The sequence below is a fragment of the Bidens hawaiensis genome, unplaced genomic scaffold (genome assembly GCF_021521415.1).
Source record: "Bidens hawaiensis isolate Kalapana, Puna unplaced genomic scaffold, B.hawaiensis_p1.1 tig00061629_1, whole genome shotgun sequence".
Classification (NCBI taxonomy): domain Eukaryota; kingdom Viridiplantae; phylum Streptophyta; class Magnoliopsida; order Asterales; family Asteraceae; genus Bidens; species Bidens hawaiensis.
Genome location: NW_027501091.1, coordinates 7,813 through 72,166, shown reverse-complemented (window position 1 = coordinate 72,166; position 64,354 = coordinate 7,813). Strand labels below are relative to the sequence as shown.

The window sequence follows — 64,354 nt, the reverse complement described above, 5'->3', positions numbered from 1 at the left end:
CCCTTTTGTTTTGGGCACTTAGACAATTTTTTCTTTAGCTTCGATGATGATGGTAATGACTTGCTACTACTCAATTCGAATTCTAGATATATTTTTAGATTTTTCCTTTTATCAAAATAACTTTGCCAGTTGAAAATTCTAGATATGTTTTTAGATTTTCTTTTTCTTTACAAAAATATATTTACAAGTTTTGTTTTGAAAATTGGTTTAGAACCCATACATTAACTAAGAGAATGGAAAATTTTCCTTTTTCTTATTTAGTATTTTGTTCAACTTACATAGAGATAATATAAAAATATGAAATGACAAAAAATTAAACCACATAATACCATATGCACAAAAACAAAAATAGAAAAATGAACTATAAGCGAGACTCTGACTCAATCACATGGACCAAAACCATATAATTTTTTCCTCATAACTCTTTTATAATATGTACTAATGCGCTCTAAAAATTAGTTTGATTTAAACAAAACTAGTTTACTTTATTCGGTGTGTTGCGTCGGGGCAGCTAGCAAAACTACAACGTTAAACCCGGGCTTTGGTGAAACCCGAACGTTATGACGGTGGATCGACTCAGATTTGGTCGGTATCAGTTACATTCGTTAAAGTATAGACATCATCGGTAAAATTTGAGCATACACCCAAAAAATTAATTCGCCAGATTCACATAGAAAAAGAGTAACATATAAAAAAACAAAATATTTAAAACGATGTCTATTTGGTTGGCAAACCCAATCATTCAGGCAGTAATTTGAAACGAATTCGGCCGATTTATCTTACGTTCGTTATGGCACTAGAGTTAAAAAAATGAAAACAAAGTACTAATAAAAATTGAGGTGGGCCAATGGCCAATTTGGGGGGGGGGGGGGGGCTAATGGCAAGTTTGCGCGTTGATAAAACCCGAGCATTATCGGTCACGATGTTGAGGCGGCGAGTCTATGCGAATTCGATCGGTTTTCTTAAGGTTCGTTATGGTACTGAAACTAAAACAAAAAAATGATGTTTAGTCGGTTTCCATTACATTCGTTATGGTAACTAAACTAAAAATAAAAAACAAAAATAAAATAGACAGACTAACACAGTACCGCCAAATGGTCCAATAGGATACTTACGATACCAAATTTCTAATATATATATATATATATATATATATAGTAGTAATAGTAATAATCTTTAAATATTTTTTTCTTTTGGAAAATAGTAGGAAAGTTTGTAAAGATGTGCTAGATTTCAAAATGCTTTTGAAAAGGGCAAGATCTCAATCATCTATCCAAATATTGTCAAGATGGATTCTTGAATTAGATAATATTTGTTTTTATTTACTGGTATCAATCATCTATCCAAATATTGTCAAGATGGATTCTTGAATTAGATAATATTTGTTTTTATTTACTGGTATCCCATTATATGTAAGGTAAAGTTAAAGGACAATAAAAATGAGAAGGGTGAGAAGTAATCTAATTCATTGATTTTAGATTTGAATGGTGGATATTAATTTAAAAAAATAAATTGATGAGAAGGGCATAAAGATAACAACCCACTTTTGTTGGCTTTCTATTTCCACATGCAAGGCACATGTCAATTCCTCCATCATTTTAAAACGTTCATAACTTTTTCATGCAACATTATTTTTTTTTTTAAATTTCACCATAATAACAAGCGTTGTTTTATCTTTAATATGAGTATCATATCGTCATATAAAAATAAAAAAAATAGTTGGTTTTTAATATTGTGTTATTGGTTGTTTATTATGATTTTTAATTGGGTTTTTTCTATGCATTGTGTGACATTCGTCAATTTTTCGATTCATATTCGTATTGTAAACCCGACCCGTTTGGTCGTTTTGATGTATTATTTATTTTTAATAAAGTGTTCCTGACATTTATCATTCAATATTCGTTGTGGAGTTGTTATTCAATTGTTTATAAAAATCCTGTGCCCTAACGATAATCGAGTCGTACGGATTAATTGCGTAAACATTCCAAAACCGAAAACTATATAATTTAAATTATAAAGTTTAGGGTTAAAAATGAAAGTTTAAATAATAAACTTCAACTTAAAAGATTATGAAACTTGAGGGTCTAAAATGTAATTCTATTTAAAATATAATATAATATATGATTTACCCAACCCAGTTAGCCACTTAACTTTTGAGAATACCGGGACGCAAACAGGGATGGTAACTTTGAATTCGGACAGTAAAGGTGTGTTGAGAGTACCGGGAAATCATCTAGTACAAAACGAGCTAATCACGAAACAGGACTACAAGAACTATAACAATTTAAAGTTGCGCACCCTACAACTCAAAATAATTCGACAATCAACTCTAATTCATAATTAATCATATACAATGAGCCTTTGCTAAAGGGTATGTCGAATGATGGCATGTCAAAAAAGCGGGAAGATTGGATACTATGCCTGTAGCCGTGAAGCCATTATGAACACTGTAAACCAACCATTCTAACCTCATCACTTACAGTTATCCCAATCGTAACCAATTCGATTACAAACTATGACAAACCCTTATGTTTACTATGAGTGTGGAAGTACGAAACGTTTCAAAAGGAACAGTCCCAAGTTAAACAAAGAACGAACATCGACGTCTAATTCGGCTAGAGGCCGTTTTAGTGATTGGATCAGATAGTACACGACAAAACTTAATTATGGTGAAAGAATACACCTATAATTACTGAGTAGTATACTTCAGCCTCGTTTGATACAGGTACCGATAGAAGTCTCATTCCCACTAACTTCTTATCCCCGGGAAATGCATTGGTTAGTGAACTAGTAGACCCCTATGCTATAGAATTCACTAACAGAAAATCTATAACTATTAACCAAATACTCCAAAGCTTTCCTATTATCTTAAACGAACAACTGATTCTTATTGATCTACTATCGGTAAAGTTAGAAAGTTTTGATGTAAATGCCAGAATGGGCAAGTTATTTGAGTATAAAGCACATATCGTTTGTAAGAAAGAAATAGTTAAGATTCCTTTATAAAATAATTAAGAGATTATAGTACAAGGAGAAAAATCTGGCACTATATTATTCCTTATGTCCTAGCTCGAGGCGTTAAATTGTTTACGCCAAGAATGTATGGCATTTCGGGATAAATGTAACCATAAAAACCCCAATGAGCATATAAGAGATATCCCCATAGTACTCGAAAACTATAACGTCTTTCCTGATGAACCATTTGGAGTATCACTATCTGACAAATTGAAATCCGAACTGACCTAACTATAGGGGCAACTCCTATTATCAAGGCACCTTATCGCCTGGCATTCTCCAAAATGTAAGAACTAATTACACAGCTACAAAAATTATTAGACAAGGACCTTGGAACCTAACTATCATCATTGGGGAGCACCGGAACTGTTGGTAAAGAAAAAGGATGAAAGCCTAGGATGTGCATTGATTACTGGAGAACACTCAAATTGTCATCAAAAATCAATATCCTCTCACATAATTAGGCAACTGGTTCAATCAACTCCAAGGGGCGAATTACTTCTCGAAAATTGATCTTCGATCCAGCTATCTTCAAGTGAAGATCCAAGAGGAAGATGTTTCTAAATTGGTGTTTCGGGCTCCGTATGGTCACTATAAACCCTTAGTTATGCCTTTTGGACTGACTATTGCACCCGCAGTTTTCATAGATCACCGGAATTGAGTTGTAAACCGTACCGCGACAAATTCATTATAACGTTAATAATAATCTCTTAATGTATTCGAAAACTAAAAAGGAATCTGAACAACAATTATGATCAATCTTGGAGGCCTTGAGGCAAGAGGAATTGTCCAAGTATGAATTCTAGCTACAAGAAATACGATTCTTAGAACACATTATTAGTTGACGCGGAATTCACATACACTCGAGCAAAATTGGCAAGCACCAGGGTCACCAAAAGAAATTCGCCAAATTTTGGGATTAGTTGGATATTACCGACACCATATTGAAAATTTTCCAGTATAGCCCAACCCTTAACCTTCTTAACCCAAAAAGACTGAATTTATGATTGGGAAGAAGAACCAGAAAAGATTTTTCAATTGCTGAAACAGAAACTATGTTCAAACCAGATGCTAAATCTCCCAGAAGGGATTGATGATCTTGTAATCTATGTGATACATCCAAGAAGAATTAGAATGAGTATTAATGCAGAGAAACAAGGTTATAATATACACTTTCCAACACTAAAAAAAATTAAAAAAAAAACACACGAGAAGATTACACTTTCCTTGACTCAGAGTATGGAACATTTGTAAAAAAACATGCCTTAGGATGAAGGAATAAACTTAAACATTGGAAAGTACCGGTATTTAAAACGATTGGTTAGGCAAATATAATCGGGCCTATTCATATCGCCCAAAATAAAACTCTTAGTGTATAATATTTAGAAAACTAAATCCTGTACGGGAACAAGAAAAACTTTAAAAAGGAAAACAGAAGAAATTCTATACCTTGAACAAACAGAGTTTAGATTCTAAATCTTGGTAACTTACGAGGCTTGGTCATGGACGTAGTACACAAGTCTAAATATTACAACTATTCAGGAACCGGTATGATGTATAAGGAATTAAGGAATGTTAATGGTGACCGGTATGAAGAAAGTTGTAACTACACATATCTATAAATACCTGAATTGAGCGAGAACTAAAATAAAGTATCTAAAACCCTCAGTAATGTTATAACAACCGAAAACTCCCAATAGAAGTGGGAATAGATTATAATAAGCCTCATAACACACTTGTTCATTACGAGAACATAGAATAGTCCAGGTACTAATTGGCCGGCTCAATTAAATTTTATACTCCCTCCCGATCCATAACAACTACACAACTGAAAGGCACACCTACAATTATGCCAACAAAATCATACCTCGACATGGTATGTCTATTTCGATTACTTCGGACAGAGATAGTCATTTCGCCTCTTAAGTTCTGACGAACTTAAGAAACCGAATCGTTTTAACCTCGACCTGTTGTTCCCAAACAAGCGATCGATTTGAACAAACTATACAAACACTGAAAGGATTACCAAACCTTAGAGAAATTTAGGACCAACATTTCCACTTGTCTAATCCTCGAATACTAATAGTTATCATAATATTATACGAGCAGCACTGTTACCGGTAGGATACGAGCAAGAACATGAATCAATACTTTATTATATTGAAAGGTGGCAACACTCAAAATGAAAAATCCAATTTGATTCCGGAAATCACTGATAAACCTTGTAGAATTTAAACAAACTGAAAATCCGCATAAGACTAATAAAAGAACTATACCGAGGTACGCACTGAATTGTTGACCTTTGAAAAGTGTTATTCGATTTGAGGAAACTGATAAGTTGACATAAAATTACATAGAACTGTACGAGGTTGTCTCAAAAATTAAACCCGTAACATAAGGAATAAACTATCTCAAGAATCAAGTCCACTCTCGACTTTAGTTCTACGGTATACCGAAACAACAAGTGCCTTATTGACGAGGCGAAGATAGTACCATTTGGAAACTCACACATAACTAAACTTAGTAAAGAACCCTTATAAACAATAGGCGGGAAAGTCAAACAGTTAAGACTCAACAGAATTTCAATGGTCAAAGTTCGGTAAAATGCTTTATAACCGGGAATTATATAAATTTGAAAACGAAAACAAATATTCTTGTTTGTTCCTAAGAATTTATAACGAGTATATCGAATTTCGGGGACGAAATTTTTTAACGGGGGAGAATGTGACATTCGTGACAAAACCGGTTACACCTCAATATTTACAAACCGAATAAGCGATTAACCGCTTATTGCGTACCGAACAAACGATTAACCAACCGGGTCTGGTTATGACCCAGATATCCCGGAAGGGCCATCTATAAGTTATATACGTTTAATATAAGCTAGCATATTAGTATATGGCCTTAGAACGATGGCAAACCAGTTAAACGAAAGCAGGCTCGTTTAACTACCCGCTATAGATTTAAACGTGAAAGATAGTTACAAACCAAGCATTGTATCATCCGTTATGCCGAAAAAGACTTACCAAACACTTATTTGAAATGTTTTAAGCGATCCATGAAAATATTTTCAAATTTTACAAACGTATACTATGTTTTTATAAATTTATACAAAAATAGCCGAAAAACACTCGTTTTCGCACTGTTTGTCGTATCCGATATATTTTTTGCTCCATAAACCGAACTCAAAATAAATTTGGATTTGGGTTTTAACATATGGGCTTGAAATTCAGAATGTTGGGCTAAAATTGGGCCAAAGAGAAGCCTAAAATCTCCCGGCCGCAATATAAGACCAATTCCCTTTTTTAACATATCTTTGTATTTAAGTAATCTCCTTGATATTTTGCACTCATTTCAACTGGTTCTTGGACAAACACATCTGTTTGCTTCAATATAAACAATAAACCCTAAGGTAAACACTAAACCTCGATCATTTTAAGCTTGATAAATATGAGTTTTTGTATAAAACATGAACTTTGATTACCAAAAACTCATTCTAACCATGAAAACAACTCTAAAACTTGTCCAAAAACATGTTTTGATCATACACATGGTTAGAAATCAGAATCATACTCTTTTTTGGCCATAAACACGGATTATAGGGTTTAAACGGCGTTTTTACTGTTCAAAAGTTCAGTTTTATACCCTAGCCGAAACCCTAAGTTAAGGGGTTGTTGTGTTGGTGAAACTTGCTTGGTTTGTGATATAGGACCTGTATCTAGCTTGCATAGAAGCACAAGAACCCGAAAAATTGATTAGAAGGGCGAAAACGAACCAAAACCGCTAAGGTAATACCGAATCACTCGATTACGGGCTGTTTAGGATTCGATTGTGATGTGGATGTTGTTAGGTCATGAAAATTTGCAGGGACATCAGGGACCATATCATGAGTCCCTGTTCAAATTTGGTGATTTTTCGACCATTCAAGAATATTTGGCGAATTTATTACCGAGTTGGGATGTTTATTTGGGAAAAATAGTTAAAATGCTTGAAAAATTATGAAAATTTTTGGGGAACTCAGATTTGGTATACTTTGATTACACATGAAATTTTGGAGCATTTGGAAAAGTCTAAGTAGGCTTTATGCATTTGCGTTCATATGAGTTTTTATAGTTGTTTTTGGCCCGAAAAGAATATTGAACAAGGTTGTTACATTCTGGAATTGATACAGATGGTTTTAGGATATAATTTGAGCATCCAAGAATTTTTGTGGAATTTTTGGAAATCATTTGGTATAAACGGATGATTTTAGGGCTAAATATAGTAGGTAAAATGAATTTTTATAAATTAATAAACCAATAAATAATTCCAGAAATATTTTTATAAAAATCTATATATTTTATTTGATAAATGGCTAAATTTTCATAATTTAATGATTAACGGTTAATTAATTATGCTAATTTGAAAATTAAACAAATTCAATTCTGATAATAACTGGCAAGTTCGTGATTAATGAACCTGCAGGAATATCAAAACACCAAGAGTGATCAAAAATCATATTTTTGGATTAATTATATAAAAACGAACCTTTTTATGAGAAACCTGGACAATCTGGATAGATTTGTGCGCGTTTCTCCTCAAATTAAACTGAATAAACGAAAACGGGCCCCGTAACGAATCCGGAACCCCAATGTGTGATCTTTCTTTATAAATTAATCATTTTATCAACCAACACATTTACCCAAGCTTACATCCCCATAACTGTTTTTTGAACGCATAAACGAACAACTTGGCTCAGCCGGGAAAACGGGGAAACTGAGCCAAGTTCGGTTTTAACTATTAGACATTGAACAACATCACAATCTAAGCCTAATGATACTTTCTGGGTGTAACAGCTATACCCAGACTAGATACACAGCCCAGTCTTGTATAATGTCTAGTATAATGATTATAATAATATTAAAATATTAATATTATTATAATATTTATTATAGGGACTAGTGATACGAGTCAAACGAACTACGAGCCGACGTTGTACTGAATCCTGATTAAACCGTGAGTTTCATGACCACACTTTTAAACTAGTTTTACGAACTTTTGAGGTGAAAAACATATTGATACATATCTATATATACTCTGAACTGTTTGATGATGGGAATTATCTAAGTGCTAACACACGAAAGTCCCCACTAACACAGTGATTAACTTCGAGCCGGTGGCTTGTGAATAGTACTATTGGTTTGACAAACCCAGATGGGGCTAGCACGGTTTGCTGAGACATTATCCCGTTTGCACATGACCATAATTATACAAACACGCTATGTAGTGTTAAACATAGCTACTCGGGGCATGTTGTGGGTGGAAAGGAGGCCACAGTGGTTGATTGAGCGTGGAAAATGGATGCACGCAGCACGAACAGTCAAGGCTTCACTGTAGCTTAGCATAATTACATCATAAACATACAAACAAAACGTACTTGTGAACGTACATACATACATACTTGCATATTTACAACCGTGATTGTTGTACGAACAACCGATTTCTTGAAACTCGTGAAACTCACCACCTATTTGTAGTTGACCCGTTTTAACATGTTTTTTAAGGTATACCAGACTTGGGCTAGAAAGTCAATGTGCTACGTGTTTGACTTGCGATCAATGCTGGGTGAATTGATGCAAATGTGCTAGTAAGAAGTAAAGCCGCTTAACGGGCTGGATTTAGTTTGTATCACCTAGTTGTAAACAAAATTAGATCGATGTAAATTATTGTAAACTAGTTTGTATTGTTCTTTATAAACAATGTGGTTGATACCAGAGGTGTCTATTACATTTCCGTTTTACACTTCCGCAAATCGCTTAACTGGGTGTGACAGCCACCCCCGTAAACGCGTTTTTTAATTAAATTAAATTATATTAAATCATTAAGATGTCAATATAATATCCTAACAAACTAATTAATTGCGTATTAGCACGGCGAATCACCTCGAAATCTTCGCCGGAAATCCGGAAAATCAAATAATTGAAATTATCGCGTATATGCTCCGATTAGTTGTATAAATAGGGACCTAAGCCTCATTACAACCCGCTCATACCCTTCTTTCCCTCTAATTCTCTCTAATATAGCCGTAATAATCCGGCAAGGCTTCGGCTCCGGCGAGTCCCAGTTCTCCGGCAAACCAAGACCATTTCGAGTAATTGTTAAATGCTTTATAATAGTTTTTAACCAACGATTAAAACCCCTAACACTAAATAATTATTCATACAATTAATCAACCTTAAAATCCTGTTAGAATAGTCGTTAAAAGTCGTGTTTATTCTTATTTATGGTTCGTACGGATTGACCGCTTCGTCTTCCTTTGACACCTTCGAGTTATTCTAATTCTTTTTTACTTCAATTACTAAGGTGAGTTTATCACAACCCCCTTTTAAACGTTTTAATGTTTTGGGGTAGCATATGTATCCATTATAAAATTCAAGCATTTTTATTTCGATTACAAAACTACAATTCGTATATGGACTTGTGTGTTACTTGAATTACTTGCTCGAATATTACCTGCACATGGAAGTCTCATTAAGTATGATCATACGCTCCCCTTTGCACTTCGGTCCATTTGTATCGAGTGAAAAAGGGCCTCATTATCTGAATACGTTGGTTGTTACCAATTGGAAAGGGCCTTACTTGCGTGATTACCCTAGTACGTTGGTTGTTACCAACTGGAAAGAACTTACTTGCTCGTTTATCACATGTTTATGAATTGTATGGTTTTTAAGTATGTCTTTAAATTGTGGAAACTCACCAGCTATATTTATAGCTGACCTTTATTTTATACATATGTTACAGGTACCGTGATTAGGGGATGAAGCATTGAAAGACACTTAGATTACCTAGGTTATTTAATTAAACGAGACATTTGTTTTTATTATGATTTGATTTCAATTTGTAATGTTATTTGAACTTGTGTTACTTGGCTTATTAATGAATTAATGTTATTATGCTCACCAAATAGTGTCACGTGTGTTTTGAACAATCTGTACGCCACACTCGGGCGTTTCCGCTTAAGCCGGGGTGTTACACATTGTGTTATAGATTTTGGTCATTGTGTTATCAATTGATATTCATATTAAAGATAACAATTAAAACAAAGATTACGTCATTGTGTCTTTTATTTGTCATTATGTCTTTATGTTCATCACATGTCTTTATACTTATCATTGTGTTTTAGTCATTGTGTATTACGTTCATGTCATTTGCGTAATATGTAGTTTCATTGTGTTTTACGTTTCAGGTCATTGTGTTATTATTATTCATCATTGTGTTTTACGTTTCATGTAATTGTGTAATATGTATTTATCATTATGTTTTATGTATTAGATAATTTGTTATTTTATCATTATATCTACGTATTATTATTACACAGCCGCATTATTACCATTTAAAAAAGCACAATAATGATTTGAAAGACACAATGACGAACAGAAAGACACAATGACAAAAAGACACAAAAACATAATGACATAATTTTTTTTAATTTTTATATAAAAAAGTCATACTCATATTAAATATTAAAAAACATTTGTTATTATGGTGATTTTTGTTTTGAAAACTAATATCATATGAAAAAGTTATAAACGTTTTAAAATGATAGGAAAATTGACATATGACTTCTATGTGAAGAGAGAAAATATGTACTATTACTTTTATACCCTTTTACCTTTGGTCTCCACTTGACACATGTCAATCAACAATGACTTTTCTCACTTCTTATTTTTGTTTACATTGGTAAAATAACTCAACCCTCTCATTGTATTACAAGATAATTGAATAATTCTTCATTTCTAGACCGCTAAAAAACAGAAACACATACAAGTAGAGCCAGCATGTGGGCAAGTAAAACACTTAATTAAGGCATCTAAATCTAAAAAAAACATTTAAATATAGATATATTATAGTAAAGTAAACTCAAAATTATATATTGGTCTAATGAGAAACTTATGCTACTTATATATAGGTTGAGTTTGAGACCAAATCTAATCAAAGTATTTTTTTTTTTTTTTTTTTGTCCTCACCAAAGGGCTACAAAATCTTATTTTGATTTAAGCCTTCAAAATCGTCGAGCCGGCCATGAATTTTTAATAATTTATTTTTCTTCAAATCCTATCTACTTTTATCAAAGAAAAAGCAAAGATAAGAAAGATGATGCATGAACTAAGAATTAACAACCTAAAAGAAAGTCTGCAATATGTGGATTCACATGCACACCATCAACCTTTTTAATTAGCCTCCACTTTCTTGACATTCTTTTCAAATCATATCTATTCTTTTTAAACTACGTTACTAACAGCAATGAATTAAGTCACTGAAAAAAGCATCGACCACCGATTCTTTGGCAGACTTGTACCCGTGTAAACGCTTTTTAAATGAACGTAACTCCCTTTCGTCTCTAGATGTTCGATCCTATCAAATTTAACAATATCATATTAGATAGATAGATATATAATAATCTTAATTTATTCACAAGGACTTACATATTCTTTCTTCTGCAACAAGATGTCAACCAGGTACTGCAGCCACAGCACATTCGTCTTCGGGAAACTGTATGCATCATCAAATGAAACCGCTTGTTTTCTTTTATATAAAAGTAACTTTCAACCCATTAGATTATATATGGGCCTAACTGGTACCAAAGTGTTTTTAATGCATAAAATACGCAAAATTTTGGCTAAAATATGTTGGAAAAGTGTTCGGTTTCGGTTCAGTTTTCCCATTTAAGCTTAAAGCTTTTGGGCCGAAAAAGGAGGCCCAAAAGAATGAATTTGCGTCTAAAAGCCTATATCTTTTTGTTAATTAGCGGTTAATTGATTATTATACATTTGAGCTAAAATATTTGGGTTACACTATTTATTAAATTCTTATAAATTACTTTAACATTCAATATTAAAAATAAAAATCCATAAATTCGAATTCGCTCGGTTTAAAATTTCGGTTTCATGCATACCCCTACCGGTTAGCTAGCATGGTAGTAAATTCTTAGTTCCATACCTTCCCTCCCAGCAATCATCTGTAACTTGTTTCATTTTCCGATAAGTTTCTGACTGCACACAATATCAAAGAACTGAAACTTTAGAATAAAACGGAGACATATATAATACGGTGGTTACGTGCATTTGAAGCTACCTGTTTATCTCCTTTTGGGCCTTCAAATAGTCCTGGATCCACAGATAGATCCAAAAACAGAATACTTTCACCTGCCAACAACACATATATGGCATGTAAAAAGCACATTACTTGGATTTGTGCATGAAGCCAAATAAACTGACTCGGAACCCAAAAACCAGCCCAAATTAGAAACCGACTGTTCGGTTTTGATTTTTAGTAAAACCGAAATATTGGTTTAGTTTCAGTTTTGTGTCTTGTGAAAAACCGAACCGAACAGATAAACCGATTTGTTGAATTACGTTTTTGTTGAATCGTTTACGTTCTATAAACTTGGATATTTGTTTTTTTTTAACTAATCGTTTTCGTTTTTTTTAAATAATAAGTCCAATTCCAAAAAATATCATGGGTCAAATTTCTTTGGCCCAAAAATTACTAGCCCGATTAGCAAAACCGAAAAAATGCCGAATCTAAACAGATAGAACTTGAAAACCGAAAAAACAGAAACCAAACGGTTTTGAAAAAACAAAAATCCAAAACTTTGGTTTTCGGTTATGTTTTAGCCCAAAGCCACACCGAACAGCACCACGCACACCCCTAACTTGGATTATAGTTAATTAGTTATACAACAAACAACAAGAGTACCTGTATTAATCCTGGAGAGTGTAAAATCAATTATCGATGCAACCAGTCCGTATGTCTTGAAACACATTTTTTTCCCATCAAGAATGAAGCTCAATGTTTCGGAACCATTTCGTCTCAGCAAGATATTGCCCCTATGTAGTAAACAGTTGACGTAAAAAATTTAATGTCAATGATGAAAGTATAACTGAAAACAGTTAATTAAAGTTACTGTTTACCAGTGCAAATCTCTGTGTTCAAACTCAAAAGCAGCTTCTGCCACTGCCAACGCCCCAGTAACCTGAATACATGTTTAAATATCCGTTAGACCGTGTCACAAGATTGCTATGCAGTTAATGCGGAAAAACATCGGATATCGGTCAAGGACCGATATGTGAGATATCGGTGGGATCTCAGTCATTTTAATATCATGCAGAATTTATAAATACTCTCCTACCATTAACAAATCAACCTCAACTTACAAAACACCAACAATTGTAGCAAGTGGGAACTGATTAAGACTTAAAACACCAACATTAGAAACTAAAGTTTGACAACTAAAACTTAAAAAACTGATGAGGAAAATCGGTGATATATCGGTCCAATATGGCCGATAATATCAGGACCAATATTTTGTACAAATATTTTACCAAGGGCCCGATAACCAATATATTAGTGATATATCAGCGATATATCGGCAATATCGACTGCATAGCAAGATTGTCCCAAAAGAGATAAAAACTGACTCATTAATGAAGATACCTGAAGTAACAAACTGCGTGCTTCATTGAAGTTGAGTAGCCCAAAGCTCTCAAGATCCTGTCCTCCGTGTTCTTGAACAAACACAACAAAATGCTGCAGTAAATATGCATAGGTTTGTTAGAAGTTGTTTCCTAAAAAAAAGATTAGTAACAGAATCCTCGTAGTAATTATTTGAAACCTGCTTCTTCGCAAACTCGGTAGGATGATCGTTCTCTGAGAAATGCTTCTTGTCCCATTCTTCCCATGCTCTAATCATGGCATCATCATAAACACCATCACATACCCTTAAACTGCATAAAATGTGTGCAAATATCAGTTGTGACTACTCCTGTAGGCCATAATAATCATATATATTACTAAGCCAGACAAATAAGAACACCCATAAAAACCAATGGAACAGGTGATTGCTGACTAAAGAATTAACAAATAAAATTAGAAGATCCGTTCACCTATAAGCTGTATTCTGTAATATATATTAAAAAAAGTTATTCATACCTGCAGATGACCAAGATCACTAAGGATCATCCTTAACAGATTGATAAAGGTATGAAATTACGTGTTACAAAATAAGGATTACTTGTTTGGTCGTATGAATTTAAAATTCTGAAATTAAAATTAATAAATAAATAAATTCAAATAACAACAAATAAACATATTTTTGAAACTCAGTATAAGACAAATCTATTGATCATTTAGAGAACTAAGAGAGCATAACAAATTTCACTCTGCTGGTGTTTTAAGCCATTCAAATTAGGGGTGTGTTTTTTAACCGTACCCGAATAACAAACCCGAATCGAAGCGACCCGAGACCCAAATAACCCAAACCGAATTCACCCGAACCGATTAAACTCCTAACCCGAACCCGAGAAAAAATATTCGGGTCGGTATTTGGGTTGAAATACCCAGATTTGGGTTGACCCGAATAACCCGAAGAATAATACATCGATGCATGTATCCCTAATTTTATAGGGTAGTTTAGCGGTGAAGTAGCACAGTGACCTTATGTATTCTTGTTCGGTTGTTCTCAATACTCCAATTAATATTGGATCTATCACATCCCAATGTATTAATGACCATAAAGCATGCGGAGAATGTATCTTCAATTCAAAAACTTAAATAGTATAATATTTAAACCAATATTTATTGAGCATGTTTCTTCAATCTATACAGGTATTAAGCCACAGGCTACAACACTCCTTCATCTCATCTAATGCATTCTAGTATGATAAATTTCATATTTTGCTAAATAATATATGCTATTGTTGAATATGTCTGTATATTATGGTTTTATAACAGCTTGGCATATGGTTTTTTAATTTATGATATTGTTAAAGGTGGATTTTTTTTTAATTTGTTAAACCCGAAATCCAACCCGAATTTACCCAAACCGTATAACCCGAAACCCGAACAAACCGAACTTATTTGGGTCGGTTCTTGGGTCAATTTGTTTTGAGCTCAAACCCGAATAACCTGACCCAAACAACCCGAAACCCAATAAATAACCCGAAGAACACCCCTAATTCAAATTAATTATCTCACCATCTAGCAGCTGAAAATCAATGCCCAAATAGTTTTTTTCTAGGAGCCCCATCTTGAGTGTGGATGTTTACCATTCTCATACTTGAAAGAAAAAAACTTGATAACATTTTTAAAAATATAGTGATGTACAAAAAAGCAAAAAGATTGATGATAAAAGGCCAAAACTGGTTTTCTTCCAATTATACCCTTCCAAGGAAGTGGCGCCGTAAAATCATCAAACCTCTTCATTCTCTTTGATCAATAACGGTGGTTCCTTCCTAGCCTTTTTAGGATTTCATGTACCTCATTCTATATACTCTGTGAATATAAGATTATTAGGAAGAATTACCTTAACATTCGTATGAATGTAGGACAAACATTATGAAAATGAGTATCATTTCCCCTTAAATCATTGAGGGTCAGAGAAAGCATAACTTCCTCAAGCAATTCTTCAGCTCTCTACAGCCCAACAAGAAACAACATTAGCCTAAGCAGTACAACACAAAAACATGCCACCTAAGGCAAAAGGAAGTACCTTTTGAATTTCTCCATTGACTAATGAGTCGCCATCAAATGGAACAACTTTGCACACAGTTTCACCGGCAATAAATACTTCCCCATATGTACCTTCACCTACCTTCGTTATACTTTCGAGCTCGCTGTATTCACAACACACCCATGTTCCTTTTAAATCTTACTTCATTTTATTTTAGATGTAAATAAACCAAACATTTTAAACGAAAAAACCAACCAATACTCAGATATCACATCTGAAAACGTCGACGGAGACGACTGCCCACACACTTTCAGCAGCTCCAGTAACGGGTCCCACTGTTCCTCCAACAGAGAATCTCTTGATGACAAAGAAAGATTCCGAATGGCAAAACCTAAATCTTCAGAATCTTTTTCTCCAGTTCTGTTTACAGAGCCAATGAAAGCCGAGTTATGTTTAGTTTGAGCATCGAAATCCCGGGACGTCTCTGGAGTTTCCAAGATCTTGGAAAGTGAAGCAGAGGGAGCACAAGTGGTTTGGTTACGCAACCACTTCCGCAAGACTGTTGATATATGGGAGGGAAGAAGGCTGTTTTTGGTGCCCATAACCCATGTCTTGTTTTGAGGTGATGGGCTTTCTTCTAACAGTTCAAACGCATCAACCTCATCGAAGTATGCACGCTCCTTTTCATAAGTATGAAGCGGATGCACGCCTGTTGCCTACACAAATTAGTTTCAGTTCAGAAGAGAAATAAATGAAAAGAAAGAAAGAAAGAAAGGTAGTACTTTAGCAAGCGGAGGCTTGTTGTGTTTTCTTATTGGTTTCTTCTCCTTTTCGGGTCTATAGTGATCACAGGCAATACTTGTTCTTCCTCTGGAGATAATAATAATAATAATAATAATAATAATAATAATAATAATAATAATAATAAATGTAACAAACAAAATGGAATTAATTAGTATTATTATGTTTTAAAATGAATGAAACCTGGTGAAGAGGGAACGATTCCAACTGACCCGCTTTCCTGGAACCAAACTCACGCGAATGGAACCGGAACAACTCGCTTGCTTCCTGTAAGCAAGAGGCAGGTTTCAAACTTACTATTTATTATTAATGAATAATCAGATTGGATTAGTAGCAAGTGACTGACGCAGTTGGTGGGTTTTCCTTTCGGGGGTGCCGTCTGTAAACAATGGCGGTGCTTTCTTGATCATTGGATTCGGCGCCTATGATTTGTGACCAGAGATCAACTGCACCCTTATTATCACCTAAAAAGGTTTAATACAAAAAGTAAAATAATTTGTATAAACAGATTGAAATCGACAAATATCATTTCACTTACCTGCCATAGGGAAGATAGGATGCGCAATCAATTGAAGCCTGAACTCTATGAATTGAAAACACAGATCTACTTTTAGTTTTAATTTGAATTGAGGACGATGGGCGGGAATGTGGTTGGTATTTAGCTTTTTATATATATTTAGATGATTGGCAGAGTAGCTGGAGCTTTTTAGATATATTTAGGTATTTGGTAGAGTAGCTGGAGTTTTTAATAAAACTAGTTGGGTGCCAGCGCGGTGCGCCGGAATGCGCGCGCAACCTGAGATCAACCGCATAATCAGTGTCGGTACGTGATTCACTTGATATTAGTGCACGCATAACCCAAATGCAGACGTGTACTTCGTGCAAAGGTAGCAAGCGTGTAATCGTGACGAAAATCAAGAAACAAAGCTAAAATATACAGTAATTTCAAATAGTTAGTTTTTTAAACCAACCTCTTTTGATTTGAAACCCTTTCCGACCCGACACCATGTTAATCTGAAACATGTTATGACCCGGCCTCTTTCGAACCAAAACCATACCGACACGAACCGAACTAAATTAACCCTTTTTTATTGACTCGTTCCGACCATAATTTGGTCTTACACATGACCCGAGCTCGTTTGACTCGACTTATTGCCAATCATAACCGGTAAAGAAGTATATCAATATCATACTCAAATTAAAGAGAATAAAATGCTCTTTTTTATGATGTAATGTGTTTAAAAAAATATTAACTTGTAAAAAAGTTATGGACTTTTAAAGAGTCATGGGGTAGTTAGTTTTGAATAAGGGTAAAATATGTAACTATTATATAAATTAAAAAAATTGATAAAAGTTCAAGTACCAAAATTGCAAATTCAATTGTAAAAGCTTGTAGCCTTTTCTCAAACGCTAGTAGTAGTAGCTTTTAGAAAAAGAGTTTTTTCTCCTAATATAAAAGTTTCAAGCTCATTGAATCAAACAAGACTTTTTGTTAGGTAGGAGTTTTTTCTTAAAAGCTTGAAACTTGAAACCCCTAAAAGCTTGAAGCTTGAAACCCTTAAAAGCTTCTAAAAGCTCCTTGCCAAACATACCCTAGGACTTGTTTCGTAAGAGAGTCCCACTAGAATATCAAGTTTTGAATTAATTGAACCAAAACCGAATTAATCGAAAACACTGAATTGAAAAAACCAAACCGACTATTATATTTTGTTTCTTTACTTTTATTTTTTTTTTCAAAAACCAAATTTTCGGTTTCGGTTACACATTTTAAAAATACCGAACCGAACGAAAAATAAAGATTGGGACCGAACTTTTAGTATTTTTTTAATTGATAGCTTTGTTGAATTCTAAACTATAATACTCTAACAATTTTGTATTCGCATAGTTCCAAGTAACATTTGTCTGTTTCTGTTTTTTGAATCTTACTATATTATTAAAGCAATACAAGGTTTCCACATGACATTCAACAAGCATGTCTACATAGGCTTCCAACTTATCAATTTTCCATTTATATAATTTTCACATGTTAATTTGAACATTAATTTTAAATATTATTGAGTTGAAGAAAGTTTCAAAATAAATTGTTATAATCATCATTTATTGAGTAATAAAGACAATTAATTGTTTACATTGCTATTTTGTTTTAAGTTTTTAGACTTTATTATTTTATTTTATTTTTGGATTTTGGGAAATTATTTATGAACGTTTGGACTGGATGTTTGGATTGAAATGGTTGTTTAAGTCATGAGGTTTGGATTATATTGTTGTTTTATTAAATGTGTGGTTTAATAAAAATTAAAATTACATCTCATTATTATATTCATACTTTTAGCATTGTTTATGTTGTGTACTCAAATGTTTTATAATTTCAATAAAAATAGTTTTTATAACACACAACTTATGTTACAACATCTATATGTTTACTCTTCATAGTTTACAACATATGACTTCAGTAGATAATGAAGTTTTAACTAATATGTCTTTTCTGTTTCATGGTATAAGTTAGAAATATGTGGCATAACTTAGAATTATGTTTTAAATTGTTATTTTTCTCTATTTGTCTTTGTATGTTGGGTTATTTTAATTAAAATAACAATGGGATACCTTATAATAATAATAATAATAATATCCGACGTTTACAACTCGTTAAAATGTATATAACACGTGCGCGCGCGCGCACACACACACACACATATATATATATGAAGTTTTATATATTTTCCGTCCGTGTGTAACACGGGATCTAACCTGGTTCAATATATATGTGGTACTGTAATATGTTCTTTGCATTTTCATTTTATATATTTTTTGCAATGCCTACACAGAACTGAAAAAAAAACGACTATAACCGAACCGAAAACAGACCTGTTGGTATATTAAGCGATGACTTCGGTCTCGGTTTCCCCTAATACCCGAACTGGACCGTGTTCAACCCTACTCACGGGTGCCAAAATGGCACCCACTAACTCATTGGAACATCGCACCGCCTCCCCTCTGGTCGCACACGATGAGGTGCAAATAAAGGGGGTCGCACGGGTCATTCTCTTTTTCATTCAATCAGGCTTTTTTCAAATTTTTTCCTTTATAATTTTTTTTAACCTTTTAATCTTTTTCATTTTTTTTTGTTTTTAAACAGTATACTAAATTGAATGGTGAAGAATAAAGTATAATATGGGTTGAGTTGTGGGGTTAAATGATGGAGGAAAGTTGAGGTGCCATAAATGTGAAGAATGATGGAGTATGATGAAGCACCAAGAATGCATAACATTACGCCATTTGGTACATCTAGACACTAATTGTCTCGTCATGCTAGTAAGTCGGTCAAAACAAATCATATAAAATGTTATATTATATGGTCATATGATATGTTATAGTGCTATACTACTCATACGGTTGACGTAAATTAATTAGTCTCAAAAAGTCATTAGTTGTATGCCATATGAGCGGGTATACTCGCCCATAAGAGTAGTATACTATGTAAAAGAAAAAAAAATAAAAAAAATTTTTTCAGAAATAAATTTGAATTTTAGGAAAAAGTGACCAGTACGAGTAGTATGACGACGTCATACAAATAATATCTATTTGGGTTCATGAGAATATGTTAGATTTTTTTAAAAATATATGTAGATTTCAATCATCGTACTTGAATTCAATTAAAATTGGCAGACTGAGCCATGCAGATAGTATGGTGGTTGTACTTTGCTCACCTCCCTGGATTCTCGAGGGAAATATGTTCATTTTGAAACGCCAAAGGATGAAAATTTGTAAACGAATTCTCAAAACCTTAGAACGGAAATGTATGTCTCTAGATGGATCTTGACGAGACAGATATGAACTACCAAGGGTGCAGACCCCTTATTTACAATAACGAGATATAAACGAGTAGAATGTTTTTAATAATTTAAACTTCTTTTATTAATTATGAAGTGGTTACATCTATACTAGGACACCCAAAACATGACCCCACTAGTTTGTTATCACTGGACGACTTGGAATGGCTAATCGTAAAATCAGCGCTGGCCATTGGCAAGGGCGGGGTGGTCGACGGACCTAGGCCCGACTACCCCGAAAATTTTAAAAAAAAATTATTTTATATATATATATATATATATTAAAAAATGTTTTTCTTCTTTCTTTTAGCTGCTGGTCAGTTTTAATATTAGGCCCATAACCCATTTATGTTGATCAGATTATGAATTAGGTCCATTAGGAGACCAGGAGGTCTACGTACTACTCATCATCGTACTCCTCATCATCATACATCAAACATTCAAACCCTTAAACCACAATCACCGCAGTGACCGCCGGTCTCCAGTCCGTCCACGGTCCACTCCAGCCCACCAAAGTGCCACTACGTCGGCCGGCACTCTCTTGGCTCCTTCTGAGGCTCCGGCAGTCCGGCTCTCCGACTCTCCATCTCTCCTGACTTTTGAGTTTTTTTGAGGTTCGTAAGATACTAAGATTATATGAATTATTGTTGTCTTGTTGGGCATTGAATTATTGTTGTCTTGTTGATTTGTTGCTAAATTAGTAAATGGTAACAGTAAGCTATAAGTAGAAGGGTTGGTTTGTTGAATAAGACTAAGATTCTAAGAATTACACACATAACTAATATATATATATATATATATGTGTATATTTTTCAGAAAAAATGCCTCATAAATACAAGTACATATCGGGTAGTCAAAAACTTAAAAAGAGGAAACGTACGGAATAATTTAGATTATTTTTGCTACAATATTTATGTTTTGTTTATTGAAATTACAATTATCATCGTATGATTTACTTTTATTTGAGTTATAGAATTTTATATTTTACTTAAGTCTTTAGGCCCGAATTTATACTCGCCTTCGGCCCAAATTTTTTTAGCCATTTTCGGAGACAGGCCTGCGTAAAATACGAAGCCGAGCATGTCTTTATATAATATACATGTCCTCCCGTTACAAATCAAGCAAGCTTAGCAAGTTTGCTTTCTAAGTTCGTCCCCAATCCAAGACCAAATTAACTTAACCTCAATATAAACAATAAACGACATGAAACACAACAAAATTACAGACTCGATTATAAACAACTATCTCTTAATTATTGCCACCAAGATGTACCAATAGGCTCCCGCTTGACAGTAGCTTCATAGATTCTTGTTTGTTTTCAGTCTTCAACATTTAATATTAAACGATGACTACCTGCATGCACCCCATGCTTCACACACACATTCACAACCTGTTGATACTAGGCATTCACTTTTCCAACCTAGAGCATGTTTGCGATTGAGTTTGAAAAATACTTATTGGCTTATTGGTTTTTTCAAAAAACTATTTTGAAAAGCCAGGATTTTGGGCTTTTGGAAAACTGCTTTTCAACCCTTTAAAAAAACTAAATTAAGAAAGATTTTTGTGATTGCCAAACACCTTATAATTTATTGGCTTTTTGAAAACACCCATAAGCCAATAAACATTTTTCAAACTCAATCCCAAACATGCTCCTAGAATGTATAAAATCTTGTTCTTGTAGAGTATCTGAAGATCACCTTTTGATGAATTAACTAAATGCATGTCAGGACCGGATCTAGTGCAAAACTAATGGTAGTCGACAAGAGTACACTAGATCTAATAAACCGAAGACCTTCTAATTATACCAGCGGAATCAGTATAAACAGAGGTTGGGAATGAAGATCAAAATGAAAAATAGTAAGTAAGCCAAATAGACAAAGATTCACTATATTTAATATATCATTGATGAACAGTGACAAAGTTGCATGGAATGCCTAGGGTTTCGTGAAGGCGGTACGAGGTAGCATAAATGAGGAATATTCGCTCTGATTGTTATGCTCTCGTATTCCATATGTTCTCGTCTCTTTGTGCATGAAACATAGGATTCTATTTATAGACCTAGACATTCCTTCTAGAAACCCTAATGATTACATAATGAGTGACAAAATAAATACAAGTGTAAAATAGGTCTTTAAGTATGATAAATCCTTGTCGAGCAGACCTTGTAATGCATAGTATGTTCGAAACATGTCTTCGAGCAGACTTTACTTAGAATATTTTCACAAGAAAATATTCTTCTCCAGCAGATTTCAATCTACACAACTTATTCTTTCTTTGCTCGAATAGGTTCCACAAGCAAGCATGTTCTCCTTAATCTCTTCAATCTTTTCTTAGGATTTATTGCGAACAATTCCAGCATGCTTGAGTACTGAACCTTGCTCGAGATTGAACCATGCCCGAAGGTTATACTTAGAACATTTGAGATCTTCTTTTATTGTATCCATGCTCGATCCACCAAGATGCTCGAAAGACTTGGTTTAAGTTGGATAGGTTAAGTGGTTTGCTCGAATAGCAATCCATACTCGATGAAGAACATACTTGCTTGACGAAGTGTAGCTTGCTCGAAGCTTTCAACACTTAGAAGAAATTCCAGAATATAGCCTTATGAGCATAAGACATCATGCTCGGGGTAGTAAATCCGTGCTCGAAGGTCCAAGCTTGCTTGAAGTCCATACTTAGCCATTTCTTGAGGAGGTTGAGAAGATTCCAATCTTCCTTTGTAAATTTCCGACTCAACAATGCATAGGATCATAAATACGTAACAACTCATGTTCACCCCTATCCTCCATAACTGTTTTAGTTGTATTACTATCCACATACCACCAATGCATGTCACCCAAAATATCTTATTCCAATTTCCTCAAAGGAACTTTCTTCAAACATTTCACCGATTTATATTCATAATGCTTTAAAAGTTGATTTGTTCACAGATTTGTTCTCATGTAATATGGTTTATACTCACCAACTTGAGGCTTTAGTTGCACACACTTCTTATCTTTGATAATTTCTTTCTAAATAATCTTGTCGATACAAGTAGTAGCACCATCATCGTTTCTATTAATGCACTTAAGATAAGCAAGATATTTTACCGAACATTTAGGTAATATGTTGAAAGACTTCAGTTTCTTCTCAAAGTATTGTAACCCATCACACTTTTCAATACAAACAACTTCAACACTTCATCGTGCTGAAATGTGCTGAAAGCGCGCTGAAACTTGCTTAATTTGTTGTTTTCGTGTTGAAAACGCGCTGAAACTTGCTGCATTTGCTGTTAATAAGCTGAAATTACTGTTAATGAGCTGAAAATCGCTGTTAACGGAGTTTAACGTGCTAATTTTCAAGTTTGGAATTGATTTAAAGTTTGGTGGTTGACTAGAAAAGTCAATTTGGCTTAAACAAAGAAAAGTTTTTGATATAAAAGAAGTTCTAGGAGTATAACAGAAAGTAAGAAGGCAATGCTTAAATCTCAGTACAAAATTTTCAATATTCTTCCAAATGAAACAGTTTTTGAGCTTCTTATCAGATATTGTCATAATTGCTGAGCTTAATCGTTATTATCTTCATGAGGATGAGTGTAATTGAATTGAGACATTGAAAGAGGCATTACCAAAATCTTATTCCTCCTATATCATGGTCCTTACTGCAAATGGGTTCTTCAGACCAAGAGGTCTTACGTGTATGGATTTCATTGAAAAGATTCAAAAGAGGGAAAATGATATCAAGTGTAAGAATATACCTCGAATGAATCAATATCCAACCATGTATAGTGCTTCTTCTAATAATGAGATCGAAGTTCTGAAGCTTACAAATGTTGACGATGTCATGGTTTGGAAAGTTTGTTTTGAAGAATACACCAATGTTTTTGATAAAATTTGTTGATACCGATAAAGAAGATTGTTATCATCCGTTGGGTGATGGACCATTTGATTGGTGTACGCCAAAGCCAAATTATGAATTGGACTCTTGCGAAAAAGCTAAGCATGATCGTGAAAAGAAGGCGTTTGCTATCAACATGAGAGAAGTGATCTGTTGCCTGTTATGTTCCTAAAGCCTCACTATCAACATACCATAAACTTTCAATGCATGTAAAAGATCCCTACACAATAAAAAAAATTAGTTAGAAGGATTAACACAAGCCCCTTTGGTCTTGGGTTTCTTTTGAGGAAGACAAATCAATTTTCTATTGAAGATTCTTGACAAAATTCATCAACTGTTTTTGATTCACCATCAGTAGTTTAATCTTAACACTTTGTGAAACAGCTGTTTGATTATTTAGAATAATTGTTTGCCTTTGCTAGACTGTTGTTGGTGGAGCATCAATACTTGGATAGTTCTTGAACATGGAATGTTCTTTAAAACCAAAGTAACATGTTCAAATATACTTTCTTTTTGGGTGTAGATTTTTGATTTTGAATGAACACATCTGGTGTAAAAACAATCTTTACGTGTACAACTTCCTTTAGAAATATATAGTTTTCTATTATGTGATTGTTTTGTGACAAACATTACATGGGTGTGGAAACAATTACTTCTTGGAACCATTTTTAAATGTTTTTTTATTTGTCACACCCAATCTGTCAATAAATTAATGACGAAAACTTAGTCAATGATCGTATGAGTATGTAGATAATAATAACAACAACAATACCTTATACAAAAACGAATAAAAATGACATGCAATCGTATCCAAATTATATGAGAATTTAAAAATGGGTCGGGCTTCGGGTTTGAAAATTGACGAATGTTACAATTATTACATGCTCTATGATTATGTTTTATATGCTTAAATATTTATTATATGTTTGGTGGTTGGTATCTCATCCTCATTTATTCTCGTCTAGTATAATCATACACTTACCCAAGTACATTGATTTTGTATCAATAGGAATGGGTCCACATCTATTTACTTGTTTACGTTTTCATAAGAATTGTAATGCTTCCATTTACATATGAATTGTGATTTACATATATATATATATAAAACTAAAACTTATGTATTCTTACTAACATTCGTGTTGACAAACTCTATATTTATACATGCTACAGGTACAACTAATTGATATTATTCAAGATCGAAGATATTAGTTTTGACTTAGGATATTTATTCAAAATATGTATTTGATTTGAATATTGTAATTGTGTACTTGTTTTGATATTAATGAATTGACTAATTATTGTCACTTTAATTAGTGTCTTTTGAACACCTGTCCAATCAATACATTACATCCCGGCATGTTCCGCCGCCTTTGGTTGGGGTGTGACAGTTACTATTACATAACTCATGGAACAATTGCCACTTACATCGAGATTTTTGAAGCCTACTATGAGTGAAATAGATCTTTGCAGGCTATTTTTGCTCAGTGAGGAGTTTAAACATGTGACAATAAGACGGGCTTAGAAATGGAACTTCTAAAACTTGCGGATCGTGTTCCTATTCCCATCAAGGAAACCTTAGAAGAACCGAGTGCGAAGATCAATGTCTTACTTCAAGCATACATTTCTCAGCTAAAGCTTGAAGAACACTCTTTTACTTCTGACATGGTCTTCATAACTCTGGTTGGTTTTATACTTAATGCTCTACATATTCATTAACTTTCTTTGCATCTGTTTTTTTCCTCGTATAATACCAACCTACTTCAAACTTTAGTTAGGTTTTAGTCATCGTACCTTCTCCTTTTTGTATTTTTTTTCCAGAACCCGTTTTGACTCGAGCCAAAATGGGTGCTTCTTTAGAAAGGCCTCATTTTGATCCAAACTCATTTTGCTCAGAACCTGAATCGACCCAAACCCGTTTTAATCCGTGACCCGACCTTCATGTTCATTCGTTCTTGTTTGTATGTTGGCATATTGTGTTATTACTCAATCATATTCTATGCTTGCGGGGAATTTAATAGTAGTGGGCTCGATGGAACCAGAAATAGAAATATGGATCTTGATATCATGTGTAGAAAATTTATGTACTTACAAATTACCTACATTTTACCATCAAAAGTGTATTATTATTTTTTTCATGATTTTGTTCTTTCAAAAGGTTCTTCTATAAAACCTTGGAAGCTGGCCTTGACGAACATGTTACTACTGCTACGGATCTACCATTGAAGCATATTTGGTAACTTAATTTTCACGTTTTTGCACACTTAGCTTTTAAATTTCTAACAAAAATTTGATATTATTCTTCCAACCTTTTCAAGGTTGTTATTGATTTGTATGCTTGGACATTATTTTTAATAGAACTACAAACACACAAGATACTAAAGCTACTTATTGGCTTCACTTTTTTTTATATATAAACAAAAGTGATTATTATTTACAATTATCTCTTTTAAGTATTACAAATATACTATCAATCCTGTTACCAATTTTTTAGTTTATCTACCTTTGAATTTTATCTTCATATTAATTATTTTAATTTCCCCTACTAAGGTTGTGTTATTCGACCCCCCTACACGGTAATAAAGTGAGATAGTTGCACTACTTGGCTTCATAATTAGTTTAAATTTTTTAGAACATTTTATTTTTAAGTTATTAACTAAATCATGATTGTCATTCTTGCAGTTGGAGAGCTTCAAAAAGATACACATCACGTCACTTCAAGATGAAGAAGGAAGTAACGTAGGCAATTTTTTTAATTAGTTTGTGCATGAACAAATTAAGCTAGTGATTATCATATTACTTATTTATTTATTTACCACGGATGAAATGATTATTTAAGATATAATAGGTAGACGAAGACGGCCTTTAATATGCCGGTGATTGCCATTGTCAGCGGTGGGCTGGATGATGGGCGAGTGTCTGCAGAGAATTGAAAAGGGAAGCAAAGTTTGGGTTAACATATTTTGGGAAATGGCAAAACTAAGAAATACGTGTGTGGATAGGACTCAATGTGTGAAGAATAATATTTGGCTAATAATCAACAGCTGATGAACAGTGAAGTTACCGAGGATATGGAAAAGTGGTTTTTAATCGGATTTTCTAGGGACACCGTCCAATTGCTAAAACACCGGTCTATACGCCGCGTATAGACATATATGTCGCGTATAGACCTATACGCGGCGTATGAGTTGGTGTTTCTAGAAAATACAACCAATTTTGTCTTATTATGTTTTTTTTTTATTTTTTTTCTTTGTTATTTTGTTATTATTATTAATATTATTATCATCATCATTATATATTAATTAATTATTTATTTATTATTTAATATCCTTTCGGTGAAAAACAGTTAACACATATATATACCAAAAATCATTGTTAAATCTGTACAAATAAAAGAAAATACGACAATTAGAACATAAAATCTACGTGAAGTCCCCCATGTCCATGCCCATGTCGACGTTATGGCCCACGAGCCCCACGAACGCGTCGCCAACGTCGGCGTCGTCCTCTCCCCTGCGCCTCGGCCCCGAACTGTCCAGGGCATCCACGTCGTCGCCCCGTCCGCGTCTCACGCCAAACGTGCTCGCCTCGTGGTCAAAACTGAGGGGTGGTGGCGGTGGCGGTGGCGGTGGCATGGTGTACTGCTGTCCAGACAGCTCCGCTACCCGACTGGCAACAAGCCAGTCGATCTGGCGCGACATCTACCGCATCTCCAACTCTAGGGCCTCCAACCTAGCGTCGGTGGCGGGGCCCAGACGCACCGCACGATATGTGCGTGGAACGTGCTGCGTCGGCCCCTAACAACAAAACCACAGAAATACGTTTAATACGAAGTCGAATTAAAAGAAACGATAAAACATTAATATATTAAAACGTACCTGAGATGCGCCCGGATCCTCACGTCCGACACCACCGTCGTCCGAATCCCCGCCGGCCCCCTTCCCCGCGTCGACAGGCTCATGGACAAGCTCCACCTTCGGTGCCGCGAGCGGAGGAGGCTCGACTAAAGGCACCGGGACGTAAGGCGCACGTGCCCCGCCCCGGCCACCAGTTGCTCCCGCGAGCCGTTGGGCCCGGGAAACAAACACACAATGTGCATGCCGCTGCAACGGAGGCGGCCCAGCGGGCTGGGAGGGGTCGGAGTGATACGCAGGCCGTCCACCAGGGCTCCATGGCCCAGAGTTATCGCAAGCTGGGTGACGTACCCGCCACCCATCAAGGACCCTCGTCCCTGCCTGAACTGGTAGCGAACAAAATAGTCTGTAAACCCCCTAGCGAGGTTGCAGTGCTTGTGAGTCAGCAGACACCTAAAAAAAACAGGTCACGCAGGCTGCAGTGCTCCGCGCCCTGATTGCGACCCGCGATGGACATCGCAATTAGCCTGTGAAGGTACCTGTGTAATATAAGATAATATAATTTATTAACAATAATATAATATAATATAATATAATATAATATAATATAATTACTAAACAACAGAATACATTTTAAGAAAACGTACCTGTGCAGCGGGTCCCTAATAGCCGAGACCTTGGAATTGGTGTCCAAGGTCCTATCTCCGAAGTCGTGATCGCTGATGGCCCGCCACCATACCCGCAGCTCGTCCTCCGGCATCTTGTGGATGCTCTCCGTGTATATCGGGCTGCGTATCTCATGTGCGGTGTTTAAGCCCAGAGCAACCGCGAACTCCTCCATCGAGAGATGGACGTCATGCCCGAACATGCAGAAGTAAACCTCCGACTGTATCGTATCGGCGCCTGGCACCCTCATCTGAATCTCTGGCATACCAGGCGCCCGGGGCCTGCAATAAGATAATATAATATAATATAATATATTAAAAACATAACAATGTGGAGTAAATTTACGTAACGCGTATCGTGCAGTAAACCTCCAGTGTCAGCTCCTGGTGGGCTGATAGTGGCATACTGAAGCATCGGCTCCAGGGCGTATCCTGTCCAATGTACTCAACCGCCCGCTGGTGCGCGTCACAAGACTCCAAAAACGACCAGGATATAATCGTGCTGGGAAACGGGTGCATTTGGCGTAGGCGAATGTATCGTGTGTGGGCTGGAGAACCCTCATCAAACTGCACATGAGGGTAGGTGAGCAACACGTCATTGCCCTCGGGGGGTCCGTGGCCCTGGCCACGGACATAGCCCAGGCCCCGCCCCACCTGCTCGAGCTTGGCCTCAGTCTCGTCGTCCATAAACTGTAATAATAACAAATAATAATAATAATAATAATAATAATTATAACAATAACAACAATAATAATAATAATAATACTTATAATAATATTAATAATAATATTTATAATAAAACAGAAATTAAAAAAATTTTATATCAAACGCTGCGTATAGGGCTATACGCCGCGTCTGATAGTCCCTATAAACCGACGGCCGGACTCTGGCCATTTTACGGCCGAACTCCAGCCGACGGTTTTATCCATCCAAACAACAGGATCATCATCATCACATCATCAACAATACATCATTATCATGTTAACATAATCATCATCATCAACATAATATTAAAAAATTACCTCCATGTCGTGTCGGTGTCAGGTGAAATCTCGTCAGCTTGTTTGGTATTCTGGTCGGTGTCTGTCCGATATAGACTCGTGCGTGGATGCTCGGATGCTCGGTTGATCGGGCGGGAGTTTGAGATTTAAAGTTATGTGGCTGTTGAGCTGCCGGCGACTGATATAAGGGATCAATACGCCGCGTATAGGCCTATACGCGGCGTATTAAGCCTATTTTTTTAATTTAATTTTCATTATTTATTAGTATTTATTATTTATTAGTTATTAATATTAATAATAATTTGTTATTTAGTTATTATTATTTATTATTTATTATTATTATTATTTTTATTATTTAGTTATTAATATTAATATTAATTTGTTATTTAATTATTGTTATTTAATTATTGTTATTTATTATAATTAAAATTATTATTATTTATTATTTATTATTTAATATTTATTATTATTATTATAGACTTTTTATCCATTGATACAATGTCTTCTACAAGCTGTCTAGATCTACGTTAGAGGATTCCCTTCGCCAACCCCGGCGTATGTCTTCGTACTCCTTCAAACGCTATCCGAACCGTGTTTTCCATTCGAGCGCCGCCGGTACGGCGCTTCTTTCCCAATTAAGGTTTGGCGTAGGCATTGGGAAATTTTCTACCAGGTTGATATATATACAGTGATCACCTCCCCAGTTAGCGATGCCTATAACCTGTTGATCCGGAACCAAGTCAGGACCGATTCTCAATGGGAAGTAAGATTCGGTCTGATTGCCAGCTAGGTTGACTAACACACACGCGTATGTCTGAGCAGCCACGTGCCCGTGACCGGGTAAGCTGATCAACGACTCGGTGGCGTTGGTTTGACCGTGTTGGAGTACGGAATGCTGGAATGAACTCAGCCGTATAATCTGTCATCCTCTTTGTTGAACATCCCCCTCCGCCACCCTTCGTTCATTTCCAGCTCGTTCTGCATCGCCCGCCTAATATCCGGCCAAACTTTCTCATGTATCCCCAAATCCATTGCGATTGATCGAAAACCGCAGTTACCGTCTGGGCGTACGTTTTTGATGTCTGTGACGAACGGCTGGGCCCAGCTAGGAATGACGCTCCTAAACGTTTCTATCGCCGGTACTTGCGCTGGCGAAACCATCAAAGGAAACCCGAGGTGAGCTTCCGTAGGTTTCGATGTCTTAGGTCGTCCACGAGGAGTTTTAAACCGCGACGCTGACTGGGACAACGAACGAGTCAGCGAGGATGGGGTGGGGGTTTCTTGGCGGGCCCTTGTGACGAGGATGAGTTGTAGGAGCTGTGTCTAGGGAGATCTGGAGCGGGGGTGTATGCGCTGTGCCTCGGGGGATCTGGTTTTTTGGGACGCCCCCGAGAATCCTTTCTTTTTTCTGGCTCCTTCTTTTTAGATCTCCCTGGAATAACAAACAAGAGCTTGGCGAAAAAAACTTTTCTTTTGATTAGGGTCATCTATGGACGATAGCGCATCTGTGATGTCCCGTAGACCTGCTGCGTAATCTGGCTCTTCGTTCGGCGGACAGGCTGGATCAAAATTAAGCCTCCTCCAGAACGGGTTAACATCCTCTATTGGGATACACGTGTTGTTAAATATGTATCCCTCAATCCGACAAGCACATGGCAGCCTCGAAGACGAATACAAATGGTGGTCGCATGAAGCGCCGCCTTCACACATCTTGTGTATCAACCCATACTCGTTCACAAGTAGACCCAGAGCGTGAATCGACACCCTGTTTATTAGCTTCTTCAACCAGACGTGCTGTCGATGTTTTTCCATGACCTTCGAACGGGAGGCTTCAAAAGATTTACCGACTTCTTTCATCTGCGAGTTGACCATTTTAAGGATTTTCCTGGCAATTGTGTCGAGCGAGTTGTTGCTTCCATTGAGGTACCTCTTCAGATTTGCGTGCTGGCTCTCAACTCGGTTCGTCGTAGTTTCGCTGTAGTTTCAGCGTTCGTCGATCCATCAGGCTACAAACTTGTGTTTGTATGGATCCAGCCAGATCTTGCGAATGTATTGCCTGAAAAATAAAAGGAAACGTTATTAAGACGTATGTTTAGGCTATTAAAAACTGTCAGGTGATACGAAGGACTCACCGGCTCTATCGTCCCATATCAAATGACGCTGCATGTTGAGGTGACGGTGGTCGTACTCCTGCACCGTCGGCGACTGATACAGGACCTTCCACCAGTATGCAAAGTCGTTCCCCATTTCCGTGCTATATAGGCCCTTAAATTTTCTCCTTATATTCTCGAATATATGCCACCTGCATAAATTTTTGGTGGCATTAGGGAAGAACGCGTCACATGCGTTCATGAGGGCCTGGTCCGCGTCAGTCAGGATAACGCGTGGCTCCATGTAGTCGTCGAGCATTTGTTTAAGTTTCTCCAGAGCCCAGCTGAAGTTCCTCTGCCGTTCCCTGATCACAAACGCGGCGGCGATACGAAACGACTGTGATGTCGAGGTCACACCGATAAACTGAACCAACGGCCAGTCGTACATGTTGGTGTTGTACGTCGTGTCAATCATCAGCACCTCGGGGAATGCACGCCACATCTTATGCGACTTACTATGACAGAAGAAAATTTCCTCTGTCCTAGTCGTCGGTATCACTCTCTCGGGTATAGAACGTGAAACCGTTGCCTGCGAGAAAGTTTTCCAGCGCCTGCATTGGATGAAATAAAACTTTGGTAAATATTACAAGCACGACAAGTACACATTAAAACTACAAGTGTTTTGAACTACCTTCATAGGGGTGTCGCCTAGTAGCTCATCCCTCCTAATCTTGGCGGTGTGGTTGTATATATCTTTTATTATAGGTTGCACTCCGAGAAACTTTTCGTGGAGGGCTGCTTCGATTTCTTGCGGCTTCACGCCGGCCCTGTGTAAACTCTCAACCATATCCAGCTGGTCGGTGTTCATTTTTTTAAAAGACGCACACCCCTTCTCGAATTCAACGGGATCGTGATTGTGAGTCTCGTTTACCACTTGAACCCTCCAACATGCACCCCTCGAGTCGTACCTGCCCAGGATCTTAAATGAACAGCATTTTTTGATGCTGCCGATACGTCTCACCGTCGCCTTTATTTTGGGTTCACCTCCACGATTGCATGCAAGGTCCACGACATTTTTCCTTGACGCTGGACCACAACAACAAACCCATGCTTCCGTCCTCTAATTTTTACCCATTTCTCCTGCTCCTAGGGGCTCTCAAAAATCTGAAACATTTTACGCTAATTCTTAAGCCATTTATTAAATAACATACAAACAAACAATATAAACTTAAACAAAACACACGGTGTCTTACAGCATCTGTTTTATACGAAACCTTCACCTCGCGTATATAGTCGTCATCGTACCCATCTTCGTTATCTGGGTTTGGCCCGCCTTGATCATTTCGCCCGTGGTGCGATGAAGACTCGATTCCATAAAATGGATCATTTGCTACCGGTGGCTGGTACGATGACGTTGGCTGACCTCCATAATCCGACCTGGCGACAGATGACGGGTACGACAGCTGACTACCGTAATCTGACACGAAGTACTCCTACCATACATAAATTAGAAATTCAAACTACAGTGCTAGTGATAATAATAAATAATAATACCTATAAAAATATAATATTTTAATAATAAATAAGAATCTTAAAATAATAATAACATAACCATATATTTACAATAAGACTATATAACGAAACCTGGTCCAAGTTTGGCAAGCCCGGCGAGCCAGTGTTACCATAAAACTGTTCGGGCTGACAGTAAGGTTGTTGGGGCTGGGTATCATACCCGACATACTCCTAACAAAACGTAATGCAGCATGTGTTAGTAAAAAAAAAACTACCAAATTCATAGTAAATAATATATAACGAAACCTGGTTCAAGTCGGGTGACCACGACGTGCCAGGCTGATCGTTAGCGGCGTAACCCGGCTCCTCCTCTGGAAATAAATTTTAAACCAAGACATTTTGGGTATATATAGTACAAATGTTGTGTTGTTTTTTTTGTTGAACGTTGAGAGATACAACGTCTCCATTTATAATAAAGAAAGCAAAGGAGGGAAGGGAGGGGAGCCGGGCTCCAATAATTCAGCAAAAGCAATACGCCACTTATAGGCCTATACGTAGCGTTTAAGGTATGAGTTGACAACCTTGCCCAGCTTTTGCAGTGCAGGTTGGAATCAAAATAATACGTCGCGTATAGGCCTATATGCGGCGTATAGGGGAGCTTTTCTAGAAAAACCAACCAGCTTGTCTTGTTATGTTTTTTGTTTTTTTTTCTTTTCTTTTTTTTTGTTATTTATTGTTATTTATAATTATTATTATTAATATTATTTTATTTATGAATAATATATTATTATTCACAATTCGGCAAAGCGTGTTCGGTAGCAGGGCTTCTATGGGAAAATTGACATTGCAAAACGACCCTTCAATTTATTGGCTGATATCGTTATGCACATCTTGAATCAGTTACGGTGATTACCTTGGGAAAAACCGGCAGTGCCAAATGAACACTTTCTTGGATGCTCTCGGTATCGGCATCTCAAATCTGCATCTTCGATATCTTCAAACTCCAACGGTCTTGACTTTCGGCCACCACCGGCAACCGTAGTTGTGTTCACTCAAACACATATCAGTCGTCACTAAGCTTAAGCTTAGGTTTGTTATTAGTTTTATTTTTAGTTGTGGGTATTCTAAGTTGGTCATGTTACGTATATTAAAGAATTATCGGCGTATATATATATACGTATTCATATATAGTAGATGTGCGGTATAAGAATTCATTGCGCCTACATAACCATCAGTAGATTGAGACACTAGTTTGATGAGTTTGAGCCTCTTGGATCCGCGGTATCCGTTAACGGCAGTGAGAACGTGAGCCCATACTTTAGATAGATAAGTGGAAATTCGGTCATTGCTCCAGCTTAACGTGCACCAGACTGAGATATTAACCCGGACTTACCTGAACCGGTTGACACGTATGCTGACGTTGATTTAGGCTCGGTGTTGAAGCTGATATTAACACGCTTGCATAATACACAATGAAAGCACAAACTCAAAAAACAATCCATACAATAGCAATTCTCTTCAACGACCAGTCAAACAAGAAGAAGAGAAAAATAACGAAGACAATTGCTATTGTATGGATTGTTGTTTGAGTTTGTGCTTTCATTGTGTATTATGCAAACCTGTCAACCAATGTTGTAAACAACCGTGTTAATATCCGTGTCAACACCGAACCCTAAATCCACGTCTGCATACGTGTCAACGGGTTCAGCTAAGTCCGAACTAATATCTGAATCTGGTGCTCGTTATGCTGGAGCAATGACCGAATTTCCACCCATCTCTCCAAAGTAGGGGTTCCCGTTCTCGCTGCCGTTAGCGGATACCGCGGATCCGAGTGTAAAACCCCGGCTTAAGCAGAAACGCCCGAGTGTGACGTACAAATTGCTCAAACACACGTGGCACTATTAAGTGACCATAATAACATTAATTCATTAAATAGCCAAGTACACAAGTTCAATCAAGTAAACAATACGAATTTAAATCAAAGATAAACAATAATCAAAACAAATGTCTCGTTTATTAAATAACCTAGGTATTCTAAGTACCTTATAGTCCTTCATCCTCTAATCACGGTACCTGTAACATATGTATAAAATATGGTCAGCTATAAATATAGATATTGAGTTTCCACAGTTAAAATACGTACATAAAAACCATACAATTCATAGACATGTGGTAAACGAGCAAGTAAGTCCTTTCCAGTTGGTACAACCAACGTACTTGGATAATCGCGCAAGTAAGGTCCTTTCCAATTGGTAACAACCAACGTACTTGGATAATGAGGCCCTTTTCCACTCGATACAAATGGACTGGAGTGCAAAGGGAGGCGTATGATCATACTTAATGAGGCTTCCCAACGTGCAAGTAATATTCGTGCAAGTAATACAAGTAACACACAAGTCCATATACGAATTGTAGTTTTGTAATAGAAGAAGTAATACTTAAATTTTTATAAAGATACATATGCTACCCCAAAACATTAAAACATTAAAAAGGGGTGGTGAAAAACTCACCTTAGTAATTGAAGTGAAAAAGGAATAAGAATAACTTGAAGGCGTCAAAGGAAACCGAAGCGGTCAATCCGTACGAACTATAAATAAGAATAAACACGACTTTTAACGGCTATTCTAACGTGATTTTAAAGTTGATTAATTGCACGAATAATTTTTAGAATTTAGTTATTATTTTATAATTTTATTACGAATCTTATGTCTCTTAGATTATTAAATTATTATTTATGTTTTAACGGGAATCGGTTATTAATATGATTTTAAGTATTTTAACGGCGAGGATATGAAGTTTAAACATTCAAATATTTGAACTATTGTTTACAAGTCGAAAATATAATTATTGCTTTAACGAAACGATTTTTTAGTAAATTAAAGTTTACGTTATGATAAGTAAACGATTTTTAATAATGATTTACGAAAACGAAAAACTTGATATTTTATGCGTAAAATGGTGAGATATATTTTATAGTTAGTTTACATAATTTTTATTTAATTTAAAAAGGGTTTTATAAATTTATTTTGATTTTTAAATGATTAGAGTAAATTAATAAATAATAATTAATAAAGACATATATATAACCAAAAAAAAAAGTTCTGACTCGGGGTTTCGAACCCGGGTCTTGGCAATAGCAACTCGGAGTGTTACCAACTGGTCTAGGTGGAACATCTGTTAAATACTTGATTAATATTGTATATATATTATAAGTTTTATAGTTATATGGTATTAATAATAATAATAGTAATAGTTTAAAAAAAACAAACACGCTTGACCCGGGTTTCGAACCCGGGTCTGTTGGACACAACGTAACAGTCTTGACCAGTTGAGCTGCATATCAAATTCGTTTTACACTTGAAAAACATCATATATATATATATATATATATATATATATATATATATAATAATGAAAATTCATCTTCTTCCTTTATCAAGAACATAAAACCTAATTTTATCAATTGGGGTTTCTGTTCTATGTTTGTTTCAGTAAGTTTAGGGGTTTTGTTTATTGGTGTAACGACATTAAAAAACATATATCAATTACCTTTAGATGTTGTGATTTGGTGAAGAACGCGACGATGCCGGATCCGAAGCTTTGAAGAACAATTATGATAATTATAGAGTGATTTAGAAAGAAAGAGAAGTATGAGCGAGTTGTAAAGGTTGTGTAAGGTCCTATTTATACTACTACTGGAGTGTATACACGTTAAATGCTTTAATTTTGATTCCTGTAAAATCCGGCGAGTGTTGTGGGATTTGATTCGCGAATAAGTTTGTTATGAGGTAATTAATAGGCTGATTACCGTGTAATATTGATGATACAACGCGTTAAACAACATTTTCGGGTCAAATTTTAGGGTTTAGAGGCTGTTTGAGATTTTCCGGCGCCGCCACCGGTGGCCGGCCGGAAAAACGGGGCAGGAAGGAGAGGGGACGGGTAGGGTTTGGGTTATATTAATTTAATAATATAATTTAAATATTATTTACACTTTGGACCCTACAGTTTCATAAACATTTTAAATGAAGTTTAATATAATTTAAGCTGTAATAAGTATTTAGAGTTTACACTTTTTGCCCAAACTTTATAGTTAAATTATAAAGTCTTCGGTTTTGGATAATTTACGCGTTTTACTCGCGCGGCTCGATTAACGTTAAGGTTTGAGAATTTATAAACATTTAAATAACAACGAACAACGAATAATGAACATTAAATGTCGGGAATCACTTTATTAAAATATATTTAATACATCAAAACGACCCAACGGGTCGGGTTTACAATCCAAACACGAATCGAAAATTGACGAATGTCACAACATTCCCTACTTTTGAAAATTTCGTCCCGAAATTAGGTTAAAGAATCCGTATCAAACAAATGGGGATACTTAATTCACATTTGGTCTTCCCGCTCCCAAGTGAATTCAACGCCTCGTTTAGATTCCCAACGAACCTTTACCAAAGTTATACGGCTACGTTTGGTCTCTTTGTCCATGCGGTCCATGATTTCCACCGGTTTCTCAACAAAGTGCATAGATTCATCGATGCGCACTTCGTCAAGTGGTATGTGGAGATTTTCCTCGGCTAAGCATTTCTTAAGGTTCGACACATGAAACGTTGGATGAACATTCGTGAGTTCTTGCTGAAGTTCAAGAGTATAGGCCACTCTACCAGCATGATTGATGATTTTGAAAGGTCCAACATATCAAGGAGATAGTTTACCTTTATTACCGAAATGAACGACACCCTTCCAAGGAGATACCTTGAGAAGAACACGATCACCAAAGTTGAACTCGAGAGGTCGTCGACGATTATCCGCGTAGCTCTTTTGACGACTACGAGCGGCTAATAGATTTTGTCGAATTTGCGTAATTCGATCGGTGGTCTCTTGGACAAGTTCGGGACCGGTGATTTGGGTTTCACCAATCTCATTCCAACAATCGGAGAACGACACTTACGACCATAGAGTGCTTCGAATGGAGCCATACCGATGCTCGTATGAAAACTGTTAATGTAGGAGAACTCAATTAGATGAAGATGAGAATCCCATTTTCCACCAAAATCCAAAACACAAGACCTAAGCATATCCTCAAGCGTTTGAATCGTCCGCTCGGATTGCCCATCGGTTTGAGGATGATAGGCGGTGCTAAGGTCCAAACGAGTTCCCAACGCGGTTTGCAAAGATGACCAAAAGTGAGAAGTAAAACGACTATCACGATCGGAAATAATACGCAAAGGTACACCATGAAGACACACGATACGCTGAACATAGATTTGAGCGAGTTGATCAACCGAGAATTTTTCATTGATCGAAATGAAGTGCGTAGACTTAGTCAAACGGTCAACAATAACCCAAATTCCATCGTGGCGGTTTTGAGTGGTTGGAAGTTTAAACACGAAATCCATGGTCACATGTTCCCATTTCCAAATCGGGATCTGCGTTTGCACGAGTAAACCAGATGGTCGCTGATGCTCGGCCTTAACTTTAGTTCAAGTAAGGCACTTTGCGATGTACAATGCAATGTCTTTCTTCATACCGGGCCACCAAAATATGGACCGTAAGTCAAAATACATCTTATCCGCACCGGGATGAATAGAATATCGCGACTTATGAGCTTCGTTCATGATGAAAGTACGAAGATCGTCATGATTGGGAACCCACAAACGATTAAGGTAGTACAACAAACCATCACGCTTAGTCTCGAGTTGAAGCTCAGCACCACAAGACATTTCGTCATGCATATTACTCTCGGTGACCGAGACATGTCGGGCTTCAAAGATTCGGAGTTGGAGATCGGTTTGGACGGTCGCACTATAAAGCAAGATAGATTTCACATGTGTTTTTCGGCTAAGGGCATCGGCTACAACATTCGCTTTACCGGGGTGGTAGGGAATTTCGTAGTCGTAATCACTAAGTAATTCAGCCCATCGACGTTGCCGCATGTTTAAATCCTTTTGGTCAAAAATGTGTTGAAGACTTTTGTGGTCGGTGAATACCACATATTTTGTGTCATAAAGGTAATGTCTCCAAATTTTTAACGCAAAAACCACAGCACCGAGCTCGAGATCATGCGTCGTGTAATTCCTTTCATGAACTCACTAACATAAATATAACATAATACAATATAACATAAAATAATAGAATAATTATATTATATTATATTATATTATATTATATTATATTATATTATATTATATTATATTATATTATATTATATTATATTATATTATATTATATTATATTATATTATATTATATTATATTACATTATATTATATTATATTATATTATACGCTATACAAACGTACCTCCGAAAGTCTTGCGTCGCTGCCTAACCCCGACATCTGACTCTCTGGCGTACATCAGGTACCTAATAATAATAATATTTTAGTACTAATAATAATAGAAAAATTAATGCTTTAATACTAATAATTATATGTTAAGAATAAAAATAATAATAATATAATAATTAATATTTTAATAGTATTTTACTATAATTATTTTAATAATAAAAAAATATAATAATTTATATTTAAATATTATTATTTTAATAATAATAATAATACTATTTTAATAAATACAATAATAGCATTTTATTTTACTAACAATAATATTTTCATAAAAACAATATCTTAATAATAATATTAATATTTTAATAGTAATAATATAATAAAAATTTTAGCGCTAACGGTAACAATACGGGAAATCTATTTTAAGTTTAGGAGGCCCGGCGAACTAGGGTTACCGTCAAACGGTCGGTGCCTAGACAAATTTCTAAAGTAAACCATTCACCAAATCTCTGTCCTAACATCTACAACTATGTCCTAACATGTATAAAATAAAGATAAAACGAAACCTGCTTTAACTCTGACTGACCGTTAGCGCCGTTCGGCATCTCCTCGTCTGACTCCGGAAACATACATGGTTTAACTCCGACTGACCGTTAGCCGTTTGGCATCTCCTTGTCCGACTCCGGAAACATATATGGTCGTTGGTATTGGTTGAATGAAGAGGGTGAGGGTTAAGAAAAAAAAAATAAAGGAAAAAAGAAATGGTGGAGAGGGAGGGGAGGGAGCCGGGCTCCAATAATATACAGAAGCCAATACGCCGCGTATAGGGCTATACGCGGCGTATAGCCCGTACGATCCGACAACCCTTTGACAGAGCCAGGCTAGGACGTCAAATCGTACCCTAATACGCCGCGTATAGCCCTATACACGGCGTATAGGGTGGTGTGGTGGGGTGTCACTAGCAGGACCCTTTTAATATATATATATATATATATACACACACACATAGGCTAAGTATAAAATAAAAACCAACTTGAGTTGTAAAAACTCTAGAAACCTATTCTTAACCACATGTTTTTAATTAATGTTTAAATCTTGTGGTTCACAATTAAAGTGAACAAAAAATGTAAATATAAATATAACATTTTCTCTCTCCTAAAAACATATATAAAAATTAGTAAAAAAATGTTAAAAAATAGCAAAACATTTTTTTTTTGATGTTTCGATGTTTTGTATTTATGTTACAACATATATTACAAGTAACAAAAAAAAATGATGTTACATAGGGTTTTCGCGGGTTTTCACAACTCAAATGAGTTTTCATTTTAACCTTACCCTATATATATATATATATATATAGGCTAAGTATAAAATGAAAACCCACTTGAGTTGTGAAAACTTTATAAATCCATTATCAACCACATGTTTTTAATTAATGTTTAAATCTTGTGATCCACAATTAAAGTGAATAAAAAATGTAAATATAAATATAACTTTTTCTTTCTCCTGAAAACATATATAAAAATTAGTAAAAAAATGTTAAAAAATAGCAAAACATTTTTTTTGATGTTTCGATGTTTTGTATTAAATGGTATAACATATATTACATGTAACAAAAAAAAAAACGATGTTACATAGGGTTTTCACGGGTTTTCACAACTCTAGTGGGTTTTTATTTTAACCTTACCCTATATATATATATATATATATATATATATATAATTAACTTCAATCAGGCATGTAAACGAACCCAACGTAAGCGAGCGAACAAACAAGACATAATTTTTTATTATCCTATTAATACGAGCTTCGTATATCACCAAGCCTTTTGTTAGCATCCCAAATGAGCGCGCCTCGGCTTACGCCACCTGGATCACCACCAACTTTATCCGCACCAACATCACCAATAAGGACAAGCTCGGGATTGATGGGTGAATACTTTGTTTTTTCCATCTGCAAGCTCGAGTTCATATGTTTCATTTCAGGTACTAAAGTTAGGTTTTTAAACGAACCAAATGTGTTTGTGTTATTATCATAACACACAATCAAACACCGGCAACTAAATGAACGGAGTTTGTATTCTTTCTGCTTGCTTATTTCTTATGCTCTACAAACGAACAGTTTATAAACATAAACGAATAAAATAACTGAACATGGATGAACAAACATAACCGAACGAACACTGAACATCTAAAAAGTTAATAATGCTAGGTTAAATTGTACCAGGTTTCAAAGTTTAACTGAATATATAAATGAACTTAACCAAAACGTAAACTAATGAACATAATGAACGTAAACGATCAAAACTAAACGAGCGTAAAAGAATTTGCTCACGAACATAAATGAACAAAAAAGACATGTGTTCATGTTCGTTCATTTAACTACATGAACAAAAGAATTTGTAAACGAACTTCCTACTAAAAGTTCACCGACGGTTAGCCCCCCCCCCCTTTTTAAAAGCTTTTTTATGATTTTATAAATTTGTAATTTACTAATTTTTCCATTAGAGATAAAAGTGTAAAAATGAAGGTTAACCAACAGTCCGAAACATTCATAAACATTCTACTCCTTTGTGTTTATTTCAGGAACGACTCGGGTGGATGGCACAAATTTTTTAGTCAACTCAAGTAAATATATGCCGACCTTGCATATCCAGAAAAAAATAAATTACATAAGTGTATTCATATAAAATGATTTCGGACCTTATAAAGCATTTTATATATTTTAGGCGAAACATAAACGATTGTAACTTATATTAGTGTTTCTTATCAGGGGCCGATTATCATACGAGCAGTTTGCTGCATTCTTAGCCTATGTGAAGGAACTCAAGTACCCAACCCTCAGGAACAAACGAAGAATGTGTGTTTCTATAAGCATTTGTTACTATGTTATCATTTTTGTGATGTTGTATCTAATAAGTTGTCATTACTATAGGAGTCCAAGGAAGGCTGATGAAATGTTTGGAACCGAAAACAAGGACCACTATGCTAATATTTGAGGGGTTAATACTTAGTTGGTCGTAACTTTAATTGAAAATCTGATTTGTGATTATTCTATATTAGTTTCTTGAGTGTATATACAATTTCATTGCACTTTTTTGTATATCAAATCAAATGGTATATTTATTTTGTGTATATGTTACCATGTGTAGAATCATACGAATGTGAAGGGTGTGCATGAGTCGGTTTTGGGCTAAAACCGAACTAAAACACTCCGGTTTTAGTTTTCGGATGCGATTTCTTTGATTTTACCATTTGGAGTTGGAATTTTTGGGTCTGGCAAAATTTGGACCAAAATAATGAATTTGGATACTAATGTTTTTGTTATTTAATAGTTAATTGATTATTATACATTTGGGTAACACTATTTATTCTATGTATAAATTGTAAACAATTTGGTAAACACTATTTATTCTGTTGGAAATTTCATTGTAAAAAATATACCATCTTTTTTTATTGAAACAATTTGCAAAAAATTTAGATACATAATGGTTTGATTGTCAATCTGTTTAACTCATCTGATACGTATCATTTTTAGCCTTTTTTTAATCATATACCCAACGAAACATATCTTTATGTAAAATAAGTAGAAATTCTGCATTAGAAACTAAAAACGGTAATGATTTTTATGAACTTTTACCACACAGTTACACCGAGGCAAGCTGAAAAGGAGCATTATAACCCTATATAAGAAGTATTATAACATGTAACACATGCATTGAAAGCATTGTTCATATTTCACGCCCACAACAAAGTGTGTGCTCTCCATATATACAGATACATGATATACCTTACGGGGTTTGAACACTCACCGCTTTTGATTTGGGCCACATAGCTTCGTTTTTTCACTTTTAAAAAAGTGATTTCCATTTTCTTTTAAGTTCTCTTTATGCTGTTACGTCGTGCTTCTACGTTTCGACAGTACTTTTAATATAACTACAAACATATAAGTTACTAAAACTAATTCACGATTTCACGTCGTTTACGGTTTACATTTACCTTTTTTTAAGAATTCCAAATATACTGTCAATATCGTTATCATGTTCATGGCTTATCTATGTTCCAATATGAATTTTATTTAAAATAGAGTTTACCCACCGCAATGCGCAACTCTATTAGTAGTAAAAGTTAAAAACGTTTTGTTCAAAGATTTCATTTTGATCTTCATTTGGATTCATCAACCTTGTTATGTTTTGTAGCATATCCACACTCCTCCTTAACAAAAATATTGTGTTGGTTTGAAAAAAGGAAAGGTAGTTATGTGTGATAAAAGGTGAATAATATAATAATCTAACTAATATATTAAAGCAACACAATTTTATCCACATGTCTTTCACCTAGGTTGTCCACATAGTTTTTCATGTCATCAACCTTCCATAAATCTAATTTCCACATATTCACAATAAAATTTTAATCTATGATATTGACTTTTATATATTTGTAACTTATTAATGTAATTATGATATTAATTATTCTAATTATTGTTAGAATTAAAATACTTATCTAATCTAACTAATATATCAAAGCAACACAATTTTGTCCACATGTCCTTCACCTAGGTTGTCCACATAGACTTCCATGTCTATCAACCTTCCATAAATTTAATTTCCACATATTCACAATAACATTTAAATAAACAAAATCTAAACCACGCGACCCGTTTTATTTCTATAACCCGATAACCTGATACCTAGTTGAAGCCATTTGTTATCATCCTCTCAACCCTAATGTGACATTCGTCCAATTCCGAAACCGAAACCCGGCCCATTTTGGATTTTTATTTCCGAGTTCATATAACTTATTAAAGTTATAAATGTTTGATATTTTATTATTATATTTTAGTTTTATGAGAGTTAAAGTATCAATTTTGTAAATAATAGTTTTAAATGCTAATAAAGTTGAAGGATTTTTGTGCAAAATTTAATAAACTTGGAGTAAACCTCCTGTTACGTTCATCTCAATCAAGAAGTCCGGCCACATATCGGCGCTTTTCCAGCAAGTTTTTAACACCGAATTAAGACTTAAAACGGCCAATTGATGAGACCATTTGACTCGTAACTTCAAACCGAGCGTTTCGCCACCATGATTGAAATTCAATTCAGTGTTTTAAGCCTCCAATTAACGTAGCGGAAATTGTGGGTTGACCAAACTGATTGTAACGTGGCTTTTAGCTCTGTATAAAATCGTAGAACCATCTCGTGATCCTTTCGCACTCGCATATCCTCTCAATTTCTTCTAAGCTTTCGTTCTGCGAACGGACTCAAGCTCTTCTAACTCCGGTACTTCGACCAAGCTAATCTCCTTCAATCCAATAAACATATGGGTAATTTAATTGTGATTCATGTTCGGTTTTATCTGCAGGTACAAAGCCGCTGTCAATTTAGATTGGCAGAGGTATTTACTTGATCAATTTGTGATTTTTAGTTCTAGGGTTTATATGGATTTGGGGATAAAACTTAAGTTGTGTTTATAATTAATCAGAACCAATCCTTGAAAAAAAATCTTATTGTAGTCCAGTTGGTTTGCGGGTTACATACAAAGTTCCAAACCGATCCAGACTCAGGTTCGAGTCTCTTAAAAAGCAGTTTGTTAGTTTTTTTTTTACTTTTAACACATTATTATTATTATTATTATTATTTTAACACTTTATTGTTATTATAAAACCAATGATCATCACTAAATAAATATTAGATAAACTTACAAATCCAGATTTGTTTGAAACTTCAAAAATTTGTTTATTTTTTTTCTTTATTCTAAACCATTCGTTAGGTCTCAAAAAAACTTATTATTATAATCATCGTTTAAATTAAGTGAAACGTTTATAAGCTGATTTCTGTTCATATAACTTAATATTGTTGTTGTGTAACTTTTAAGTGTCAAAATTATTTAAAACCGTTAATCACAAATTAACAGCATCGTTAGTTATTTATTGCGTCGTCATATTTTAAAATAGTTACGAAGTTCTAAATTAATATAATTCGTAACAAGTCATCTGTTTATAAATGTTAGTCTATAAATATAATTTAAAGCCATTTTATATCAAACTTCTAATCAAGTCCCCAAATTTGGCATACAAACCCTAAATCCCAAATGATCTTAGACGTTCCGTGTCGTTTAATCTATTTAACTTATAAAAGCAACATATTGTTTGACTGCAATTTAAGTTATTCAATTAGTTATATATTGACTATAAACATTATATAATTAACTATAATTGGGATGTTTCATGTATTTGGATATTTAAAAATTTTCAATTCACCAAAAGCATATTAACAATATAATTAGCTGCTACAAGATTTTTAATTTGGACTTTATTATATAATTAAGCATATTAACAATATAATTGGCTGCTACAAGATTTTATGTAGCTTTGTCAAGAGTGAAGAGTAGAGCTGGTATTAAGTTAGTCATACTTGACAAAGAATCACAGCTTACTACTAAAACTACAAACGTTGTTTATAAGGAGATTTTCGGAAACTTAATGTGATAAAGTTTAAACCTGTATGTATTTGTAAGCTTAGTTTTCAATTAATATTATAAAATTTGTTCCTAATATGTGTTTTTTATTTTTTTCAGGTTTAATGGTTCATTTATGTTATATTATTTCTTATTCAATGCATTGTTTATTTATAAAGTATTTTCTTTTTATGTTATAGACATGGTTTAACATCCTTTGTAATACTTGAAGCTAAAATACTTATGTCAAATATTTGTGTTGATCGAATATATTGCTAATATTTTATATTGTTTGTTGATATGTTTTTCACCCCGGGTTATTAATAATATTGAAGAAAGAAAAAAAAACAGTGGGACAAAAAGCGATGGAAGTAAAATCTTTTTGAATAGGACAATGTGAGTGAGTACCAATTAAATCCCCCTTTTCCCTCCCAATTATCCTCCAAACCCTAATTCCCATCCGTCAATTCAGATGTCTTACAGCAATCTGCATCTCAAGAAAGAGTTGAATCAGATTGCCCGTGTGCTCCCAGATCCCGGCACAACTTCCTCATGGAATAATAAGTCATCCACCACCACCCATTACAATCACCTCAAGGAGCAGAAGGTGTTTTTGTATAATTGGAGATCCGAGAGTGAAAGACGCAATGCGGATGAAGAAGAGAGCTTGAGTGATGGCGATCTGACAATGCCTCCTGCTTCCTTGATGAACAAAAAGCCACATAAACTTGAATTGCAGAGACGCTTAAGCTTAGTAGATCACTATGATATTATTAATTCAGATGATATTCTTGTTAAAGGGACGGCGACATCCCCTTTGCTGTCTAGGTTACAATCTGCGAAAGACGATTCATCTTGCGGTTACAGTACTCCTGCTCTATCCACTAGCTCCATCAATAAACGTTGGGTTGGATCCTGGGATGCAACAACGAATGACGGAGACGAAGGATTGGACGATGATTGCCTGGGCCGTCAAGGATGTGGGATTTCTTGTTACTGGTCGTCTTCCAAACGAAGCACCCCAAAACGTGGCGTTTGTGGCAGTTGTTATTCTCCATCGTTTTCCGACACGTTAAGGAGAAAGGGAAGCAGTATCTTATGTGGGACTCAAACCAATTACCATAGGCGACGCCATAGATCATATACGAGTACTTACAACAAGAAAAGATTGTCGCATAAAGCGTCTCATGTCCCGTTGCTAACCGACGGGGTCGAAAGCAGAGATCGTTCGTTTGTCGGGACAGAAGATGATGAGCTTTCAACTAACTATGGTGAGCTTGATTTGGAAGCTTTGAGTCGGTTGGACGGAAGAAGATGGTCGACAAGTCAGAAAAGTCAAGAAGGGTTGGAGCTTGTAGCTATAAACTGTGAAATAGAGGTCGATTCACCTTCATCTCTTGATAATAGTAACTGCTTTAGCTTTAAGTATAAACCAATGTTCTTTGAAGATATAGTTGGACAGAATGTTGTTGTTCAGTCACTTGTGAATTCTGTAGTTAAGAATAGAATTGCTCCAATATATCTATTTCAAGGTCCACGTGGGACCGGGAAAACATCGACCGCTAGGATCTTTGCTGCAGCCTTGAACTGTCTTGCTACCGGTGACACGAGACCTTGCGGGATTTGCAGAGAGTGTGCAGAGTTTATTTCGGGCAAAAGTTATGTCGTTAACGAAATGGATGGTTCTAGCAAGAAGGGCATTGATAAAGTTCGGGTTTTGATGAAGAAACTGCAGATGGGTTCGTGTACATCAACCTTTGTAAAACGTGAGGTTTATGTTATTGATGAATGTCACTTGTTACCCTCTAAGTTATGGTTAGCATTCCAGAAGTTTCTTGAAGAGCCACCTCTGAATGTCGTGTTGATTTTTATAACTACTGATCTTGATAATGTGCCGCGTGCTGTTTTGTCACGGTGCCAAAAGTATACTTTTAACAAAATTAAAGATAGCGATATAGTTGACAGGTTGAGGAAGATCTTAGAAGATGAGAATTTGTATGTTGATTCGGGTGCTTTAGATTTGATAGCTTCGAATGTAGACGGTTCGCTTCGTGATGCAGAAACTATGTTGGATCAGTTGAGTTTATTAGGAAAAAGAATCACTCCTGATTTGGTGAATGAACTTGTAAGTTTCTTGCAGTTATTAAATATTGTAGTTCCGCTTCAGTTTTATTAATTTTTTTATTATTTCGAGGTAACTGTAGGTGGGAGTTGTATCTGATGAGAAGTTATTGGAACTTTTGGAGTTAGCGATGTCATCAAACACCGTGGAAACAGTTAAAAAAGCTAGAGAGGTAATGGATTTGGGAGTTGATCCTATGGTTTTGATGTCTCAAATGGCTACACTTATTATGGATATTATTGCTGGAACATACCAAGTGGTTGAAGCCAGATATGCTGATTCATTATTTTGTGGTAGAAGTTGTAAGTTCTTCAACCTTTTTTATTTGAAAAATATAACTAGTAAGTGCGTTTAATTTATAATTTTGTACCACATATGGAATTGAATTACGTGGTTGAAATGATTTGGGTGACAGGTCAACTTAGGGAATTATTATACACCATTAGAAATGTGTTAAATGTTTATTACATGTTTATATCACTATAATAGTATATGCTTTGTTTACATAAATTGATTTAAGTGGTTGAAATGATTTGAATAGCCCTTTTGGGTACTTTAAATCCGATTCGATCTGTTTCATATTTGGCAAACCTTTTAATTTTGATATTTGGCTTATTTGACCGTTAGAGATAGAATATAACTCAGTCTTACCCAATCCAAATTTAGTATTATATAAGACAATTTGGATGGTTATAAACAGTTAATTGTGTCGTGGGTTACTGCTCAACCTGTTTCCTGTTCGTTAAGTTACTAAATTTAACTGCTGTGATCTGTTTGCATTAAAATAAAGCGCAAGTTAACTTATCAGTATATGTTTACAAAAGTTTAAATAAAATAACAACTGATGTATAACTAATAATGATTATGAACTAATGTGCAGTGACAGAAACTGAAGTTGAGAGATTGAAGCAGGCTTTGAAACTTCTATCTGAAGCAGAGAAACAATTAAGGGTTTCTAGTGAACGGTCAACATGGTTCACAGCAACCCTTTTACAGCTCGGGTCAGTCCAGTCAGCAGACCCTACACCTTCCGGAAGCAGAAGACAAAGCTCTAGAACAACTGATGATGATCCGTCTGCTACTTTTAAGGACATTTCTTTCCAGAAACAAAAGTCAACTCCTATGAAACCTCTTAACAATAGAAGTTCTACTCATAGCACTCCGCAACATGCATTGCAACCAATGAGGCAACTAATCAACGATGATGGCCTGTCTGTTTCGCATCATGATGATGCCATACATGGAAATAATACTAGTTCAAACTTATTGGATGAAATCTGGACCCGTTGCATTGATAAGTGTCATTCTAAAACTCTGAGGCAGCTGTTACATACTTACGGGAATCTTGTGTCTATTTCTGAAGATAAAGGTAAGTTTTCATCTGTTTTCTTTTTTTTACACATTCTTTACATATGTATATGGAAATTATATTGTATATGCTATAATTTATTACCTGAATATGGAGTTATATTGTATCTGTTATGATCTGGTATTTGAATAAGAGGATCTAAGAAGTTTTATGCATCACAAATATTTTTGGTGACTTTCGACCCATTTTAAATAATATCTGAATACGAAACTATATTGTATCTGTTATGATCTGATATTTGAATAAGAGAATCTAAGATGTTTTATGCATCATAAATGTTTTATGTGACTTTTGACCCACTCGAGATTGAACCTAAAGTTGAGTCAATCTACCCATTCACAAGTAAATTGGCTGACTTGTGACCTCTTGTTGATATTAACGGAACCTTTTTGCTTGTGTTTATACATTATACCTAAAGTTTCATTTATGACGTGTAATAATGAACTATAGAGCACATGCTCTATGAAATTTAGTACTTTTACAAATTTATGTATTTTCATGTTGCAGATACCCTTGTTGCTTATATCGTCTTCCGTGATAAAGATATAAAAGGCAGAGCCGAAAGATTTCTTAGCAGTATCACAAACTCGTTTGAAATCGTTTTGCGTCGCAATATAGAAGTTAGAATCATGTTAGCATCAAATGATGGGCCCACAACAAACAAGGGTGATCCAGTTGTACCCACAAGTGGGTTGACTCCAATCGATAACTTTTCCGACCATGGTTTGGTCAAAGGTAGAAAGGGCGGGAATCCAGTTCAAAGAATAGAATCAATCATACACGAGAAGAGATTAGAAACTGCATGGTTACAGACTGCGGAGAAAAGGACTCCAGGTTCGTTGAACCGGTTGAAACCCGAAAGGAATCAAGTGTTGCCTCAAGATGGTGGCCATATGTTGACTTCACAGCAGCAGCGGGAGGATGAGTTGACCCATGAACTTAATCGTTTGAAGATCAATGATGGGAAATCCTTTGCAAAGGAGAATGGTACTATATCACCAAGCTTGTTGCATGATGCCAATTTAGTTGGCAAGTACACCAAAGATAGCATGTGAGTGGTTGATAATCTTCCTTTTTTTTTTTTTGAAGAAAGTTACATTTAGAAGAGTTGGCTTTAGGTCGGTTTCTATTTAGGGGATATAATATCAATCACGAGGCGGTTTGGGTAATGAGTATGGTGTAAGTGAGCTGATATGAGCCTGAGCTTGTTTTAATTTAAGAGGGCTCGAGCTTTGCTCGTGAGTAGTTTGTCAAGCTCGAGCTCGGCTTGTTTATGTTTTTTTAATTATTTAATTATTTTATATATATATTTTATAATTTTTTACATATATTATTTATAATTGCAATTTTTATATAAAATATAATCTGTATTATTCAATTATTTTTATCTATGTTTATATTAATAATAGTTATTATATAAGTATATTAAATAAAAATTATATAAATAAAAAGCTTGTTTAGGCTTGCGAGCTAACTGGAGCTTGATATGTGATTCTCGAGATCAAGCTTGTTTATTTAATGAGTCTTCATAAAAGCTCGAGCTCGTTTAAGCTCAGCTCGAGTTGAGTTTTAAACAAGTCGATCTCGGGTATCTCACGAGCGGCTCGGCTAGTAAAAAAAATCGGTTGGATTTTGCTGATCTGAAACACTTTTGGCCAGCGATTATAGAGTAATATGTAGTAATTGTGTCATGCATAAACATATAACATAGGACCTTAATGGTTAATTGAGAAAATAAATGTGCATTGATATAGAGTTTGACCTGAATAGTTAATTTGTTTATGTGCAATTTGCCCTTGTTTTCTTTTGCATCATCAATCTTATGCCAAAATTGCTAAACAGCGATATGATTTTTCTCTATAGGGGATACGAGTCTGGATCAGGAGCCGGTGGTTGTTTCTGTTTTAACAAAACCAAGCGTAACCGCAGGGGAAAGGTAAAGTATTATAATTTATAACTCTCTTGGAAATATAATACAGAATTTAAGTATTTCTGTATACTGTAATAGTCTTTTAACATTTAACAATTTAGTGATATAAGTAGTCTTTAAACTTTGGAAACCTTTTATTTTAACAGATGAAACCCGGGACCCTGGTGGGGCCACGCAGAGGTGCAAGATTGTTATTATTTGGGGAGTGTGGGAAGTCAGGAAGGACAGAGCATAGATCTAGAAGGTGATATTTATAAATGGCAAGCAAGTTTTCAAGTTCAATTATCTTCAGAATATTCTTAGTTTATTGTTCTTGTAGTTATACAACTGGGATTTTCTGAATTTGTCCTGTTTTTTTTAAAGAGCAATAAAGGTGAAGAGGGGCTATTCTTTCTTCTCTTCCCTTTCAACTTACACAATTGATTGCCTTTAATGATATTTTAGTTGGTAATTTGTTTTTAGTTTTGTCTAAAAAAAGAAATGGACAAAATAATTCTTCTTTTTATGACTTTTGATGGTCAAAGAAAAGATATTGTACTGATTTTTTTCTCTTCTAAAAAGCCAAATGAAATACATAGAATTAAAGAGTAACTAGCAAGAAGCTAGCACCCAAACAGATACAAACACCTAAATAGTGCAGGATAAACTTTACAGCCAAAACCACCTGTATATGATCACAGATCACCCAATTAATAGACATCTTTCACTTGAAGAGAACCCTTTTGATCAACCTGAATGTAAGTCTTGAAGTTAGTTGAAGTTTGCTAACTAGAACCGAAAACACAAACAATATTTTAGATCATAAGCTTGATCCTATAATTTTCATTAGTTTGAAAATTTAAAATGCTATGATATCAACCATAAGTTCAGGTATATATACTAGGTTAAACATGAAAACCTAATTTAGATTAGAATACAGACTTTTTATCATACTTAAATACTAATTGGTAAAAACATATTTAACAATTAATTAAATAACTTGTAACCTAAGTAATGTGCTTAACTTGGTCCCCAAGTGCTTACAATGTGTGTATGTTTATTTATGCAGGGGCATAACAGTCTTTTTATATATGTATGTATAATTAGTGTGTAGAATTGGATGCATTTGATTTTGTAGAACAATAACAAGCTAATTAATTAAGGAATCAAGTGCTTACAATGTGTGTATGTTTTTTTATGTAGGGGCATAACCCTATATAGAAATAACACCGAATCCGTTTAAAAAAACTCTTTTTAGAAAGGGGAATTACATATATCCCCTTCATAAATAAAATTACATATATAACGAAAATGCCCTTAAGGTTATGAAAATCTTTGATGGCTCCTTCATTCACCCATCAATTTCCCAAGACCTACTTTTCCAACTAAGGAACCGGCGATTCAAAATCCGGCAACCGGCGATTACAACCAGCGAATCTAAACAAAACGGGGCTATGAAACCTTTAACGACTCCTTCATTCATGTAACATTCGTCAATTTCCGAACTGAAAACCCAACCCATTTTGAATTTTGAGGATCCGAGTTATTTTTTTAAGCATGTAATCGTTTATTCGGGATTTTCAAATTTTAGTTGCTAAATTTATTAATTAGAGTTTGTTTAAAGTTACAATTGTTTTATAAACTAGAAGGGTTAGGTTGCAAATAATGATTTTAACTATGAGATAATGTTGGAGGTCTATTTGTGGCATTTATCGAAACTTGATTTGAAGCATCATCTCCTTCATGTTTCTGTTGTTGTTGTTGTTATTATTATTATTATTATTCTTTTTTTTTTTGGCCACCATTCCGTTTTCCAGCAAGCAGTTAACACCATATTAACGACCGAACAACCCAAATGATTTCCCTTGTTGACTCGTAACTTCAAGCCGAAGATTTCGCCACCATTATGGAAATGCGATTCAGGTTTTAAAGCCTCTATTTGATCCGGCCTGAAATCACGGACTTACCAAAAATGCAAGACGCGTTAGTATGACTATTGAAGAGGTATGCACCCGCCTTAACATCGAGCGGGGCGGGTCAACCCACAAGATATAGACAAGAGGCTTGAAATCAAGATGTCATGAAGGCACAAAGCCAAAACCTATGCGCATGGCGCATATCACATATGCTCACGCATATCACATATGCTCACGCGTATCACATGCTCACGCACCATATATGCTCACGCATATCACATCTGCGCGTGGCGCATATCACATATGCTCACGCATCATATATGCTCACGCATATCACATCTGCGCGTGGCGCATATCACATATGCTCACGCATATTACATATGCTTGCGCATGAAACATCTGCGCATGAAACATCTGCGCGTGAGAATAAAGAGAAGACCTCGCGCATCCTCAGGATAGGCGCATATCACACATGCACATAATCAACCTCGTCCTTATCCAAATCAGGATAAGGACAACCCTGATTGTGCTCATCAGACAACCTTCTAGAAGGTATCCTTTAAGGAATAAAGAATATGCTGATGTTGACAGCTGCCAATGAAAGGTGGACAACTCAGCAAAACCCATGTGCTACCTCGTGATTGCACATGGGTCAGGTGAAATATCTTGGTCAGAGAATAATCAATGAAAAAGCACCAGGTGTCCTAAGGACACGTGGCGCGAAGCAATAGGAGGAGGCCAAAAAGGCCCTAATGGGATCTGAGCCCAATCATTGGAAACCCTAACACTATAAATACCACACCACCTCCACAAGGGGAGGTAAGCAAGAAAATACACTCTAAATCCTTACTCACTTTCAGATTATTATTATCTTCTCCTACAATCTCTTATTCTCACACGGGAGGGTTACCCCAAAGAGGACCCCTCTGTCCCTTTCTGAGGGGTAAGTTCACGGTGCTGCTCGTTTTGTAGGTGGAAGAATTCATACTCCGGAAAACCATCGGTGATCTAGCATACTCATACCCGAGGAAAGTTGATCGTCTACCAGTGAGCCGATCCACGTTTCTTCAACTATAAATTAAGACACCTCTGTTCATTTTTGAAGCACACTCTTCTTATCTTGTCTCTTATGCTCTCTCATTGCGCCGCCGCCGTCGTCGTTTCCGGCGAGCTCCGACAACCATCGATCCGAACGCCAATTCGAGGTTCTGCATCGTTTACTTTTCGCGCAAGGATTATGTGGGTTATTACTTTCACTGATTAAGGGAAATCCGGTGTGGTTCTCCGCACCATAACTTTAACGGTCTTCTAGTTACAGCATGCATTTATTTTGAGGTGAGTAATCGCACTCCCCTTTTTTCTCTATTTTTGTTTTGGGGACATTATGCGTACTAGAAACTATTGTTATAATATTATTTTCGCTCAAACACAATTCCATTAATTGCGTGGTTGTAATAATTGTAACACCCCGACCAAAGGCGGATTATACATCGGGGCGCCACATATTGTTTCATTACTCGTGACACTATTGGGTGTCAATATTTAATAAATACATTCATTCGCGCACGCGCAGGGTAAACACAAGATATAAATAAACCAACATAAATTAATATATTATAAATCATAATATTCGAACAACAAATAACTTGTCTTGATACATTTTAATCTAGGTCCAAAATAAAGAAAACTTCCTACGTGTCCACAAGCTCCAAAACAGCTACTGCAAACCTGAACATGTGTTAAAATAAACGTCAAACACTTGCGTGTTGGTGAGAAATCAAGTTTAATACAATACATAGATAATCATAAATCTGCGCGCAACATGTGTATGTCTGGTTTTCAACAAGGGTGTAATCTGATCGGGACCAACTCTAAGATTCATAAGACTGCCAGTGCTCACAATTGAGCTCACAAACAAGACAAACTGTGCATGTGTAAACAAAAGAGAAAATCATAAACGATAGTTCTCCCGTGTTCATCTAATGGTACCATGAAAACTGCGGAATAGACCGACAAGACGGTTAATGATCCACACATACAAATAAACAGCCAAGTCTACGTCCTCAACACATGGGATACTGCGCGACTAAAGTTCATAAACAAGTTTAAGACTCTAAGTTTGTATGAACACATGAACATCCCAAAACATTAAAAGCAAAAAGGGATTAGGTACGAGATTACTCACTTGATAAACGATGCGGTGTAAGATAAAGCAAGAACCAACTTTAAACAAGCACAAGTTAACCTATAAATAAGATTATTGTTTTAATGATTGGTTTTAAGTCTTGATTATAAGTTAGCATAATTAATAAGTAAATTATTATATATAATATATATATATATTACCGGAAAAGCAGGGCAGAACAGGGAGGAAGACGGAGGCAGAGAGGAAGACGGCAGAGAGAGCAAGGGGCAAGAGAACAGGAGAGATTAAGTGTTTTGTGTGTGTAGTGTTATGAAAATATTACTATTATTTATAGGAAAACCCTAGGAGACATAATCCCTAGAAAAGGGGAAAGGATCTTTAACAGGATCAAGCAAAAGATATCAAAAAGCATAAGAATCCAAAAGCAAAAGATATGGAAAGATATGGCAGCTGCAGGGGGCAAGATAAAGCTGACAGGGATCAGTAAAAAGCATGGGCGGGTCAGATAAAGGTACTGGTCAAGCATGGCAAAAGCAGATCTCAAAAGATAATGTCAGTCACTTTTTCTGCCAACCAATGGGGTTGGTGCGCATGCTGCGCCAAAAGTGGCTTTTCAGACATAAAGCAGATTAGGTCAACAGCTCAAAAGATAAGACAACACAAAAGCAAACGGCTAGATTAAACAGAAGAAAACTCAAAGGGTTCAGCGCGAGAAGGCTAAGGCGCGAAGGCAGACACAGAAGGTCAAGAGAGCGCGAGCGCGAAGGCAGACAGAAACAACCTTAACGCGTCGCGGAAAGAACTTCATTTCTAAGCGCGTCGCGGGAAGAATCACATTTCTTAGCGCGCCGCGGGAGGAACTAGAATTCCTAGCGCGCCGCGGGAAGAACTATAATTCTTCGCGCGTCGAGGGATGAACTTCGATTCTTAGCGCGATGCGAGAAGAACTACAAATCCTTAGCGCGTCGCGGGAAGAACTACCGTTCTTAGCGCGCTGCGAGAAGAATTACAATTCTTAGCGCGCTACGAGAAGAGTTCGTCTCGCGTATCGCTGAAACAGATGGTCTTCACGCAGGATTCCTTGTAAGGAGTCTGCGCAGACAACCTTAGGCGGGAAGGAACAAAAGAGTTAGAAGAAAAAGAGGGAAACAAGGCTTAAGGGCGGGACGGCGACAAGAGGGAAAAGAAGGCGGAAAGAGAGAAGGAGAGGGACGGGACGGCGGAAAGAAAAAGAGAGAGAAAGAGGCGGGAAGGAAAAGTATATTATTATTAAAAGTAAAATATAAGTATAAATATTAAATCATAAAAGAAAGAGATCGGGTCAGAGAAACGGGTACCTGGGTCGGGTCGGATCGGGGCAGATGTCACAGTCTCCCTTACTTTAAGAAATTTCGTCCCGAAATTTATCTCGAAGTAGGTTGCGCAGAGAACAGGTGCGGGTACTTGATCTTCATTTGATCTTCCCTTTCCCATGTAAACTCGGCTCCGCGCTTGGACTCCCAGCGAACTTTCACGATAGGGATACGACTGCGCTTGGTTTGCTTAACCTCGCGATCCATAATCTCAACAGGCTTCTCAACGAAATGCATAGATTCATCAACTTGAACTTCATCAAGTGGAATGTGAAGGTTCTCGTCAGCTAAACACTTCTTGAGATTGGATACATGGAACGTTGGATGCACATTACTGAGCGCGGGCGGCAGGTCAAGTCTGTAGGCAACTTTTCCTACACGCGCGAGAATCTTGAATGGACCAACATAACGAGGAGCAAGCTTACCCTTCTTCCCAAAGCGGACAACACCTTTCCAAGGCGACACCTTGAGGAGAACAAGATCACCAACTTGAAATTCGAGAGGCTTCCGCCTACGATCTGCGTAACTCTTCTGTCGGCTTCTGGTAGTCAGCAGGTGATCACGGATCTTGGCGATTTTATCGGTTGTCTCTTGAACAAGTTCGGGTCCTGTGATTTGAGTTTCACCCACTTCGCTCCAACAAATCGGGGAGCGGCACTTACGACCGTAAAGTGCTTCAAATGGGGCCATACCAATACTGGAATGATAGCTGTTATTATAAGAGAACTCGATCAAAGGCAGGTGTGAATCCCAATTACCTCCAAAATCAAGAACACAAGATCGGAGCATATCCTCAAGAGTCTGAATAGTTCGCTCAGACTGACCGTCAGTCTGAGGATGATATGCCGTACTCATGTCCAAGCGAGTTCCTAGCGCAGATTGGAGAGATTTCCAAAAGCGAGATATAAAACGGCCATCGCGATCGGATATGATGCTCAAAGGAGTACCATGGCGGCAGACAATTTCCTTGACATAAAGCTGCGCGAGTTGCTCAACACGGTAGTTTTCACGAATGGGCAGAAAGTGAGCAGACTTAGTCAATCGATCCACTATTACCCAAATGCTATCATGTTTGCTTGCTGTCAAAGGTAACTTGGTAATAAAGTCCATCGCTACACATTCCCATTTCCACGTAGGAATTTCTGGTTGTTCGAGCAAACCAGATGGGCGTTGGTGTTCAGCTTTTACTTTAGAACAAGTCAGGCATCTAGCTACGAACACAGCAATATCTTTTTTCATACCGGGCCACCAATAAGTAATGCGCAAATCCTTGTACATCTTATCAGCGCCAGGATGAATAGAATACCGAGATTTATGCGCTTCACTCAGGATATCAGCGCGAAGATTCTCATCAAAGGGAATCCAGATGCGATTAAGATAGCAGAGAATTCCACTCAGATTAGGCACAAAATGTGCTTCCGCGCCACACGCTAACTCGGCGCGAAGGTTACCATTACTGATGGATGCGCGCTGCGCGTCACGAATACGCGATTCAAGGTTGCTTTGAATCGGCGCGAAGTGAAGCTGCGTGCGCGGCAAGATACAGTTAAGCTGGCAGGGTTTTCGGCTGAGCGCATCGGCTACCACATTAGCCTTACCAGGATGATACCGGATCTCACAATCGTAATCGCTGATGAGTTCGTTCCATCGGCGTTGCCTCATGTTAAGTTCCTTCTGATCAAAGATATGCTGAAGGCTTTTATGGTCGGTGTAAAGGATACACTTAGTACCATAAAGGTAGTGTCTCCAGATCTTCAAGGCAAAAACAACTGCACCAAGTTCGAGATCGTGAGTTGTATAATTCTTTTCATGAACCTTGAGTTGCCTTGATGCGTAAGCGATAACCTTGCCTCGTTGCATAAGAACACAACCGAGACCTTGGTTGGATGCATCGCAATACACGATAAAATCATCATTACCCTCAGGTAGCGCAAGAACAGGAGCTTCACACAACAAACGCTTGAGCGTCAGAAAGGCTTCTTCTTGCTTCGAGCCCCAAATATACGGTTTACCTTTGTGCGTTAGAGCTGTTAAAGGCAAAGCGATCTTCGAGAAGTTCGAAATGAATCGCCGGTAGTAACCAGCTAAGCCCAGAAAGGAACGGATCTCAGAAGGAGAGGATGGCGTAAGCAAGTTCTTGATTGCTTCAATCTTGGATGGGTCGACATGAATACCCATCTTGTTTACAACATGACCAAGAAACTGTACTTCATTAGACCAAAATTCACACTTGGAAAGCTTAGCATAGAGTTGCTCAGCTCTAAGCTTTTGCAACACCAACCGAAGATGTTGCTCATGCTCGGCCTTGGTCTTAGAATACACCAGAACATCATCGATAAACACAATCACGAATTTATCCAAGAAAGGCCTACACACCCGATTCATTAGATCCATGAAAACGGCGGGTGCGTTGGTTAGACCGAAGGACATGACCAAGAATTCAAAATGGCCATAACGAGTTCGAAAAGCAGTCTTCGGAACATCTTCATCGCGGATGCGCAACTGGTGATAGCCAGAGCGGAGATCAATCTTCGAGAAACAAGAGGCACCTTGGAGTTGATCAAAGAGGTCGTCAATACGCGGTAAGGGATACCGGTTTTTAATGGTGAGTTTGTTCAACTCGCGGTAATCAATACACATGCGAAACGATCCATCTTTCTTTTTAACGAACAACACCGGAGCACCCCAGGGCGAAGAGCTAGGGCGGATGAATCCTTTAGCAGTCAACTCTTGAAGTTGGCTGGCCAATTCTTGCATCTCAGCGGGTGCAAGACGATTAGGAGATTTAGCCACGGGGGAAGCACCAGGGACAAGATCAATACGGAACTCGACTTCACGAGCGGGAGGGATACCAGGAAGATCATCAGGAAAAACTTCAGGGAAATCACGCACAACAGGGATATCGCGAAGCTTCTTTTCTTCAGCAGGTTTAACCACATGGGCTAGAAATGCAATACACTTCTTCCGCATGAGTCTTTGGGCTTCGGCGCAAGACATAAGCTTAAGACCACTGGAGGGTTTTTCGCCGTAGATGTGAAGATCACCGTTTTCTCGAGGAATGCGAATCAACTTCTTGGCGCAAATAACTTCGGCGCGATTCTTAGAAAGCCAGTCCATACCAATAATAACATCAAAGCTTCCAAGAGGCATAGGGATGAGGTCAATCAGAAAATCGTTTTCGTTAAGGTTAAGCGTGCAATCTTTAATCACTGAGTTAATTAAAATAATTTCACCATTAGCCAATTCAACTGAAAAATCTTCTTTTAAATCGTTGCGCGGTCGCGCAAGCTTCTGCTCGAAGGCGCGAGAGATAAAACTTCGATCGGCGCCAGTATCAAAAAGTACAGAAGCATAAAATCCGTTAAGCAAAAATGTACCATTAACTACGTCATTATTCGCTTGCGCTTGGTGCGCGGTTATATTAAAAGCTCGTCCACGCGTCACTTGGTTCGAAATCTGGTTCACCGGATTCGCCTGCGTAATCTGAACTTGTAGTCTCGGGCACGCGTTCCGGAAATGACTGGGATCACCGCAGTTAAAGCACGATCTGGGTCGTGGGTTTTGGTAGGTTGGTTGTGGGTTCTGCGGGTAGACTGGTGGTATTGGATTGGCGGGAAGGACTCTACAGTTCTCAGCAGTGTGACCAGTACGGCCACATCGGTTACAAAGTCGACACGGGGTTTGGGTTGGGTGGTGAAATCTACAGGTTGGGCAAAAGGGATGGTTTCCTGTGTAAGGTTTCTTAGTTGGCGGGGCAGGGAGTGCGGGATTGGTTAAGGCATAGTTATGGGCTACAGGAGGTGTTGGGTAGGCTGACAGTGGGTTAGGCGCGTAAACTGGAGGTTGGTATGCGGGTTGCTGGACTATGGGTGGGTTGGTAAGCGCATAGGCTTTGCGCCTGCGCTTGAGGTTGTTACGGTTTGAGGGTTCAGGTTTGGTTTCTGTTGGTTCAGGGGCAGTCTTGGTGGGTTTGGTTTTCTCAGATCCCCGCAGGAACAGGGTTCCTGCTCTGACATGGTTGTCGCTGAGCACAGCGGCCAATTCGATGGCGTCAGAGAGGGTAACTGGGTTTCTAGCCCATACAGAATCTTGAATTTCCATGGGGAGACCCACAAGGAATTTCTCTATGGCTCGGCGGGAAGGGGTAACAAGGTGAGGGACAAGCAGGCTTAGTTCATGGAAGCGCGTCGCGTACTCGCGCGCTTCGCCACTGTACTGCTTAAGATTCCAAAATTCCTCCTCCAGGCGCTTAACTTCGTTGGGAGGGCAGAATTCTCGCGTCAAGAGATCCTTAAATTCCTCCCAGAGCATGCTGGAAGCAGCTTCTGCGCCACGCGCATGAGCTACTCCATTCCACCATGTAAGCGCTCTGGATTCCAGGACACTGGAAGCATACAGGGTTCGTCTGTCTGAGGGGCATTGGGTGTGGAGGAAAGTGTTTTCTATTTTCTCAAGCCACTGGAGCATCACGGTGGCTCCTTCAAGACCTGTGAACTTTGGAGGGTTACCCGCGTTAAAGGATTTAATGTTATAACTAGAGGTGTTGGTATTGTTTTGGCTCAAGGCTTGGGCTATCGCGGCGGCCATTTCCTGGGAACGTTGCTGTCTACGCATGCGCGAGGCTTCTCTTCTCTGAAATCGGCGAGATAGCGGAGGCATTCTATAAAAATTTTAATTTTAGTTAATATCTTGGTTTTAGCGCAAAGTATAACCTCGAAAAGCTTGGTTTCGCGGAGTCAGTTACTGTCAAAAGTTAAAGTAAAATAAATGACCCTAAATGCAGACTTAATAAAGGTAACAAATTTGAATCAAGAATCGACAATCCATGTATCACCATGACTTTCCGAATTCCCAATTTAAAATACACGAGCAAACGAGTATTGGAGATTGACGATTCATGTATCACCATGACTTTTCAATCTTCAATATAAAATACACAAGAAAATGAGTATTGGAGGTTGACAATTCATGTACCACCATGACTTTTCAAGTCTCCAACCTCAGAACATAATCGTAAATGGAAGTTGAAAATCAACTATTCATGTATCACCATGACTTTTCGGATTTTCAAACCCAACAAACGAATATGTAAGTAAAACCAATAAAAATCGAAATTCAGCAAAAATCGAAATATCGCGAAGTAAAACATAAAACCATACGCTGCGTTGGCGCAAGCATATTTATAAATAACGAGTAATTAACAATAAGCGCGCGAACATGAGATTTCTCTCATGCGCGAGAAGGGACTCTTAGGTATTCTAGGTCGTTACGTCTAACCACCTATCCTAAAGTCAACCAGCTCTGATACCAATCTGTAACACCCCGACCAAAGGCGGATTATACGTCGGGGCGCCACATATTGTTTCATTACTCGTGACACTATTGGGTGTCAATATTTAATAAATACATTCATTCGCGCACGCGCAGGGTAAACACAAGATATAAATAAACCAACATAAATTAATATATTATAAATCATAATATTCGAACAACAAATAACTTGTCTTGATACATTTTAATCTAGGTCCAAAATAAAGAAAACTTCCTACGTGTCCACAAGCTCCAAAGCAGCTACTGCAAACCTGAACATGTGTTAAAATAAACGTCAAACACTTGCGTGTTGGTGAGAAATCAAGTTTAATACAATACATAGATAATCATAAATCTGCACGCAACATGTGTATGTCTGGTTTTCAACAAGGGTGTAATCTGATCGGGACCAACTCTAAGATTCATAAGACTGCCAGTGCTCACAATTGAGCTCACAAACAAGACAAACTGTGCATGTGTAAACAAAAGAGAAAATCATAAACGATAGTTCTCCCGTGTTCATCTAATGGTACCATGAAAACTGCGGAATAGACCGACAAGACGGTTAATGATCCACACATACAAATAAACAGCCAAGTCTACGTCCTCAACACATGGGATACTGCGCGACTAAAGTTCATAAACAAGTTTAAGACTCTAAGTTTGTATGAACACATGAACATCCCAAAACATTAAAAGCAAAAAGGGATTAGGTACAAGATTACTCACTTGATAAACGATGCGGTGTAAGATAAAGCAAGAACCAACTTTAAACAAGCACAAGTTAACCTATAAATAAGATTATTGTTTTAATGATTGGTTTTAAGTCTTGATTATAAGTTAGCATAATTAATAAGTAAATTATTATATATAATATATATATATATTACCGGAAAAGCAGGGCAGAACAGGGAGGAAGACGGAGGCAGAGAGGAAGACGGCAGAGAGAGCAAGGGGCAAGAGAACAGGAGAGATTAAGTGTTTTGTGTGTGTAGTGTTATGAAAATATTACTATTATTTATAGGAAAACCCTAGGAGACATAATCCCTAGAAAAGGGGAAAGGATCTTTAACAGGATCAAGCAAAAGATATCAAAAAGCATAAGAATCCAAAAGCAAAAGATATGGAAAGATATGGCAGCTGCAGGGGGCAAGATAAAGCTGACAGGGATCAGTAAAAAGCATGGGCGGGTCAGATAAAGGTACTAGTCAAGCATGGCAAAAGCAGATCTCAAAAGATAATGTCAGTCACTTTTTCTGCCAACCAATGGGGTTGGTGCGCATGCTGCGCCAAAAGTGGCTTTTCAGACATAAAGCAGATTAGGTCAACAGCTCAAAAGATAAGACAACACAAAAGCAAACGGCTAGATTAAACAGAAGAAAACTCAAAGGGTTCAGCGCGAGAAGGCTAAGGCGCGAAGGCAGACACAGAAGGTCAAGAGAGCGCGAGCGCGAAGGCAGACAGAAACAACCTTAACGCGTCGCGGAAAGAACTTCATTTCTAAGCGCGTCGCGGGAAGAATCACATTTCTTAGCGCGCCGCGGGAGGAACTAGAATTCCTAGCGCGCCGCGGGAAGAACTATAATTCTTCGCGCGTCGAGGGATGAACTTCGATTCTTAGCGCGCTGCGAGAAGAACTACAAATCCTTAGCGCGTCGCGGGAAGAACTACCGTTCTTAGCGCGCTGCGAGAAGAATTACAATTCTTAGCGCGCTACGAGAAGAGTTCGTCTCGCGTATCGCTGAAACAGATGGTCTTCACGCAGGATTCCTTGTAAGGAGTCTGCGCAGACAACCTTAGGCGGGAAGGAACAAAAGAGTTAGAAGAAAAAGAGGGAAACAAGGCTTAAGGGCGGGACGGCGACAAGAGGGAAAAGAAGGCGGAAAGAGAGAAGGAGAGGGACGGGACGGCGGAAAGAAAAAGAGAGAGAAAGAGGCGGGAAGGAAAAGTATATTATTATTAAAAGTAAAATATAAGTATAAATATTAAATCATAAAAGAAAGAGATCGGGTCAGAGAAACGGGTACCTGGGTCGGGTCGGATCGGGGCAGATGTCACAATAATGCTCGATTAATTGTTGATTACTATATGAACTATGTGTTTACTGCTTTATGGTTGGTTGGTATCTCATCCTCATTCTCATAGTATGATCATACGCCATCCGAGTAGACATATCCGTATTCAAGTGGCATGTTTGAAAAGACACTTTTGTTTATTTTATTTTATGTTGTTATTGGTTGCGAATTCGTCCGAGTAGACATGTCCGTATTCTAGTGGCATGATTGAAAAGACACTTATACTTGTTTATATTAATTGATGCTATTCACATACGCAAGGAATTGTTTATTTATTAAT

The 64,354-nt window shown here is 36.7% G+C and overlaps 3 protein-coding genes across 3 annotated transcripts; 1 reads left to right on the top strand and 2 right to left on the bottom strand.

The window, feature by feature from the left end:
• Positions 1 to 11,289: 11,289 nt before the first annotated feature.
• Positions 11,290 to 16,851, bottom strand: LOC143603437 (serine/threonine-protein kinase haspin homolog). The gene is made up of 15 exons (XM_077080222.1): positions 16,845 to 16,851; positions 16,653 to 16,770; positions 16,490 to 16,573; positions 16,288 to 16,375; positions 15,761 to 16,221; positions 15,545 to 15,668; positions 15,359 to 15,468; positions 13,670 to 13,781; positions 13,492 to 13,584; positions 12,969 to 13,030; positions 12,754 to 12,884; positions 12,130 to 12,200; positions 11,995 to 12,047; positions 11,481 to 11,547; positions 11,290 to 11,409 (listed from the first exon to the last, which is right to left on the bottom strand). The coding sequence occupies exons 1-15, from the start codon at positions 16,849 to 16,851 to the stop codon at positions 11,290 to 11,292; spliced, it is 1,701 nt and encodes a 566-aa protein (XP_076936337.1).
• Positions 16,852 to 31,629: 14,778 nt separating this feature from the next.
• Positions 31,630 to 32,121, bottom strand: LOC143603436 (protein FAR-RED IMPAIRED RESPONSE 1-like). Its single transcript, XM_077080221.1, has one exon. It carries the CDS (start codon positions 32,119 to 32,121, stop codon positions 31,630 to 31,632), a length of 492 nt encoding a protein of 163 aa, XP_076936336.1.
• Positions 32,122 to 46,347: 14,226 nt separating this feature from the next.
• On the top strand, positions 46,348 to 51,649 carry LOC143603434 (protein STICHEL-like). The gene is made up of 6 exons (XM_077080220.1): positions 46,348 to 48,000; positions 48,080 to 48,299; positions 48,878 to 49,366; positions 49,874 to 50,417; positions 51,230 to 51,302; positions 51,443 to 51,649. The coding sequence occupies exons 1-6, from the start codon at positions 46,348 to 46,350 to the stop codon at positions 51,542 to 51,544; spliced, it is 3,081 nt and encodes a 1,026-aa protein (XP_076936335.1). The 3' UTR covers positions 51,545 to 51,649.
• The last annotated feature ends 12,705 nt before the right edge of the window (positions 51,650 to 64,354 follow it).

Coding starts and splice junctions, on each gene's coding strand:
- LOC143603434 (XM_077080220.1), top strand. CDS start 46,348: ATGTCTTACAGCAATCTGCATCTCAAGAAAGAGTTGAATCAGATTGCC. Junction 48,001..48,079: donor CTGATTTGGTGAATGAACTT/GTAAGTTTCTTG, acceptor AGGTAACTGTAG/GTGGGAGTTGTATCTGATGA. Junction 49,367..49,873: donor GTCTATTTCTGAAGATAAAG/GTAAGTTTTCAT, acceptor TTCATGTTGCAG/ATACCCTTGTTGCTTATATC.
- LOC143603436 (XM_077080221.1), bottom strand. CDS start 32,121: ATGTGGCGTGCATTCCCCGAGGTGCTGATGATTGACACGACGTACAAC.
- LOC143603437 (XM_077080222.1), bottom strand. Junction 13,031..13,491: donor CACGCAGTTTGTTACTTCAG/GTATCTTCATTA, acceptor ACATGTATTCAG/GTTACTGGGGCGTTGGCAGT. Junction 12,201..12,753: donor ACTCTCCAGGATTAATACAG/GTACTCTTGTTG, acceptor TGTTGTTGGCAG/GTGAAAGTATTCTGTTTTTG.